General features: G+C 37.7%; 2 protein-coding genes across 9 annotated transcripts; both read right to left on the minus strand.

The window, feature by feature from the left end:
• Nucleotides 1–5,432: 5,432 nt before the first annotated feature.
• On the minus strand, nucleotides 5,433–13,243 carry LOC113355762. Of its 8 annotated transcripts, none has more exons than XM_026598704.1 (23): nucleotides 12,727–13,243; nucleotides 12,281–12,340; nucleotides 12,149–12,198; nucleotides 10,478–10,655; nucleotides 10,333–10,389; nucleotides 10,155–10,221; nucleotides 9,518–9,586; nucleotides 9,213–9,430; nucleotides 8,658–8,957; nucleotides 8,316–8,372; nucleotides 8,027–8,083; nucleotides 7,851–7,907; nucleotides 7,703–7,759; nucleotides 7,567–7,623; nucleotides 7,417–7,473; nucleotides 7,248–7,304; nucleotides 7,067–7,165; nucleotides 6,522–6,718; nucleotides 6,279–6,438; nucleotides 6,101–6,208; nucleotides 5,956–6,019; nucleotides 5,774–5,869; nucleotides 5,433–5,683 (listed from the first exon to the last, which is right to left on the minus strand). In XM_026598704.1, the coding sequence occupies exons 1-18, from the start codon at nucleotides 13,081–13,083 to the stop codon at nucleotides 6,572–6,574; spliced, it is 2,001 nt and encodes a 666-aa protein (XP_026454489.1). In that variant the 5' UTR covers nucleotides 13,084–13,243; the 3' UTR covers nucleotides 5,433–5,683; nucleotides 5,774–5,869; nucleotides 5,956–6,019; nucleotides 6,101–6,208; nucleotides 6,279–6,438; nucleotides 6,522–6,571. The 8 variants fall into 8 exon arrangements, with proteins under 8 accessions (XP_026454489.1, XP_026454490.1, XP_026454488.1 ...); XM_026598705.1 differs by having other exon boundaries at nucleotides 7,067–7,147; nucleotides 10,478–10,658; XM_026598703.1 differs by having other exon boundaries at nucleotides 10,478–10,658.
• Nucleotides 13,244–20,437: 7,194 nt separating this feature from the next.
• Nucleotides 20,438–20,869, minus strand: LOC113359247. Its single transcript, XM_026602913.1, has one exon. The coding sequence runs from the start codon at nucleotides 20,867–20,869 to the stop codon at nucleotides 20,438–20,440; it is 432 nt and encodes a 143-aa protein (XP_026458698.1).
• Nucleotides 20,870–72,089: the final 51,220 nt, after the last annotated feature.

Consider the following 72,089-nt stretch of genomic DNA (forward strand, 5'->3'; position numbering starts at 1 on the left):
AAAAGGACAACTGATTGTGTAAGGTTTTGGATCCTTTGGAAGATAGATGTTATTGATTATGTGATAGAAATTTGGGTATTGAAGATTGAGTGAATGAGCTCGTGGTTCCATGAGTTGGTTGTTTGGTCAACTCATGGAACCAGTTATTTAGTATGTAGGTGTTATAATCATTTCTAATTTTGGATAAATATTGTCCTTCAAAAAAACAGTTAGATTAGATAAATACTTCCACCTGTGTCTGGCTGATGATTGAGGTTTTGGGATCCGGTTAAGGTAGAACAAAGGATATGGTTGTGAAGGTATTTCTCTCTGCATAGTGATGTCCAAATGGACTCGTCATTACAATGTACTTACCATACTCTTTTGGGAAGTAAGGCTCGATTGTGTTGTTTGCTCTTCCTTATGCATGTTCCTCCCATTATTTTGGTTTTGTGAGTTTTTTCTAGCCAATTGGGTGTAGCTTCCTGGTGATTTTGTCATGTTCCTCAAAAATATTCTTTGTATATCAATCTTTTGTTGGACATGAGCTGGTAGAAGATGTGTTTGCATTATAAGATTGATTGTTGATATGAGGGATTTCTTGATGAACACTAGCTGGCCTGCCTGTTTGAGACATTTGGAAATGTCTCAACCATGATTTATGTTACTACTTCATTTTCATGTGCTTTGATATGAGACTTGTGTACATTTTAGTATTTTTCATATTGTGTGCTTTCTTAGGGAAACTCCAATAGGACTATTATAATCTGATGGTTTACCATGCCAGGTGGATAGACAAAATCACTTTTGTGCGGTGGGTAATTATTTCCTGAGACAAACTGAGATGACCGTTGCATGTTGGTGCAGTCGTACCAGATTAAGACGAGTGTTTTGTCAAACTGAGCCGAGCCTCGTTTCAATTTGAGACGACCTTACCAGGTTAATGTCGCATGGTCATTTTCCAATAGCCCAATAATTAATGGACATATTTTCCCAACCCCTATAAATTCAACACAAATTCAATCTTGTCTACTCACAATAATTTCATTATTTTCAACATATTTTCAACACAAATTCAATCTTCTCTACATATTTTCAACCCAATTCTACACTTGTTTAACTACAATGTCTCAATCTCAAGATATTAGTCGAAAAAGAAATAGAAAACCACCTAGTAGTAAACATAGTCAAGCTCTACCGAGGAGACATTAATATTATATAAATTTTGTGGAACTGCTAATTCCTGTTTAAAGACATTAATATTTAACGAATTGCACGGTGGTAACGATCTTGATTCGGCAGTGCATGACCCTTCTAAAGATACAAAAGTTGCTAAGGTATTTATTTTATGGATACTTGGTTCATGCTCTTTTCCTAATTCAAGCGCAAGTACTCAAGTGGGATGGATAGATGCGCTATAATATATGGAGAATGTTGCAGATTATTATTAAGGTTTCGCTATATTAGCCGAATTGTGCATTTTTCTCGATATCTCATGCTTAGGTTTGCCAAATATTGGAGGTCTATGGGGCCTCCTCGAGGTAAGTGAGATAGTACATTCCTTTGGCTTTATATCAATTTTCAAATATGTAGAGAGTTAGACTAACTTTTGTTTATTTTCCTTTGTATATATGTTTTTTTACTTCAACTTTGGTGGTACACATATTTTAACATTGGTGTACCAAGACTTTATGACTACCTGAAGAAATATTTCCCAATCATATTAAGGTATGAAGGCGATAACTGACATCCAAAACAAAACAAAACAAGAATGAGCGAGAAAACATTCATTTATGGAGATACCAATACATGATTAGGAACAAAAAGTAATGAGCAAGATAACATTCATTTGCGGTATGTGGATTTTGAGGACTTCAACACTGATAAAGCTCGAAAGATCAAAAAAAATTCACTCCAGCGCATGGTGTTGTGCAAGCCTGTCAGTGATATTGGTCTTTTTTTTTTCTTTCAGGGAGAGATGTGCTAGACAGTTAGTTGGTCGAGTTTGAGAGCCACATAATCCTCCATGTTTAACTACCGTGTATGACTCGAAATACACATCACGAAAGAGAAAAGGCATGATAAGGTATGAAACTGAATTCACTCCTTGTGACGAAGACCAATACGACCAATGGTACAAGTTGGTTACAAAGTCGATAACTGGTGAAGAAGTTTTAAACATCTGCGGGCAAGATTTTGTCACATTAGGTAAAGCATTACCGAAATTGGATCTTCCAACACATCCACCACCAGTGATTCCAACTTTGACCAGTTATCTTTCAACAAGAGATTCTTCTTCATCGGCCCTTTAAGACGACGAAGTAGAACTTCTTCTTCATCGGACCTTTAAGACGACGAAGTAGAACTTCTTTTTCATCGGCTGGGTATGATTTGCTAGTTTTGAGTTGGGATCTAGAGACGTATGATTTTCTAGTTTTGAGTTGGGATCTAGAGATTTATAATCTTGTTAGAGAGCGTCTGATGCTTCCCATACGAGGTCTCAACTGTCCCAATACATAGCAACTCAAAAACAACTGATAGAACAATTGATTCAAATAGAGAACAACTAGGCGTATATACCTGTTTTGGGGTAAAAACTGATTCTGCTAGTTTTGGTAAATTTGTGTGTGCCGCCGAAAAACGAATCTAAACCCTAAACAAAGGCACTGCACGGGAGTACTTTAGATTCGAGAGATCAATCTGTACAATTCTGGCCTAAACGAGGAAATGGCCATTCCAGTCTTGATTCGGTCACAAAGTGAAGGAGAAGGGTTGATCTTATGGAGGTAAGCGAAGAAGGTGTTGAGATCAGAATAGTGTGGCTGTTTTATGACTTGTATCATAATATGGAACTGGCTTGCGGAATGTAATCTATCAGTTATTGGTGTTTTTCTGGATACTTGTGTTGATAACACTTGTTCTGTTTTTTGAAATAGGTTGAAAACCTATCTATAGTCATAGTTCCACGCACCCTGATCTCATAGGAAGTGAGAGTAGTTGAGTGATGGAGAAGTGGCGACGTTGAAAACCACGTCCCTACTATGAGGGGAAGACTGTCCAGTTTACATCCATTACTTCTCTGCTGCCACTAACTGTCCGCCTTTCCTGACACTTCTCATAATGGGCATGTTGCACGCCACACACTGTAAACCTCCAAACCAATACCCTGATGAACATCCCCCAGTTTGTGACATGTTTGATGTCTCAAGTATTTTATAGAAATTATGTAGCAAGTTGCTTAATGGGTCTTGCCTAATTATTTTGACTAATCACGCGCAAGCTAGGTGGCGGGTAGTCATATGTGACGAGCCAAGTCATGAGGCTTGCCGCAAAGAATAGCAAGTGACGCCACTAGGTTAAATAACTAAGTTATTTGTGAAACCGATACTCATAAAATATAGTATGCATTCGATGCATGTAAAGCATCGCTTCTAAGCAAGCAGCTCGCGATGCATGTGAATCATCGTTGTATTGAGCCTGTCTTGGTTGGTCGCGAGATCTAGTGTCTTAAAAGGAGCATGACCGGCCACTTTCAGGAAGCTGCCGGGAGCTATTTATGCACGCCAAAGGTAGGACGGTCGGTCCCTGTAGGAGAGTGATGGCTGGTATCCATTATGATGTCCTATTGGTCGGTCCAAGTTAAATCAAGACCAGTTAAATTGACTAGCCAAATTGGATGGCTGAGATGATTTGCGGCAGTTATTGGTTGCCGCTAATTTATTTAAGAATTCTATAAGAAGCGCGGTCAGCCATCTTTGGGTGGTCGTTTAGGAGCCATATGGGCAGGCCGCGACTTGGCCGATAGTTCCTTATGGAAGAGGGGTGGACGGTGATCATAACCGCATCTTGTTGAACGCCTAGAATAGGAGTTTGGTCGGCCGATTCGTATGGCGAAGTTGGGCTTCCGAGATGATTTGCGGCGGTTAACGGTTGTCGTTGATTTAATTTAGGTTTTAAAAGCCGTGTGGCCAACCCATTTTGGGACAACGGTTTTTGTTGTTGGCCGCATGTTGTGGAACATTCGACCAGCCAGCGTTATAGTCTGGCATCTAGTGAGTGTATCGGCGCCTTGTCCGTCGATCGGAATTGAATCTTGCGAAGTTGGGCCGCCGATATCGTTTTGCGGCAGTAATGTAATGCCGCCTAATAGAAATTAGGGTTTCGCAAGTCGCACGGCCAACTAAGTGGCTCTGTTGGCGAGTTAGAAGGATTGACCAATGCATTAGTGGGCCCGCCGGTGTATGTGGTGGTGCTTGTCCGGCCAAAACGTACGGTCGTGATCGTTTTAAGACTGACATGGGCAGCCTATATTAAATTCCTTAAGGAATTAGGTGTGTCGACCATCCAACTTCTAACTTTATTAAAAGTGCGTGTGGCGCATTTAAAGCAATCTGATTGGTCGATGTGAAAGGGGCCGGCAAGCAGCAACATGGGGTGTGGCCAGCCGGTCACATGTGGCCCCTGCTGAAGCAAATCGGTCGACGAAGTGGCGCGGCCACGCCTCCTTTTTCCGCTACCCTTACTTACCGCAGTTCCTCTTTATTTCTTGTTTTCTGACTTTTGGTAGGATCTTGCTCCTACCTGATGGATCAATTTCCTAGTTTGCGTAGGTTTAGTTTTTACTAATAGGGTTCGAACTATCGCGCAGGGCGCAAAAAACCTAAATTTTGTAAATTAATAAAATTAGGTTAGAAAGATTGAATTTTGTGAGCTGACACAGAATCAATCAATTTCTGGTGAATTTTATGCGTTCATACAAATTCACTAATTATGTTTCAGAGGCCAACATAACTTTGTGTGTCTCTAATTGAGTATTTACATGCATATTTTAATCCAGACACTTCGAAAAATTCATGCTACTCAGTCGGGAGAGAACATTAATTGTTATGTCATGTCAACGTCAAGAATTCGGTTGGGGAACGTAGCATTGAAAGAATACTCGACAGGCTCCGGCATTAGTGAGTAATGCAACTAGGAGCTTAGATACTCATTAGGCTCTATACTAGTGAACAATTCATCTAGGAGCTTGAGTTTCAAATATAATATGAAGAGAGACATAGACACTCATCAGATTCTGATATATTCTCCAAATTCCTTGCGGAATATAGACATATCAACGTCTACTACTTCTGATGCCGGGTCAGGTAGACAGACTTTTACAATTTTCGCCCTATACTAAAAACCACCATCAACAATAACAATACCTATAACAGCCCTATACTAAAAACCACCATCAACAATAACAATACCTATAACAAATGCGCATAATGGGGAAGCCAATGAGCTTCAATCCGTATTTTCTCACCATTCATCAACTCCACATTCCCATGAAGTAGTGTTAGACTCAAAAGTACATGTTAGGCCATAATCTCCATATTCCTCCAATCAAATTAATGGGTTTTGTGATGAAGTTTGAACATGTAATTTGTTTGTTTGATTGTAATCTCCGAAGATTGCTGAACAATTCCTTTGATTATCTTAATTTGATGAAATTGTGATTTCCAGAAAACCAATTTCAGTTTTTTTGTACAAACTGTGACAGACATGCATTCTAAGTCGCTATATAGAAGGCCTCCTAAAGTCGGCCGATGAACAAACCACGCATACTTGTAAGTTGTAACTAAACATACGCCTCTACTGTTTGAATCCACTCAAGTCTCACTTCATCGATTTCATCCTGCTCATACGTAGATTTAGAGAAAGGCTGCAAATTTTTAAAAGTGGGTTAGGAAGGCCAACACAAAGACTAAAAAGCTGAAAACACAAATAACACATTGAAGCTAAAGGTTCTCACCTCACTCTTTGTAAACACTTTTGGCTCATCAATGATCTCCCTCATAAACTTCATTATATAAAACCCACATTCCTCACTACTTTTCTGTTTTGGACACTGCAGATCATAGGGAAACAGTGTCAAATTCGTCGAATATGTGAACACTAAACACTGAGGATATACACAGATGTTAACTCGATTACCTTGATATTGTACCAAATTGGTGATGACCTTCTCACTCCATCTTTTTGCAAGCCTTTCAGACCACTTTTAGGATAAAAGGATAAAAAATATAATTAGTAACAAACAGCAGGTAACATACAAATTGGTAAAACCTGAAACACTTACAAAGTCACAAAGGGTTTGATGTTATATCGAGCTGGGAGCCCCGATGGATCCAGCCAATAGCAACTCATAGCGACCATATTTATTGCGATAAGAAGCCAATGTGCCCCCCTACAATTAAAGAGGTGATAAGTAGTTTGTACATTCGGTAAATGTAAATAACTGAATATTTCAAACGTACTCTGGATTGACAGGAATGAAAACCCAATCGCAATTTGTATTCATCAATCTTGAAGTTATTATTTTTGACAAATCAGCATCTTTTGCAGCGCTTACTGATGCAGGGTTTATAAATTCATATTTGTGTTGTATCCCTCTCCATTAATACATCGTAGAGGTTCCTGGAAAGATTGAAAACCAGCGAGTATGTTACGCCGTAAGAGCATTAATAGCTTTTAAGTGCATTTAAAATAAGGGTTCTTACCTAATGTATGCCATGACGCAATTCTCAGACAAATGCTCCATATGGCAAATCTATCGAAAATCATCCAGGTCAAGATAAAGCTCCATCTCGGTACCAAAGACTGCCGCATCTACTGGTACTGATATGAAAGGAATGCTGCCAGACAATTTTTGAGACGCGCTGTTATAGAACCTCTGGAAGGGTGAGACATTCGAATCCTAACAGAGAAGATGATAAAATCTGTTATTCATGCCAAATGGAGTTTTTGACCAAAAAAGAAACTAATCTGCACTGATGCACACAAGAAAACCATCAACAGAATAGAAACTTAAGTAGGACTTCGCATATTCATGTATGCTTAGTGTAGACTGTGAATGCCCTCAAGAAGTTGTGAAAGACATTGGTGATATATTACATTGGCTACATACATATACATAGCTTTCAAAGAGAGGAATTCGCTGAACATAGTCAACGAACCTGAGATGGAAGAAAAATGTATCACTAGTAGTAGTAGTGTTCGAATTTGAAGCAACCATCAACTTGATGAAAACTATTCTTCGACTTACCTTCACAGATCTGGCTACATGCCTTGATGAATTTACTTGAACAGCAGGTACGTTTTCCTCATCATTTCTCCAAACCCTAGACTGAGATCTGCCCGATGTCTATAAATAGAGAAAGGATAGAGGGGAAAGGTAAAAGCACTATTTTGACTAGACATAATTTTACATAATGCACAAAACATACCGAAGGTTCGTAGTTGTTTGAATTGGCTCTGTCAGAAGATGATGCAGGAGAGGTTCCCTACACAGCATGAACATTGGTGTAGATTGAGAAAGAAAAGGGATGTCTACACGAATGCCAAGCGTCAATTAATTTCTCAATGACACGGCCAGAAAATAGCACAAAGACATACCAAACTTTCATTGTTCTTTAGCTGGACCCTGGTAGAAGTCGATGCAGGCCGTTTCCCCTATACAGCATGTTTGGCAAACAGGGAGTTAAGAACAGAAATTAAGAAACAGGTGCCTTTACAAAGAAGTCAAGACTATAATACTTCACGCACCAAATTTCCCTTGTTGCTTATGGGGATCCTAGTGGAAGTCAATGCAGGCCCTTCCCTCTATACAACATGGTTTGGCAAGAAAAGATACTTAAGAGAGGAGTGAGTGAGGGAAGTGAAGATTATGCATTTGACATACCAAATTCACTTTGTTGTTTATGGAGACTCTATTGGAAGTCGGTGCAAGCCTTTCTTCCTATACAACATTGTTTGGTGAGAACGAGTTAAGAACAAAAAGGGAATAGAGATTATTAAAGAGGAAAGAGAATATTATGCACTTGACATACCAAATTCCTACTGTTGTTTACTGGGACCAGAGTAGCTGTTGATACAGGCTCAACCCCCTATACAACATGGTTTGGCAAGAATATAAAGTTAATGGATAGTTACATAGAAAACTGAAGATTAAGCTTTGGCATAAGAGAAATTACACAGAAAAGTGAAGGTACTTCACTTCACATACCAAATCTTCGTTATTGTTAGTGGGGAGCATGGTGGACACTGATGCAAGATCCTTTCCCTACATAACATCGTTTGGCAATTACAGAAAGTCAAAAAGAAAGAGATGATTATACAGAAAAGCGAAGATTATGCACTTGACAAAAGAGAAAAAATGTCAATTTACCACGGAACTGAGCGAGAACAGACTGATTCATACTTGTAATATGTACATGCATAGAATAAAATAGAGTAAAGAGGTAAAATCCCTTTTTAATGATACACAAGATATTACAAAATGCATAATCACATACCAAGTTTCCACAGTTTATTAAGGGAAGTTTGTTAGAAATCGACGTCGGCGACTTCCCCTGCAGAGTAAGGACATTCAGGCAAGAACAATATCAAAGTTTAACAAATACAGAGTGCGTAAAAAGAACACTAAAAGACATCGTAAATACGCAAAAGTGTAAAATTATAACCTGAATCATTCAATAATGTGTAGAATGCCACAAACGTCAAAAAATAGAAATAAATGTCAGAAGTTGATGACATGAGTTCCCCTACAAGGCATGGACATTTCCTCCAGCCTTAAAGGATAGTGAGGAAAACTACAAAAAGATTCAAGCATATTACGTAAGAAAAAGGAATCTTACGTTTTGTATGAAGTTGGCAAGCATCTCCTCTAACCGTGAGACCATGTTCTGAGTATTCAAGAGTTGATCTTCCACTTGTAAACGGGAAACTCTCTCTTCTTGCCACTCGTTCTCAGCCAGCTTTCGTTGCTCATATTTATCAGCAACTTTAACTGCTTGACATTTAGGCTTCTGAAAGAAGGTCGCCTGAGTTTCAAACTTTCCAGTGCTTCTAAGTGGAGTTCTTGCAGCCATTGCTGGCACTTCGATGTTCCCATCACAAACTAGGGACCCATTGTTTACTTGCTTTTTCAGTTCATCCTGCACAGACGGCAAATTAGACATTTGGAATACCTTCGGAGTATAGCATCATATACATATGCAAAGGATCTCTTTCTGGCCTCTTTCTTCAACTTACGATAACCTCTGTTTGTTCTCTGGTAACCTCATCAACATACTTTTTTGTTCTGACGTGCTTTCTTCCATAAAACACACCTATCCATTTCTTCAGGGGTAACTCCTTCACTTTTTATCTATTACCATTATAATGTAAGAACTAAGAAAAAAGTATATTACGTTTTGCATGATGTTGGCGAGCGTCTCCTCTAACCGTGACACCATGTTCTGAGTATTCAAGAGTTGATCTTCCACTCGTAAACGGGACACTGTCTCTTCTTCCCACTCCTTTTCAACCAGCTTTCGTTGCCCATGAAATTTAGCAGCAATTTTGAGGGCTTGACGATTAGGCTTTTGGAAGAAAGCGGGTTGACTTACAAACTTTCCAGCGCCTCTCACTGGAGTCCTTAAAGCCAATGTCAGCACATCAATGTTTCCGTCACAAACTAGGTAAACTGTAATTTGTACGCCAATTAATAACTTACATTCATATTCTTCATCTGCTTCTATAAGGTGATCTTCCATGTTGGGTTGCTTGGCGACGGTTCCCGAGGCTGATAGGACAATCAGGAAATAAGTAAAACAGAATGGTCAGTACACAAGTAACTAATCTCACGAGCTTTACGCAGATAGAATGGGAAATTGATTCATGTACCCTACAATCACCATATTCACGTATAAGGTTGGTGTAGGCTCAAGTAGGCCCTTTTTTGGATTCTTGTTGGTCTTTGTTGAAAATATCACATTGTTTATATCAATTTAAGTGTTTGAGAAGTTATGGTGCCTGTAACTAATAAGTAATAAGTCTCGCGGTCAAATGCCAATATATCTAAACACTGGCTTGTAAGATAACATAACAAACATTGTAAGAAAAACGATTCAAACCATATTCTAATAAGAATGAGGAACGCTGATTCGGCAAACTCGCAAACCTTATAAGTTCTCAAAATAAATCACACTTCCAGAAGTTGTACATTATCCATCAAAGAGAGATGGACATATACATATGTGGGGTTCAATGTTCTGGTCTAAACGAACGAAATCACAATATACCGCTCTATAAAAACATGTCTCTTTTAGCTAATCTCTAAATAGAGAGCAGAAGTAAATACAGATGCTTACTTTTTCTTTTGCCTAATAATCTTGTTGCCCTATGCATCTCATCCTCTGCCATACCAACAGGTGCCGCCTACAAAAATGAAAAATAACTTATTTAAGAGTGCATTGAGTAATATAATTATTGAACTGTGTGTGTGAGTGAGTGAGAGAGAGAGAGAGAGAGAGATAACAACCAGCTTACATTGGAAGTCTGAACCACCTTATCTTTTTTCTTCTTTTTGCCGTTGATGCTATCAACCTGCAAACCAACAGACTATCGTTGAAGTTTTAACATAAAAGACATGATTTTTCTTTTTCTTTTTAAGAAGGTTTAACTATCAGATTACCACAACATCCTTTGCAGTTTCACATTCTGGAATATCAACAGGAACTGATCCTTCGTGTTTGTGATCGTACATCTCACAGTTTTGGTTTGTAACTTCACACTCTGGAGCAGCAAGAGAAACAGATCCTTCCAGTGTCTCGCCATCCATCTCATAGCTACTTGATGATTCGTGAAGCAGTCTTCTAGGGAGGAAAACATAGACAACACAGTAAGAGATCTTTGAAGTAAGTACTCAGATAGAATTCAATATAGTGGACTTTTAAGAAAATGATACACAGGAAAAATGAAAGGAGGCTGGAATATTTAATGAAACATCTATAAATATTGACAAGACGGTCAAAGCATGTGCCAGCCAGTATGATGCGTCGACACCAATAAAACCATTATAAAATTGGGCCCTACAATTGAAATTTCTGAGACACGAGAGTGGGCGTATTCAAATACTGCAAATAAGCAATAAATAAATTTGCAATTGGAGCACCTCTTCATGTAAAAAAATGTGTCACTGTCTCTAAGCTTCATTAGGAATCCTAGATTGCAGTGTAGGAGATCATAAACGCCAAACCTACTTAGCTGGATGCATATCCACCCAAAGTGGAAAAAGAAAACACAATTTTGCTGCTGCTAAGTTGTAAATGGATCTAACTTCTTTAGATGAAGCAGTACTAAATCGATCACTACTTTGTACACATGCACTACTTATCTAGTATAACATATACCCCCGAAAAGAATATCAGATGTTCATAGAAGATATCCATGCCAACTAGCCAACATTTAAACTTCAAGGCGCTTACTAGATATTGTAATATATATTCACAAGTTTAAATATCTTCCTTGGTTTGATCCAGTGTGTGTCCATTAAAGAACATGAACTTCCGAAGACAGACATTACTAATTTATCATATCTAGGTAAAACACAAACCCAGCAGCATGCCCCAGTTCATCTCAAGTATCTTTCTGGTTCAACTTGGTTACGAAATGAAGAGAAAAATTCACTTCTTATAAATTTGAATTTCTCTTTACTTTCTTATTTCTAATCCCTTATGATGCAATGGATTTGAATCGTAAATACCAAAAGAATAATCTGCACAATAAGAAAACACAATACACTTTTTTGCACGATTAATGACTAAATGGAGAACCATATTACTCAAAAAAGTGAAAGTATCTCTTTTTAAGAAACGGGGGGAGTATATTACAACTTCAATAATCATTAAATTGATGAGTACAATCCAAGTATCCATCACTAAACATGCCTAAACCTCGAGCATCTACGAAGAATGAAATGTAAACCATTTGACCTTCTACAGGGACAGTAGATATTGCTCAAACTATGACATAATCCATCCTTGTTTTTTGATCAACAGTAATATTCATTCCTATGCAATGTGTATTATAAGAACCCTTTATTTATCATTCTATACATTATCACGTTTGTAGGAATTTTATACAAAGCTTTGTTCTGCCATTTTTAAATCGTCGGAAATTACAGATGTAAAATTGGTCACTTTCCTAAGCTAACTCACTAAGACTAGTACGTGATTCTAAGAAAACTGTGTATGATAATTTTAATGAATAACCCAAACTATTGAGTGAGAACATCAAAGGATTCCTCCAGAACTAGATCACAACAGATAGATGCAAGCAAAGAGTATTGAGTCAAGGAATGTACGTTTTCCTCAGCGGTCCCTTCTCCAAATACCGCTTCTTGGCAGTAAGAACCTACTTCAACAAAAGATAAGAGATAAACAAAAGATAATCAAGTGAAAGGAAATCATTCCAAAGTAATCACACCACATCTTACAATTTGAGCAGTAGCCGACCGTGCGTGAAGTTCAAGCCGGGTGCGAAGAAGGGTGGGTTCCTAATAAATGATGAATCGATTAATAACTAGAAACAAAAATGCTAATCAAAACGAATTTACAGAACAAACCCCTAATAAGAATACATCTCCAAGAGAACTAACTAGTATCACATATTCATTTGTGTGTGTAATGGGGTTTGGAGTTTGGACTGCATTCATCTACTGACCCCAATTTATTTACCCTTTTGGACCTTCTAACCCTGGTATCACGTTAACTATCTTGAATGGAAAATGCAAACCTACTGTGAGATATATTTCTGTGATTTCTTTGCCTAGCTTACTTCTATGTAATCTTTTGAGAGAGAAAGGGATGAAATCAATTCAGCAAAATGGTGATAAAAAAAAAATGAATTTCTGTTAAAAAGAAAATCCAAACCCTAACTAACCTCAAAGGGAGTAGGAGTCGTATATGCTTCCTCCTCCAGTTCTTCAGCTGCAGGAGCATTGCATGTTTCCATATTTTCTTCAGCATCATGATAATCCTCCATCTCAACAACATTCTCACGAATTTCATCAAAACACCTAGTTTCTAGCTCCCGACCATCAACATTGTTATGATCGTCGTGTTGCTGCTGCTGCTCTACTTCTGGTTCTGGTTGTTGTTTGTTATTCTTAATCGATGATCTCTTTCTTCGAATCACCATTGCACTTCTACCTTGATCAGCTAGACTTCTCTCTACTTCTTCTAGAACCACTTTTGTTGCTGAACGACCTCTTCGAACTCCACTACGCAAGTCTCGCATTCTTCCACTCAATTGAAAACCCTAATCTGCCTTCAAAGGAAATTGGAAACCCTAATTTTGCTCAATATCAGGAAGCGTAAAGATTTTTGCTCCGAGGAATTTATCGATCAGGAAAATGCATAACGGGTTAGTATTAGTGGTAGGAACTGGGAAGCTGAAAGTTTTTTGAGTTTTGGGGGTAACAAGGCTATGGCCATGGGAATTTAAGAAGGGGAAATTAGGCTCAGGCCCAACCCATGGATAACCCATAATACGAGGCCCTTAATTAAAAAAAGTTTAAATCTAGGCCCCGAGTTTTTAAAAGACCTTGATACCCTTATGCATATTGTCAAGCCCATAATTAAATAAAATTTAAATCTAGGCCCAAAATTATTAAATCTAAGCCCGAAATTATTAAAATACAGTGCGAAGGTGTAAACAGAAGTTACACATGCATATGGCATGTGTAACCAGAAGTTACACATCCTTATGATATGTGTAATGCAAAGTTACACTTGTATATATATGCAAATAAATAGACATCAAAAAAAAAACACAAAAAAAAAGTTATTACTTTAATATTCATTTACAATAATTTCTTAGCATGTGTAACTAGAAGTTACACACGCATCTGTTTAGTGTAATTGAGAGTTACATATGTGTCTATCTAGTGTAACTGAGAGTTACACATGCATCTGACTTGTGTATTCAGCGTCAACTCCAGTTCCAGCGAGACCATTACCACGTTTAAGCAATTAGCTTTTATGAAGTTATCTAAAACCTGAAATATAACAACAAGCAATCAGTATTTATACGATTAAAATGAACAGTACATAAAACAATGTATATTTCAGTTTCACAAGCATCTGACTAGTGTAGCTAGCGGTTACACATGCATCTGAATTGTGTAACTGAGAGTTACACATGCATATAACATGTGTAACTAGGAGATACACATTCACCTGGCTAGTGTAGCTAGCAGTTACACATGCATATGACTAGTGTAACTAGGAGTTACACATACATATTGATATGTGTACCCAAAATCAGTATGTGTAAGTAAAAGTTACATATGCATATCCCATCAAATTAGCATGTGTAACTATAAGTTACATATGCATATCCCATCAAATTAGCATGTGTAACTATAAGTTACACATCTAATTTGCATGTGTAACTAGTAGATACACATTTATGTGGCTTGTGTACCTAGAAGTTACATATTTAATTAGCATGTGTAACTACTAGTTACACATCCATAGTCTGCCAATGCTAGTTAAACGTGCAAATTGTCATGCATATGGCTTGTGTGATGTGCAGTTAAACAGATGTATGAGTTAAGTGAAACCATTCCAGACCTATATCCATATACTACCTTTCAAGAAAAGAAGTAGCTAGTCGTAAGTAATCAAGAAGCTAGAACACTTCTCAGGTACGTATAAATACAACTTCCGTATAAATACAACAATGTATATTCAGTTTCACAAACATCTGACTAGTGTAGCTAGCAGTTACACATGCATATAACATGTGTAATTAGGAGTTACACATTCATATTAGTATGTGTACCCAAAATCAGTATGTGTAAGTAAAAGTTACACATCTAATTAGCATGTGTAGCTCGAAATCCCACATCTAATTAGCATGTGTAACTAGAAATTACACATCTATTTAGCTTGGGTAACTAGAAGTTACACATCCACTTAGTTTGTGTACCTAGAAGGTAAGCAACAATTATCCTATCTATGTAGCTTGTGTAACTAGAAGTTACACATCCACTTAGTTTCTTATGATATCCCTTTTCATAAGAACCTTCAATATATAGAACATAAACTTTATATCCCAGGATGTGTAACTGCTAGTTACACATCCTGCTAGTTACTGTTAGATCATCTCCAAACTGAATGATGGCCCTTTACTGAGAACAAGCTGGCCATAAAGAAACTTCCAACCAATGTTATCTAGTAATTCCAATATGATTGATATACCTTTTCATAAGAACCTGCAAATATAGAACATAAACTTTATATCCTAGGATGTGTAACTGTTACACATCATGCTAGTTATAGGTTTCAGATAACTAGCATTTAGACATCCATATGCCAACATATATGGATACCTAGAAATGTGAAAATCACAATCAAATTTTATGAGTCATGTTTACCTGAAGCTCACTCGACAACACCATCCTCATCTGCTTAACCACTTTTGTGGTATCAATATCAACTCCACCACTCCCTCCAATCCATACATACACGTAAACAATGTATAGAGTCATTAAGAACCTTATTTTTCTGAAACTTCATTTGGTCAATACTGTCCTAGCAATTGAAAACAGAAACACTAAAGATATACTTTGATTCATGTCTTAGCGATTGAAACTCAGAAACTTACAATCATGGACAAGCATTATAAGATTATATTGAATTAAATTATCTTTTGCGAAGGTACAAAAATGTAGATTAACTTTAAGGTAATGAGAATCACAAAACATGTAGCTTATCTGTTTCAGCAAGATTGTTACTGAAATTTGAAACATCCTAAAAACATGTGTAACTAGAAGATACACATGCTTATAGCAGCACAATTTCATCAAAAATATTTTGGAAATTTTAGAAAGCATGTGTAACTAGTAGATACCAAACCAAGACAAACCAATATTGGAAGTTTCCATGTCCCATGTTCCATGCAACTCACAACAGCCATGAAAACCTGAAAAATACAAACATACAATAAAAATATCAAAAATCATACGAACGCAATTCACTCAGGGGCGTTGCCCCCTCGTGAAAAATATATCTGATGAAGCAAGCTAAACATAAAATGAGCCATCAACGTATTCAATAGGAGAAATATATCATATGCGGAAAGCAATAGATACAATGTGTCTTACAGATACAAATGCTACAATTTTTTACAAATACACATGCAACAGGATATGTATGTGTAACTTCAAGTTACACATGCTAAATATACAACAGGATATATATGTGTAACTTGAAGTTACACATACTGTAACAAAAAACAGCATGTCTACATCATCAATTTGAAGTTGTTCTTCTGAAACAACATTGTTTCTTCATCCTCTTCTCAGTATCAAACAAAAAATTCACAACAATTCACAAGAAACAAAAAACAATAGAAAATACAAATTTCATGCTAAAAATACAACATGATACATATGTTCCACATATTGTATAACAAAAAACAGCATGTCTACATCATCAATTTGAAGTTGTTCTTCTACAACAACATTGTTTCTTCATCCTCTTCTCAGCATCAAACAAAAAACTCACAAGAAATTCACAAAAAATAAAAACAACAGAAAGATATATATACAAATTCCATGCTAAATATACAACATGATATATATATGTGTAACCTCATGTTACACATGCTGTATAAAAAAAACAGCATGTCTACATCATCAATTTGAAGTTGTTCTTCTGAAACAACATTGTTTCTTCATCCTCTTCTCAGTAACTCACAAGAAATTCACAAAAAACAAAAAAAAAAAAAAAAAAAATACAAATTCAATGCTAAAAATACAACAGTATATATGTGTAACGTCAAGTTACACATACTGTAACAAAACCAACATATCTACGTCAATTTGAAGTTGTTCTTCTGAAACAAAATTGTTTCTTCATCCTCCTCTCAGTATCAACAAAATATAAACAACAAATTTACAACAAATTCTCGGATCGGACATGCTAGAACAACAAATAATCGAAAAAAAAATTGAAATCAAACCTTATTTTTCAAATAGTTTCTGATTCAAGTGTTGATGACGATTTTCTTGATATCTTCTAATCGATTTAGAGCAAGCTCTCACGGAAAGTTGTTGTGTTCTTCTGCTATCTGAATAGATTGAATAAAAACAAAAATCAAAATCTAATCAAACTAATAAAACAAATCAAAGAATGACGAAAACCTAACATGCAGTAGCTTTCTAACCAGTTAATGCCTAGATTCAAAAAAAAATCAGTCCACTCCGTTGATTGAGCCTACTTCGTTGATTAGTTGTTAAATCTATTGAATCAAATCGATTCAGATCCACAAAATCAATGGAATCAGAAGAAGAAGAAACACAAACAAAATCGTTGGAGCTCTGAAATTGAAAAGATAAAAACCAAATGATCTTATCTTCAGATGTAGTTAATCATTTTTGGTTGTAATCACATCAAACAAATCTTCTTATCCAAAACTTCTTCACCGTTGTTGCACAAGAAGATCTAATAGGAGAAGATGAAAATTAATCTGAGAAAAACCCTAGAATTTGTTTTCTCCGCAACCGAGAATGAGAGAGATGAGAGAGAAACAAAATTGAGAAATGAAAAATATCTTCTATATTCCTCTTGTATATATATTAAAGGGTAATGTTGCCATTACTAAAATTCGGAATAATTAATTACGGGCCAGATCTGAAGAAATATTGATATTTTGGGCCTAGTAGTATCATTTTATGAAAATATGGAGTTGATAATATATGATCCATTTGGTGGGGCTTCAAAATATTGAACCCATATAGTAGGGTGGTTCTAGTATTTTTCACATTTAAGAATTTTCAAAACAAAAATGATATATACACCGAATTTTCTGCACCGGCATGGGTACCGTGTGAGAGGGGTGGGACCCACGCCTACCCACCACCTCCTTATGCTAAGCATGTTGCAATAAGGATCGTTAGATCCCTCTCGGTGCACACCGTATCGGTGTGTATCAAAGTTGTTTTCAGAAAGAAAATGAATCTGTCAAGCCATGTGGAGGTCCAAATACGTTATGACATTAACGCTGGCGTCATACTATTGTCTAGGTCTGAGTCAATTCCTCACTCGCATCGAGTCAACAGTCAGACTATTTGTTTTCTTTTGAGTCGGATCGGTTTTCAATTCTGATTCAGACCTAACTTCCAATTCGGACCTGTTTGAGTCACGTAATAAAATATCTTTAATTTATGGGACCAAACTACTGACTCACATATTTTTGAGTCAGTTAAGTCAGATGTAACTCAAAACAAACATATTGAGTCAGATCCAGATGAGTCAAGTGATTGTAGTCAAATCCAGACGACTCAGATGAGTCAGGAGTAAATAAACATGATGTAAGGCCCGTTCCAGTGCACCTAGCATTTGGCGTGGTTTACCACTTTTGGATCCACTATGGGCGTGGCAAAATGGTAAACATATCTGGCTAAGTGGTAGGTGGAATAGAGACTTCCAGGGACAAAGATTTCTGCGGTCGGTAGTCTTCATATCCCTCGTTAGTCATCAAATCGTCATATTTATAATGATCATCGCCCGTTGCTATGTCAGCGTTTAGTGATTCATCATTCAACGGTCAGAAATTCAACTCTATAAATACTCAACTTCAAATTCATTTCAATTCCCACAAATTTTTTTAAATCTTCTAATCTAAAACAAAACATTGACTACACATCGCTAGTTTTCGCTTCATAGTCTCTTAAACTTAATTATTTCTAAATTTTCATTTCAATATGGTCAGTTCTCGTGTCACCAACATCGTCATGGATCGCTTCACTTTGAAAGAAGAGGCTTCTCTTATGCGATCCTGGATATATGTTACAAGTGATGTAAACTTCAAATTAAACTTTTAAATTTTGGGATAGTCCAAAGTTTATGTATTTAGCGGCTAATGAAAATTCAAGAAGAACGTATACGAGCCTTCAACATTAATTTTCGATATAAGGATGTGAGAAAGTGTGTAGAAATCTTGCAGATGAGAAAGCGGATCATCCTAGATTGTCCATTGACAAAATAGTGACTATCTTACTAACTCTTTTTTTTTTTTTTTAACTTTATTTCTTTTATTTAACTAAATTCATATCAACGTATTATTTATATCTGTTTTATCAGAAAACTAGAACTCGATCCAATTTTTTTGAAACCGACGGAAGATGGTTTAAGCATAATATTTGCTTTGAACTCTATAAGATTCATGCGTATGGATTTAATTTTGATTAAGTGTTATGTTATTATTATGTAATGCAATTGTGTTTTTTGAATTAAATGTTTGTCTAATTAAAACTTAGTAAAATGTTGGTCGAATTTCACAAATAAAAACAAAACAACTACATTAGAAAAATTAAATTACATCAATAAACTATTGATTTCCCTGACCATTTCTCTGACCATTAAAGATCCAATTGGTCAGGTTTCCGAATCAAAACTGTTGTTCAACGTAGCAGAGATCGAGCCGGTTTGAGACTCACTTGGTAGTTGAGTCTCATCAAAATCGTCAAAATCTTGAAAAGTATCGGGCTCATTCGGGTAGGGGTGCATGATAGCAATCTACAAATAGGCGGTGAGCTTGAAATGGGTGAAATGATGATGTGGCTGAGGCAATTGGGATATATAAAGTGGATTTTCTAACTACTTGAATGTTCAAGCCACCAACAGGAGTCATAGTGTCAGTTAGTAATTGGTTGAAACCTCCAGGAGTTATTTCCATGTCAATGACTTCATGATCTGCTGGTACTTGAGTACCTACAACTATATTTGGAGTAGAACTATCTACCATTAAGTTTGAAATAAAACGACTTCTCAAACTTTTTTGACTTCCATGAATTCTTTGATTTCACTGACCTCCAACATCAGGACTTGAACATATACCGCCATGACTAGGACGTGCACCACCATGACGGGAATATGCCGGAGTAGTGAAGTCAAACATCATTGTCAGAGTACTGCTCGGTTGAACCCACTAAGTATTGGGTATGTCAATTTTGGTTGTCATTGTAGTTTCAAAACTCAAGTCGTTTAATAGGTGAACTAGAGTCAATTTCGTTAGATTAGACTAGGAACAATAGAAATATTAAAACTTGCTCTAGTTACTCTCAAAGATCCGAAGATAGATTGAAGACAACGAAGATTCAACTTGAGGTTAATAACTACAGATTTGACTTGTTCAATTCATATCTTTGTTTTTTCAAGTCTTTACTCATAGAAAAACATAACAACGAAAGTTATATATATGAAACTCTAAGTATTAGAGACTTGATCATGTTATTGTGATGAAAGTGTCAAGGAATAATATACAAGTTGTATCACAACTTTGGCATATTGAATTAGGAATTATATATAACGCTTATCTTTTGAACTTCGTAATTGCGACATAAACACTATCTTTCTAACCTTTTTTTTTGCTTGGTAATAATACTTTTCATTAAACCAAAAGAGTAACCAAATTACAATAGACTCAAAAAAATTATAGATTAGTCTTACACTAAAAAAGAATCAGCAAAATCTAAAGTTCGAAAAAAAAAGGGATTTCAATTATTTTAATGAAATCTGGTTTTCCAGTGTATATTTTGTATTCTCCATTATTCAACCCAACACAACTTTTGGCTAAATAATCAACTATGCACAAAGGACCATTGAAGCTTATTGCAATTTTTATTCCATCTAGTAATAGCTATCCAAGGAAGTTTACCATTTTGAAAAGCAACAATTGCAGCACTAGAATCTGTTCTAAAGCATACTTTCAGAAAGTTATTAGCAATTTCCCACTCACCTGTACATAATACTGCCATTATTTCAGCTAAGAAATTTGTGGAAACTCCTATACCACAAGTAATTGCAACCACTATATCCCATTTCCAGTCCCTACCAATAAAGCCAAAACCACCAGCTCCAAGATTCCCCCTTGAAGCTCCATCAAAACAAAAGAATAAGCAGTTTTGTTCAGGCATATCAAAAAAGACTTCCTTTACCTGAGCTATCTTGAATTCTCTCCACTTTAAGTTCAAAGTCTTTAATACTTGGAGATCATAAGGTGAATTCCACATGTAGCCTTTCATCCTGACATCATTGTCTACTATGAGATGTAATATTCTCTTCTTGAGTTGCTATGTATTCCAGTCTCCCTCATCATAAACTATGTCATTCCTTAAAAACCAGAGCTCTTTAAGGTTATTAGTGATGCAGTTCTCCAAATTTCCTTCATTGCAGGACTTTTTGATTTTGCAAAACAAAATATATCTTCTAAAGAGTAAGGGTTCATGAAGTTAAAAATCCCACCCAACCATTTCTAGATTATTTCATTGTGATTACAGTACCATAAAATATGATCTAAATTTTCTTCATCTTGTTTACAAAATTGACATATTGAGACCATCTGGAACTTCTTTTTCTTCATATTGTCATCGAGATGAACAAATTTCCTCACAATTTTCCACACATTACTAGATATACTAGGATGTATGTTTGGATGCCATACTTGGTTTTCCCATTGTTGAGTTGGATATTTTTTCCTAACAATTTCACAACATAGAAGGTACATGTAATGCTACCACACTAAATCCTTCTATCTCCACCATTTTCCACCACTGGTAGCTCATTTGTACCAAATAAACATGCAAATTCTGGAGGAAAAATCCACTCACCATTCTACAGAAGATCGAAAACTATCAAATTTGCCTGAGTTCTCATAAGACTGTTATCTGGATATAATCACTGAAGGTTTTTCTTTTATCCAAGAGCCATACCATATTGAGATGTTGTTACCATCACCAACCAACCATCTTGAGTTTTTATCAACCAGTGGAGATACCCATTTCATACCATGCCAAATTAAAGATTTTTTTATAGTAATTAATCCACTTTCCCTCGACATTCTGAAATTTGTCTTGAAAGAATATTGCCCATTCATCCTATCTATTTTGCATTTTCTAAAACATTTTCATTAACATGTACTTGTTTATTACTTCAAATCTCTTAATACCCAACCCACCTTTTGACAATGCAGCATATGTCTTGTCCCATTTCAATGTTACAATTTTTCACACTGTGGGATCTCCAGACCACAAAAAATTCTTATAATATTTTCACATTCTTTCAGTGCACTTACTGGCCATTTATAGATTGACATCTTATAAATGGGGATACTGCAGAGAACATATTTCACTAGAGTTAATATTTCTTGAAAGGAAAGCAGTTGCCATATCCATCATGCAAGCTTGTTTTGAAGCATTTGGACACAACCCCACACATGAGAAGCTTTTATTCTACCAGTGGATATCATAACACCAAGATATTTGTCAGGGAATGCAAATAAAGTCATATTGCATTCCTCAGCAAGTTGCATTTTTCTAGATTCACCAGTTCCACCTATGAAGCATTTTCTTTTAGATAAACTCACAATTTGACCAGAAGATTTTTGATAGTCTTCTAACATTCTTATCAGTCTTCTTAAACTTCTCTTGTCTCAATTACGGAAAAAGAAGATATCATCAACAAAAAAATGTGAGTTGGTTGAATTCCATTTCTGTTTACCATAGGAATTAATTTTTTTATCCATCACAATTTTACTCAAGGATCTGCTAAGAACCTCTTCTGCAATGACAAAGAGAAGAGGATAAAGGGGATCACTCTTTCTTATTCCTCTACCAACACCAAAATATTCTACAGGACCTCCATTTATGAGAACTGGTTTTTTTGTAGATTTTAGTATTACATGAATCCAGACAATAGGCTTCTCATAAAAACCAAAACTTTTCATAGCCGGGAATGGGAACTCCCAACTGAGTGAATTATAGGCCTGAGTAGTATCTAGTTTTAATCCCACGTTTCCTCATATTCTTTTAATATCCAACTCATTTACTATTTTAAGGACAATTTGTTCCATATTCTCACACTTTATAAATGCTCCTTGTTGAGGTGAAACAACCCTTTTCAATCAATAAGCTTAATCCAGAAGTAATGATTTTTGTGAAAATTTTGAAACTGATATTCATAAGGCCAATTGGTCTAAACTGGTTTGCTCTTTTAGCATTTTTAACTTTTTATAGCATCATCAAGAAGTTCAAATTCATACAAGAAGGGATAAAACCTCTAGACCAACAACATTGAATTGCATTTACTGAATCATCTCCAATTGTTCTCCAAGAACATCTATAGAACCATCCACCAAACCTAGCAGGACCAGGTGCACTATCAGGATCCGTATCAAAGACCGGCTTCTTGATTTCCTCATGGGATGGAGTAGCTTCTAATATCGTATTGTCTTCTAACTGTATAACTTTAGGAATTGCTGTAAAAAGCTCCTCCACCATATGTACTTCTTCAAACTTGAATTTCTCTTCAAGATGAGATACCATGACATCGAAAATTTCTTGTTGACTTAAGACAATTGAACCACCATTTTTTTTCCAACTCCATAACAGATTTTTGAACTTGTCTGATTTTGAGCTTAACATGGAATTTTTTGAGTTTGAAGCACCTTCCTCCATCTATTTAACTCTTGACTTTTGTTTCACAATTCATTATTCTGTTGAGTTAATACTTCTAAGAAACCTCTTGTAATTATGAGTCTATTCAATAAAACATTATCCACATGATTCTGATCAGAAGCTAGTGCATCAGACATTACTTCTTCTTCAGCTTTTTGAATATTCTTCTTCACATCCCCAAATATTCTCCAATTCCAATATTTTATCACCTTCTTCAGATATTTGAGTTTATAGAGAAAAATAAAACCAGGATTACCTCTTACCTCCACTTTCCAAGTATCCTCTACTGCTTTAAGAAAACCTTCATGACTCAACCAAACTTTGAGATCTCTGAATGGTACATTTAATGGCTTTGTAGTAGTAGCATTAGCTCCAAAAAAGAACACCATGATCTGAAGTACCCCTTAAACCAACCTTATATCCCCATCTAGGATAAGCATCCAACCATTTGACATTCAAAACAACTCTGTCAAGATTACATACAATATTTCTTGCACCCACTTTATTATTACACCAAGAGAATTCTAATCTTGTGTTTAGGAGCCTGCATCAGTTCACAACTTTGTAAACAATTGTTGAATTATAACATTGGGATTCTTAGAGGACATCTTCCACCTTTTTTTTCCTCTACACTAAGAACGACATTAAAATCACCAATGACCAACCATGGTTGGTTTAGATAGTGAATCGTCATCAAATTTCTCTTTAATTCTTTTCTATCCACTGTTAAAGAAGCAACATGTACACCAGTAACTAGATATCCACCCACATCCATTGTAATTTCTTGTTTAGTATTCGATATAACAACTGGGTCACCAATAGAAGAACTTCAAAGAAGCCAAATATTACATTTACAAGTCTCACTTGAATTATGTATTACCATACACTTCATACTAGATGATTTAAGTTTTTTAGGAACACGCAATTGGGGGATATGGAAACTAATTGGGGGATATAGCAACATGACAAAATAGGGATCCAAATATCAAATATGGGTCACCCTTTATGTAATTATTTTTTTAATTCCTAATCTAGCCATCACTAATCAGGTTTAGTGGTTAATAATAATTAGTAAAATCTTAAGTATTTGGGGGATAGATTAGTGTGTATTTTTATTTGAATTTGTGTGAGGGAGGTGAAAGTAGAAGGAGGGAAAAATATTTTTGAGTGGAAATTTTTTTGTGAAAATGGAAGATGATTGTGAGGAGAGAATTGCAGCTGTTGAATCTTTAGCTCAACTACACCAACAATCATATATTCAATCTTCAGTTAATGATAACAACTCACAATTGGAATTATATGATGAACCAACACCCTTGGATCATGATTTTCGTGAGCATCAAGTGTTTTTTGAAGAACCAACCCAAGAAAGTAAACAAGTTCAACATACAAGCATCCCCAACACACAGGTAATGCTGCTAAGAGGTCGAAAATTTGATTATTTTTTTTGAAACCGCCATTTTTTCTCTGAAAAAGCTTGGTGCCGGCATACCCGTAGTATGAATACCACGCCATCACCACCAGAACCGACACGGTATTCATACTACTTCCATGCCGTCAAAGGATATCCCCCATTTTGAAACAATTTCCGGCGTGGTCTTCAACCAAAAAAACCATGCCGGCACGCAGTTAACTTTTTACCTACCACCGAATATTCCATGGAATATTCAAACCGGCATGGTTCCCTCCTAACTTTCTATGCCGGTACCACAAAAAAAAACATCCAGGAGTTGAAGGATTTTGAACTTAAATACCGGCGTCTTATACAAATTATCGAGCACGCCGGTACCTGATTCCGGCGAGGTATATTAATTACGGACAATGCCGGCATACATTACCGGCTTGAAACCTTACATATCGAGCCTGCCGGTACCACTAGAAAAATATCCAGAAGTTAGTCACTGTGGTACCGACGTTGTTTTAAAAGTATCGGCCATGCCGGCTCCAGCTTCCGGCGTCGGACCTTGTGTAAAGAGCATGCCGGTATTACGAATTCCGGCATCGATGTTCAAGAAAATACAATTCCGTTACTGTTTAAAATTAGGTCATCTTTTTCAAGTGCATTTCCGGAATTCCGGAACATTATTCGAGAATGTCGGCACTTATTTCCGGCTTTGGTTGTATTGGCGGAACTGTCGTCGAGCATGCCGGAATTAGTACCTGACATAGTACTTTAATTGTTTTTGGAACTAATTAAATTTTCTTTTCATTCATTCCTTAGATTGTGACATATATTGATCCAACAAATTCCAAACCGCTTGGTCCGGATACGTCCGAATACTATAAAATGCCTCCGGTATGTTACCAAACAATACTTTTCACCTAGTTTTTAGAACTTTATGTGGGGATTGCTTGTAATGAACCTTATAATCTTCCATTGTTGTCCTTATTTAAGGAATAAAATCTCCACAAGAAGCAATTGCTTGGGAAAAAGAGACGGCTCTTAAGAACATGTGTGTGTTGGTGAGGAATACCTAATGTTCAAATAATCGTTTTGAGATGGTTTGCGAGAGAAGTGGGCAATACAAAAAGAAGGATAGCCATAAGAGAAAGGGTTATGTATATCCAAAGAAGACTAATAGGGTATACAAGACTCGTACGAGGAAGGATAATTGCCTCTTTAAGCTTGTATTCTATTTAAGAGACAAAGAAAAGGAATGGGATTGTACGATGTGGTTTGTCCTTCATAACCACCGGGATCCAAAAGATTTTGTTGGTCACTCCCTAGTTGCGAAGCTAAAACCTCATGAATTCGAGGATGTAAAGATAATGACCAAAGCATGTATCAAACCGAGAGTGATTCTCAGAGGCTTCAAGGAAAAGGATGATCAGAACGTTTCTTCTCTAAGTACAATTTATAGCGCACAAGCAACCATTAGAAGGGTGGAATGGGAAGGGAGGACCGTTATGCAAGAATTTGAGAAGATAGTTTGGGATCACAACTTCACGCGTATCATTAAAAGAGGACCGGACAACAAACCCCTTAAAATATTCATTACGCATCCTTTGCTTTCACAATAGTCTCATATATGTTGTGGTGTTGTTATGATGGATTGCACCTACAAGACAAACAAATACAACATGTCGTTGTTCAACATCGTGGGGAAAACATCGGACAAGGTATCATTTACATTGGCTTAGTGTTTAATGGAAAACGAGAGGGATTACAATTATCATTGGGCATTACGACAAATGAAATTATTGTTCCCAGAAAATCAATTTCCGAGGGTCATCATAACCGATCAAGATGACGCACTAATGAATGCTATATCCGACGTATTTCTGGATGCACAAAATTTCCTATGTACGTATCATATACGTCAAAATGTGACAAAACATTGTCATGCTTTGTTTGAACCCTCTAAGGAGGATATTAAGAAGAGAATGGTTGCTCAACTAGAGGAAGATGTTCGCAAGAAGAAACTATCACCCGAAGAAGAGGAAAGATTAAAGAGCGAGTGGACAAAGAACACGATAAAAATCATAAAAAGTGGTAGAAATTTCTAAAGGACTGGGAGAAAGTTTATTGGTCCCTTACCGAGGATATATATGAAAAGAGATTGAACATGTTTACTGCATAATATAACGAAGTGTATCCAAGTGCCATCTCATATTGTCGGGATAAATTGTTGGATAAGTTCAAGGAAAAATTTGTGCGTGCATGGAAAAATCGTTATAGACACCACGGGAACGAAGCAACTAGTATAGCGGAGTCCGCTCATGGGAGATTTAAAGATCTCATCCAGTCCGTCCAAGGAAACGTGGTTACGGTCACCGAGGCATTTGAACAATAGTTTAAGGCTGATATTAATCAAGAAGGATTTTGAGAAAAGCTCGATGGAGAGGATGACATCACATTTTCGACATGGTAAATTGCTCCAAGGAATAGAATTCAACATCTCGCAATGGGCAGTAAAACATATGATTAAACAAATGGAAATGGAGATAAACTACGGCAAACCGGGTGATGTGTGTATTTGTCCCGACATGTCTTCGTTGGGGCTTCCGTGTAGTCATATGCTTGTGAAGTATGAAGAAGTGATACCTATTGAGGTTATTGATCCGTTTTGGAAGAAACTATCTTTCGACCCTCCCGCTACGGAAGCTCCCGGACAATCACCATGGGATACAAACGAAGCAAAGGAATTCTACGAAGCTTACTCACGTGGAAACTCGGCTAGCCTACAAGTATTGTTGATCCAACGAAGGCCAATTACACGCCCATGGATAGCATAAAGTGAAGAGCCAACAAAGGGAGATCCGCCCGGTAGACCACAAATTAAAACGACAAGGAGAAAACAAAGGAAAGAATTGAAAGCAATGAGTCAACGCGAATGTGAAGACGAGGCAAGTAAGAAATGAGACCCAACCGGTGAGCTTTCGGAAGCAAGGTTCGCGGAAGCGCCGGTTCCAAAGAAAAAGAGTAGACCGAGGAAGGAACCGCCATCAATTCAACAACAAACGGGGAATTCCACATCCACACCACAAGTCGATGAAGTGTCGGTTCCAATGAAAAGGGGTAGGCCGAAGAAGTTACCGCTATCAAGTCAAGAACAAATGACGGATTCCGTATCAACACCACAAGCCGATGAAGTGCCGGTTCCAAAGAAAAGAGGTAGGCCGACGAAGGTACCCGCATCGATTGAACAAGAACAACAAGCCGAGGAATCAGATGCCATGCCTAGAGTCGATGTAGCGGAGGTTACAAAGAAAATGGGTAGGCGTAGGAAGGTACAAACAATGATTGAACAAGGAGAGCATTCCGAAGTCACACCATAGTTGAAGGGGCGGCTTTGCATATCAAAAATGAAAGGCCGAATAAGGAACCTACATCAAGTCAAGTACATCAAGCTGAAAATTCCGAAGTCATGCCAAAGATAAGTGATAGCAAAGGTAAGCGACCAATGCCTAGTCATCAACAACACGATGGTGAATTAGTCCCTTTTAAAAAGCGAAGGGGTAGGCCAAGGAAGTACGGACTCCCAACACATACCGAAGGCATTGGAAGTGTAGAGATTGCAGAGGATGGAATGGATATAATTAAGATGCAAATTGGTAATATGAAGATGTATAAGGATTCCAAAACAGGTAATACTTATAGACATTACCATACCAAAATAGAGGGTTATGTAGACCAACTTCCCGAGTTTATTCGCGAGTATATTGTATATACGGATGATGTCGATGGAGATGGAAATTGTGGCTATCATACCGTGACCGAACAATTAGGAATATTTGAGATGGCGGTTAGTCTAGGGATGACACCATGCTACGCTAGAAAGAGGTTGGCCGAGCAACTTATGAAAAAGAAGAGTTGTTACGAACAATTGGTAGATGATGACGAAGGGTTTGATAGTTTGCATGCTCGGGTGTTAGGGCCAGAGCACGAGATGAAGTTCCTTTCTACTGAATATTGGATGAAAATGCCGGTTTGTGGGCATCTTGTGGCGGATACATTTAACTGTGTTGTTCATTATTTTCCCCCACCGAACAACCAACTTATACGCCAAAGTGGAAAAAGCGCGAAGGATCTCTTAAGAAGAGAAGAGTTGTCTTGGCGTTCGTGAACGGGAATCATTTCATTATTCTGAAGCTCAAGGAAAATTGTCCACTGCCATCGGTTTGTCTGTTGACTAAAAACAAGGATATAATCCCCAATCACTCGGAGGAATGGATGAAATTGTATGGGGAGAACCACCAATTGTGGGATGCGTTGAAGCTATCAATTAACCAGGAGAAGGGAGAAATTCATATTCATAAAATAGAAAGTGATGAAGGGTAATTTGGAAATGTGTGGTTCACTGCTACGCAACCTTTTGTTTTTTTGGAAGTTTGAATTGTAATAATTAAACCATATGCTATGGACATGCCGGCATGATTTAGTTCAAACTTTACAATGTCGGGAAATGATCCCGGCTTAAAAAGTGTTTTTTCTTTTATGCAGGAAAAGCACCATAAGTACACAGAGATATCAGGTTTAGTGCCGGCGTTGAAATTAACTTCCTAGTAATGTCGGAATTCTACACAGATCACTTATGTGTGAGGAAAAGAAAGAGTACCGACATTGTCGAGAAAAGCGTATCCATGCCGGAATTCTAAATTTCTTTGGTCCAGAAAAGAAATCAGTATACCTGCATTGTTCTTACAATTTCGATCATGCCGGTTCTGAAAAAAAACATAAAAATTGCAATGTTTGACATAGTTTTACCAATACAATGTGTTCTCAGGCAAAAACAAATGAAATCAACATCTCCAAAGTTTATCAAGACACACAAAATAACATAAAAAAAGACTAGATTGTTTAACAAACCATACGTAAGTTAAGATGTTCCAAACCGAAAACAAATGAAACAAAGATGTTCAAAGTTGAGCAAGACACACAAAAAACATAAACTGACAGTAGATTGTTCAAAGACATAACTAATACTATAAAAGAAACATTAACAAACATCTTAGATCACTCGGTCCTTGGCTTCTTATGAACCCTCTTCTTCGTTTCCTTCCACAAGTCCTTTGCATTTCGATCTTCAATTTTGTCTATCTTTTCCTCGACTGTCTTCATTTCTGCCGGGGTCAGCACCTCTCCTTCCTTGTTCTTACATTTAAACCAGTTTCCCAATTTTCTTAGTCGTGAACGTTGTTGTCATATTATTCCATTAGTATGTTAACTTTTTAAGTTTATAGATATACATTATAATAATAGGAAGTGAACAAGAATTACGTACCACCAACGTGAGGGTATTTTGAAGTACAGGTACATCAAGTTTTTCAGCAGTTGCGGAGGGAGGTTATTCTTGTGGAGGCACTGTTTCGGTGGACGGGCGTACAATACAAAGATGGGAGTACCTCAAATGACCTCTGAGGAAGCTTGGTTCCGACTCGTAACCGTTTTCCGCCAATTCCGAACCAAACCTATCCAGCACTAGTTGTTGTTCTTCCCTTTCATTCCAATGTACAAGTAGAGGAGTTGGTTTGTAAACTACCAGCGTATTTTGTTCATCTGATAGACATTGAGGAAAGTCATGAGAGAATTTGGCATCAGATTTACCCGTAAGTTTTTTCTGTTTGTACCCAAGTTGGCGCATCACACGATGAGGGTTATGCATAACAAATCCTTTTGGATGAAACATTGGTCCGTTGTAAAATGCTACATTGTCATGCCTTGCAAAGTGAACTCCTCTTACATTCTTATATGGGTCAAACACTACATCTTCGACAGCGATAGATGATTAATGTATTTTCAAATGTTGTTGTAGATAGTGGTTAAAACGGATTCTTTTCGAACTTATGAAGGTAACTTTTTTTTTAGATTTAAATAAATGAAGGAAATTAATTTTTTTGATAGTAATGTCAAGATTTTAGAAGGATTAAGGCTCAGGATTCACTACCACTTCAAGTTGATTGGTTGTAAATAATATTTCAGAAATTATTATCTAGCTCTTTTTCCATTAAATCACTTATTAATCTATAAGGTGTCCAAATATTAAGTTGTAATCCTTAAGCATGATTTATCAAAGAATTATTCTAAGCATAAAACATCAAACTGATTCACAACTAATTAAGAAAGCCATTTTATCCTTTTTTTATATTTATCCAAGTGAATTAAATAAAGTAAATAATAAAGAAATTATAAATAAAAATATTACCAATCAAACATGAGTGAATAGCTCCTCCGTCGCCTCAATCACCAAGAATTTAACCTCTCATCATGTTGGAAAATACTCAAAAGATTTTATTAATGCTCAAAAGTTGAGTACAAATGATGAAACAAAAAGAAATCGTTTTAAGACTGTCCTTTGCGACACACAGGAAGCGTCAGGGAATAACGATACAAATGAAGTGCTGTAAGCACTGTTTCTAAGTCGCGGGAAAGGAATTGGAAATTGTCGCAGTTAAGCGACACCTTTCAACGACTTTCCTGGAGCGTATTTTGTTCTTCGTCTTCAACTACACCAGCAGAACACTTCTCTTCTCTGCGTGATTTTCTTTTGATTCTCTCGACTCCTAAACTTTCCCCAAGACTCTCCAAACTTGCTAGCTTCAATTGTACGTGTATTTATAGTGAACTGAGGCCAAAAATCCGACCATTGATTGCGTATATACTATCTTTAATTCGATTATTCCTTGCTGCCAAAAATAACGATAATTTCCATTTTTAAGCCCATGCACGCGTTAGATTTGATCCTGCACGCTCTAGTTAGCCTTCTCCACGTCTCATCACTCTTCCAACGCTAGTAGAACTCCTCCATGCACACAAGAACTTCAATTTTGCTCGTGTTACAGTACACGAACTCTGTTTTGGGTGTGTGAATCATCACGCGTTTTCCAGCCAATTCCGATCAAACCCACTGCCCAAAATGTGTTCCTTAACCTATATCACATCTCTCTATCAAATTTCAGCCATTGAATTGACCCGTAACCCCTTCATTTTTGTGATCAAACTTCTGCCAGTTGAGAATTTCATTTCCCGCCAAAGAACAGTTTTCAAACGAAGAAGAAAGGGTGTCCCCCTATCCTGAACAGGGGTGCGAATAGCATGTGTCCACTGAGGTGCCCCTTAACCGATAGTGAGAGTCCGAATAACAATTGTCCTTCAAGGGTGCCCCGGGCAACTTTTCGAGCTGATTTTTCCAAAAATGTATATTTCCAAAAAATACCTAAAAACACACAAAACACCATAATAAGGACGAAAACGAGTACTAACAAAATACACAAAAGAGATGAAAATAGACACATAAATGCGTCTATCAATAGAGTCCAAAGCCTCTCTCATGGAGAGTAACCGAGTTCTTTTATTGGGCTTCGATTTATTTTCGAAAAAGTATTTCTTAGCTACAGGAATGTGTGGTGCCAAACCATACGTTGACGACTCCAAATATTTGTACTCCTTGAACAATGTTGGGAAGTGTTCATAAGCCCACACATACGCCAATGAAAGATCGTTCCAATGAAATGTATAAGAAAAAAACTAATTGAAAAACAAAATAACTAGTTCACATTACCTGTAATACAGTGAAATTCACATTAAATGGACAGGCTGTCGCCTTAGAAGATCTACGCATCTCCGCACAATAAATGTGCCAAGAAAGCAGTGCCCCATGATGACTCATGAACCTCCTCCAAGGGATCCAAGTATTGTAAGTGGTTCATATGCACCTTGTTACCATTAGAGTCAGGAAATATTGCGATGCCCAAGAGGAACAACAGATAAGCAGCGATAGTTTGCTGAATTTGTTCGGCATTCAATTCCTTGCCCATCGTATTCCCAAACAACTCTCTGAGCTTGATGAATTTAATAGTCTTTGTCATGGTATTCTTTGACACGTACATATTTTCTTTTGTCGTTGCCTCGTCCCAACCAAACAACTTTTTACCCAGCTCATAGATCTTGGACCATTCTAGGGTCTTACCGTCATCTTCTTTCTTAACGGATTTTCCAAGGATCTCTAGACCCAATATTCTTTGGACATCTTCAGGGATAATGGTCATCTCGCCAAAAGAAAAATGCATGGTATCATTTGAAGCAAAAAACCTCTCCAAGAAGCAATTCGCCGTCACTTGATCAGTGGCCACATAATTTTCTACCACGGGATACAACCCAGATGCTCTTAATGCCGCTTGAACATCCCCACACTCCCCTTTCAAATCCCATGTATCCATTTGTTGATGGCGGCAAACACGGAAGGCTTTCTTGTGGTCCTATAAAAACACACCAAACAAACTTCAATTCACCTGATGTCATATATAAACAATATAATAACAAGATGCAAACGTATTACATAAGTTGAATAGATCCAACGAGCCCAAGAGTCCTTGTAGTCAAATAAGAGTTTCGGATCTCTCGGCTGACCCCAATGTTTTCCATCATTGCGTTCTGGAATCATGTCATATGTTTTTGGGAGGTGCTTTGGTGGGTCCTTTTCCTTTTTATCACTGGCTTCAACTTCAGGTTGTCCTAAGCCATGTGAGTATGATCCACCTGCTGTATTAGGTGGTACAAATTTCTCCCACTCAGCATCATCACCGCTGCTTGTGTCTCTCTCCGGGGGAATCTACCAAATCATGAACTTACCACGTTCCGGATCATCTCGACTACGTCGAGGCCGAGAAGACTTAGGTTTTCCTTCATCAACAGCTTTTCCCTTTCCTTTCTTCGTTTTTGCAGCTTTGGACCTACATACAAAATGAGATTTAACAAAATAAGAAAATCAGAACCGGCATTGCCGGTGAACATAACGATACTGTCGGCATATGTTCCGGCATTGTAATCTAAAAGGATGCTATGCCGGTTTTCCGGTAACGGCATTGTATGTAAATAAAATCCTATGCCGGAAATATGGTAATTGTCTACAGAGATTTAACAAAATAAGGTGATCAAAACCGGCATGGATAGTGAACATTACGATACTGTCGGCAGAGGTATCGACGTTGAAATTTATAGGGTTTCTATACCAGTATTCTAATAACTTACATGCAATAAAAGGGGGATACAGGACATATAAACCGACATTGTATTCAAATTTAATGGTACGCCGAAACTAAATTGGAATTTCAATTCACTAAATTCAATTTCTAATTCACTAAATTGAAAATTCAAATTTCCTTTTACCTAGTACAAACAATGAACATGCAAGTTTCAATTTGTGTTTTTTATCTTATGAAATAAACCCTAAGAATGCTTCAATAAACATAGACACCACTTACCTCATCATGTCTGTTATTTCCTCCTCATCATCTTGTTCAGTAGATGCTTCTGATTTCGATTTACCACCAGGATTAGGTTTTGATTTTTCAGAAGGTTTGCGAGGACCCATTCTTTTTTGGGTTTGGAGAATTGAATGAATTTGGTTCAGAGGATGAAACCAAATAATGGAGTTTAGTGGTTTTGGAAGTTCTTTTGGAATTGCGAAGTGAAAACAAAGAAATTGAAAGATGGAACCGTTTTCATTCTATAATCGTCAATTTTATGTAATAATGGAGTTTGTAACCGTCACGAAAATGGAATGAGGGAGTTTGTAATGGTTACAATGGGGGATAATTGGTGCGACAGTTACAATGGAGAAGAATAAGGAGTTAGAATTAGTTGTCGAACTTTCATAAGTGGAATTAAGGGGTTTGTAACTGCCATATAAATTGGGTTTGTAACGATCATAATTCCGGCATGGACATATGGTACAATTCTATGTCGGCATTCTGATAATAAGTTTAAATTTTGTCTATAATACCGGCACTTGTAACGGTATAGTATTTGGTTCTTTTTCAATGCCGACACTGGAAAAAACTTAAGGAAAAAAACAACATTAACCGCATAATCTTAAGGAAATAAATAACATTAACCCAAATAGGCCCTCATACTAATCTTAAGGAAATAAAATTAGAAACATTAACCGCATAAACAACGTTACACATGGAATGAAAGATCTTAAGCTAATTGCAACTAACATAATTTCTTGGGACGAGATTCACGAAACAAAGCAGCTTCGAAATGCCTAAAAGGCTCTTTTCTACACTTGGTATATGCGTCCTGAGATTGATACCTATTTCCTCTGAATCTTGCGAGAAACTCGTTGTATTTGTGACATAATTTTATGAGGGCAATTGTGCGATTCGCTACAAACACATCCCCGTAATCCATTTTGCGTTTCTTGCACTTACCGTCCACAAACTTCGGCATATAAGGACCATATTCAACAAGACCCCAAAAAAGTTTTGAATGGAGGTGATCTTCCGGGAGATCCGATACTATGTAGTAATTTTTAATCCATTGGGTCTCTTCCTCAACATCCGCTTCTATCTTCGCTTGTTTTACACGTTCGTATATCTCTTTAGTTTCTTTGCGATATTTTGTTTCTGTTGCTGCCTCTTCTTCTACTCTTTTCCTTCTAAGTATCTCTTCTTCCATTGCGGAAAGTGACTCGGTGGTTTTCTCCTTCCTTCTAAGTTTTTCTAGTATCATGGGAATTGAGTTGGTGGTGGATGATGATTGATTCCCTATCAGAGCGGATAATTTTTTTTCATATAAAAATTCTATGAAATCGGTAATTGGTGATTGATTTTCCATCAGAGAAATGTGTTGGAGCTCACCTTTTTTTTTTGAGGTATCAACTGCAATAGGTGTATCCACTTTAAATAGATGAGGACACAACGGCTCTTTTCCACTTTATCATTCCGGGATTGTCAGTAACTTAGATCCCACGCCGGAAATGGTCTTTACTGGTTTATGGTTTAAAAAAAAATAGCCGTTATGCATTGAATGTTCAATTCCGGCAGTGAACGGAAGATGTTCGACCATGCCGGTATTTTATATCGGCACAGTAATGGATATAAATTCAAAGCCGGAACATGGTTTATTGCACACAGAATTTTGACACCAAATTCCGGCATAAAATAATATATAATTTCTATGCCGGAGATTAACAGTATTGAATTATGTTAACGATGAAAGCCGGAACTATAATTTGTTTCAAATGTAATCCTTGTTGCAGGAAGCACGAATGCACTTAGCACGTGCATCAAGCCTTTAAACCACTTGGTGACCCAAGTGGACGAGTTTAGTCTCGTGAGGGTTTACATATATATGTGCCTACAAAACCTTACCAAAAACTACCCTAAAAACCTAACCAAATACCACTAAACCTATCAATCTTCTTAGTAAGAATTCGTCTCCGATTCACCCAGCTGGTGGTACTCCGTGACTTTGCTTACAATGTGGTTCACGTTGGCATCAAACATGAATGCTTCTCCCTTTTCTTGTAAGTAACGCGTTTTCACGGCTTCATGCTACAAAAACAACACAAAAACTTAGTTTGTTACATAAATTTTGAAAAAGAGTGGATTATGTCGAATTAATCATAAAGATACTTACAAGTTGTTGAGGGGATAATCTATTGCGGGTAGCGTCCTCGATCCGGTGTTTCATTTTTAGATACGCAACCACCGCATTTAGGATGATGTCGTGTCGTTACTCAGTTTGTTGAGCAGTTCTTCCTTTCGGGTTACCATAATCGTGAATAAATTTGTTAAAAATCTTCAACCACATGGAATCCCGTGTGTTGTTATCTATAGTTGAAGGACGAGTTTCAGCGTACCATGCTTGGGTGATTGCTAAGTCTTCCTCGGAGTCGAACGATGCCATTTGTTGTATGTGGGATTAGGTACTATACTTAGCTATTTGTAGATGATTATTTTAGGGTTTAGGGTTTCTAAGTTAAGAGGCTCAAGGAGATATATAAGAACACACGAGTTTTGGACTTTTGGGTCCAAGTATTAGATCTCCTTATATAGAGAAAAACCTCAACGACTAGTTTTTTTGAAATCACCCAAACTCCGGCATAGAAGTAAATATGATATAGGATGTCGGCCCCCAGTACCGGTATAGTTTACCGTTAGATGTTCATGCCGGAACAAGTGAATTTCTTCACAGATAAATACGCAACTATTACCGGCATGGTTGAACAACATGGTTTAGCGCCGGTACGAAATACCGGCATTGAATATATTATTGCGACCATGCCGGTATTTGTGAATTTAAAAAAAAAATGGCTAGTTTTTTGAAAAATAAGACCATTGGAGATTCATTTCTATATAATACCTCCCATTCCTTTGGAAAAATCTACACAAAGCACCCACCAAATAACAAAAATCCTTCTCTCAAGAAAGCAGGCACCAAAAAATAGATCAATCAAGCACGGTTGAAGTTCACAAGCAATGGGAGATTCATCATCAAGCTCTATTTGTAAAGTAAGTAGATTGAACATTATTAACAATATATGGACAGTTAAAATCTTCACTACTATGATGCATAACTAATATAATATTCTCTTACAAAATCATCATTGCAGGTGTCAAATTTGCAAGTCACCTTCTCATCTAGCCATGGATTGTCCTTTTATTTATTCGAAGTGTAGAAGCTGTGATGGGACACACCAGTTTTGGATTGCAAAAACTGATGATGCTGAAAATGGAAGAATGTTTCTAAGGTGTTTGAATTACCCAAAGTGCGATGAGTTTCAATGGTTTGACAAATCTGTTGAACTAGCAGAATCAAGAGAAAACCACAAGGGCCAATGCAATCTGTTGACAAATCTGTTGATGGGTGTGATGGGTGCTATATGAAGGGAAAGGAACATGTCGAAAGAGAATATGAACCAATGAAGATGGTCCTTGACACCGAGATTCCATACGATGTCTTCGAAGATATTTGCGAAAGGCTCAAAGGTTCCGCAATTGTTGAAAAGGGATAGCTTACTAAATAGGATATCATCTTAAACCAAAAGTGCTCCATTACCATGTTTTAGTATGTTTTAATTTAAAGTTTGAAATCTAATGTAATAGATTATCTAGGAATGAAATAAATAGAGCATTCGTAACCTATTTATAAACAATACTGGCATAGTATATTTATCAAAATCCAATGCTGGAATTATGCAAAACTATGCAAGAGTAAGAAAATCAGAATTCCGGCGTAGATTCAATAATTTTTTTTAATGCCGGAACTACCCATAATCTACATAGAAACTTGGTCATTTTCATCCATTGTGCCCGGCATGGTTTTAGAGTAAATTGTTCTGTGCCTGTACAAATGGCGACATAGAATTTAAATTGATTTTAATGCCGGAACCAATACCGGTGCTGTGGAACTTAAACATTTGAAATACGGCGTTTCTCGTGTAAAGAAAACTTACAGAGACAACCTTTTACTATAAATCTAAACATGTTCAACATAAACCAAACAACTGAATCGTGCTTAAATGTTCTTCATCAAAATATCATAAACCAAAAGTAAACCAAACAAATAAAGAGTTCAACCAAAAAAACAACTATAGAGTTCAAAAAAGTTAGAAATTGTTCAAAACATAACAACCACCATCCAAATAACGAAACACAACTATAGAGTTCATCACTTGGTCTTTTGCTTCTTGGAAACGGGCACCTTCCTTGTTTCCCCAAACAAAGTTCTTTCACTTGGGTCTTCAATTTTATCAAGATTTTCCACGACTTCCTTCATTTCTTCAAGGGATAGCACCTCTCCTTCCTCGTACTTGCAACCTAACATCTTCTTTAACTTGCCAAGCCAACGCCGCTAGTTTTATACATACAACACATAATTTTATATAAGAAATCCAACGGTCTTATTAATTTTAAACGAGTAACCAATTAACAATACTTACTAGCAATCCAACGGTCTTATTAAGTTGGGTCATCGTAGGTGGTGCCTCTATAGGAGTTGGAACGAGAGGGTTTTTCTGGGGTGGAACTTCGACATCTTCCGTGCGCACGACAAAAGGATGTGACCATTCCAAGTAATTACCAATATAGGAGGGATCGGCTTCATCACCGTTGATCACAAGCTCCCAATTACTAGTATCTACCAAACGACGCGGTTCTATATCCCTCCAATGTGTTGGTTCTGGAATTGGATCATACTCTACCCTCAACCTTGTGGAACTTGTCATGGACACGGAAAGGTCAAGATGATACCTTTTAGCAGAGGATGTCATGAAGCAGGGTAATTGCTTGTATCCAAGTTGCCGCATCACACGTCGAGGATCAGCCATAACGTATCCCTTTGGGTGGAACAAAGGCCCATTGTAAAATGCAACGTTATGAAACCTCAAATATTGGCGGTTTTCTCTAGCCTCCTTGTACGGGTCGAACACAACATCTTTGGTAGTCATCGTGTCCAGAGTCAATCTCATTTTTGTCAGTCGATGATCGTTACCGGGCTTCAGATGGATGTTGAACTCGTATCTCTTGGCTCTAGGCCCCTCGGGGTCATCAACGAGATTAAACTTCAAGAAGGGGTTGTCCTTGAACAATGTTGGGAAATGTTCATAAGCCTACACCTATACAAATGTGAAATGATACATATAAAAATCAGTAAATTTTGTTTGTAAATTCATGAAAAGGGTACATGTGAACAATATAAATAAGAACATAAGTTTAAAAACAAAATTACCTGGAGTAGAGTGAAATTCCCGAAAAATTGGTTTGTAACCTCCTTAGAGGCCCTTCTCATCTCCGTCATCAAATGTGCCACTACCACGGTGCCCCAAGAATAGCTAAAGACCTCTTCCAACGGATCCAAGTATTGAAGGTAGTTTGGACTAACCCTGTTGTCACTAGTGTAAGGGAATACCCTAGTGCCCAAGATGAATAACAGGTACGCAGTAGCTGTATAATGAATCTGTGCGGGGTCCCATCCATTCTTCAAACTTGTTTCCTTTGAGTTTTGAAACTTCTCCTTAAGCAGGGTAAGCTTGATGGTATTTGTCCTACTAAGCTTAGATACATAAAAGCTTTCCACAGAAGTTTTGTAGTCCCAACCAAAAAACTTTTTAGTAAGCTCGTGCAACGTCGTCCATTCTAGCTCAAAAGAATGATTATCTCCTTCTGCAATTGATTTGCCGGTAACACTCAAGCCAAGAATGTTCTGAGCATCATTAAGGATCAAGGTCATCTCGCCAAACGGGAAGTGCATGGTATCTGATTCACCATGATATATTTCGACGAAGCAATTGACTGTTACAATATATGGCTTCACGTAATTTTTAACCAAAGGATATAGACCAGAATCCTTAACTATTGCTTGAACCTCTTCATGCTCCTTAGACAAATCCCAATGAGACGTGACTTGGTTTCGGCAAACACGCACATCCTTCGTATGATCCTACAATTAAGAGATGATATGATTAAGAGATTATGCATAAATACAAAACAATACATATGCACGAGATAAAAATTCTTACATAGGTTTTATATGTAGTACGAGCCCACGAGTGCTTGTAGCCAAATAGATACCCCGGATCATGAGAAGCTGCGTGTTGTAGTTTTAAAAGTGGTAGTAAAAGTTCGTTGCTCGGACTTGTAAAGATTTAAAAATAAAAATATATAAAAAAAATATTAACAATATGGGCAAGAGTACTGGGACTCAAGATTCGGCCATTTTTCATTTTCAAGTGGTTCAGAATTTAATTCTAGGCGATTATAGTTCAAAACAAAACAAATATTAACTCTAGTTTATTGCCAAGATAGATTTTATAAAATATTACTTGTATTTCTTAAGCATGGCATATCAAAAATCCCTAGGACTAAGCATACTCCATCAAATGAAATCACAAGTAATTAATTTAAAATCTTAATTCAATTAAAATTAGTGCAAAAAGTAAATAAAAGAATTAATGAAATTACCACATGGATGAGATTCGACCTCCTCCGTCGTCCCAGTGTTGGGTTTATCTCATCATGATAAAAACATGCTCAAAATATTTATTTATTGCTCAAAGGGTGTTTACAAGGATGAAAATGGAGATGAAATAATAAAACAGTGAATGTGCGACCCACAGAAAGCGTCCAAAATAAACGACAGAGAAGAGGTGCTATTGTTACTGAATCTCTAAGACCCACACCTACGACCCACGACTGTGAGTCTCTTTCACTGTTGATAAACGACTGCTGATGCGAGTCCGTTCTTCGTGTTCTTCATGTTCATCATCAGCAGCAGCAGAAACCGAGTTTGGGAAAACTCGAATTTCTTCTTCTCTGGATCTCCTCAGCCCCCCAGACTCTCGACAGACCTTCTAGACAACCATATCAACATATTTATAGCCAACATACCCATCGAATCTCGCTCATTCACTCCATATAATTCTCTTTAACTCGACAGTAAAAAAAATATTCTTGGGAATATTTTCTTTCCATTCTTGCTCTGGTACGCATAGATTTCCATCCTGGTCACTCTAGAAGTGTTTAAACACGACCCACAACGTTGCTAGAGCCCTCATGCATGAGAAGAACACGCTCAAATCTTCTCCAATCCCGTGTCCAACCCGTGTTTCCCTGTTTTGCTTCCGTGAATTGTCCATCTAATTATGGCCAAATTTGATCGAACCAAAAGCCCAAAACGTGTTTGATAGGACATAACACAACTTCCTACCAAAAATCAGCCATTGAATCGCCCTAGAACACGTTCAAAAATTCCAACAAACATCTGCCAGTTGATATATTTTTTTCCCGCCAATTTTTGGTTTTTGAATTTGGGAAGAAGATGTCCTCCCTCTAACCAGAACTGGGGTGTGAATAGCAGTTGCCTTGGGGGTGACCTGGGGGTGCCCCTTAGTAATTAGGTTACCCCTTATCCAAAAGCGAGAGTCCGAATAATACTTGTCCTCCGGGTGACAAAATCAACTTTTCGAGCCGAATTTTCCAAAAATGTTTATTTCCTAAAAATACATAAAAACATAATATTAGTACAAAAATAGAGTTCCAACAATAGAGACATTGAGGACAAATTAGACACAAAAATGTGTCTATCAAATACCCCCAAACTTATTATTTGCTAGTCCTCGAGCAAAAATTATTCTTGAAAAGTGACCGAGTTAATCTCGGGTGGGTTTATCAGAGGTGTACCCACAAAAACCAATACTCCAGACCCTAGTTATTTACGCAGAACCTTGGAAGGCACTAAAAAATCTCCTTGGTTGGCATACTTATTGACTATAGGAGGAAGTACCCTGATGCGAAATTCCAATTGCTGTACACGAGTTTGCACTCAAGCATACTAAAATTCATATAAAGTGACAGAGCTCTACTCAGATAGTTTCACGATGGACATCATACTCGGAGTCAGACTAATCATATGGATAGATTAAGAGATGGATATAGAAAAAATATAGATGGTTTTGATGTTAACTAGGTGAACGATGTTTCTCATATCTGTCTGAAGGCCACTGCCAAAATAAACCTATCCTAAATGACTGAGATAGTCTGACTAATATCAAATCACTGGCATATACAAGGGAACCAGTGTTCGATAATCCTAACTCTAGGTCAACACAACTGGCATATACAAGGGTTCCAGTGGTCGACTTTATTGAATTTTATTCCGTTTGGTCAAATGGTCTGGTCTAAAACTTTTTTTTTTTCTAATTTTTTCATTTTTTTTTTCTCATTTTTTTTTTCATTTTTTTCTTTCAATACTCAGTCACTCTATTTTACCCTAGCGGTGGTAACAACTTGAATCGTGATCCCCACCTAATCACCTAGAGAAACGTAGTTTTTAAAAAAATAAAAATAGAAACAAAAATGAAAAGGACTCAACGAGATATGGCGAAACTATCATGTTATTTCTAACACCTGAGCTCCGTGCTTTTATGAATAGACTCTTTAGATGTTTCCATCTAATCAGATTGGTTCCTCAACTCCTACAACCAAAATGCTTCCATACACTTAGATTGGTTAGTGTCATCCTAAATACTCATAAATTTCTAGGCTCTGGAGTTTCTTTATTGCAACTAAAAAGTTTCTCCCATACCCCCAAACTTAAATCTAACATTGTCCTTAATGTTCTAAAGATGAAACTAAAAGCATGAACAAGGAGAAACTGTTACCACTTGAAGCAAAAGAGATAAGGAAGGATATTACCGTGTCGCAAGAATATTGGGTTACCTCCCAAGAAGTGCTAAGTTTAAAGTCTTCATCCAGACTTAGGAAAGGATTAGTCAACTCGAACCATAAAGTAACAGTCGAAATAACTGTGGGTCTTCAAAACGAAAAAGAGCTAACCAAAGGAAACTACAATAACCCAAGAAAGTGAACAAGAAAAACATGCCCTTATCTAGTTTCCTGATTAAGATATTTATATCTAATTGTGGTTCAGGTTCAGGTTCTATGAAAGGGTATAAATAAAATATTTTCCTCGGATGCATTTCCTCATAGGTTGGATCCAAATTATTAGGTCCTAGAGTCTGGAAAAACTCAAATAAGAACTTAGAATCACAAAATAATAATAACCTAAATAACTGAGGATCCTCTAAGTCAATCAGGTTTGACTTACATAATTGACCACAGTGAGAGTAGTGGTCATTCTTAAGCAAATGTGTCAATTCTAATTTCCTAAAGCATTTAGGTCTAGTCTCACAACTTAATATTCGACACATTTGGAATATAAATGTTCCCACAGTTGGAAGAAAACTATTTGGTGGGAAAACAAAGTCAATCTGGGGATCATAGCATGGGCAAACCACATCAACCAGAGGATGGGTTTCTAACGACTGAACTCCTTCATGGACATCATTAGGCTCGGGAAAACGAGTATGAAGGTAATCTTGTAAAATGGTCGAGGCACAGATATCAAGTCCTAAGTGTAGGGACTTTCTGAGAGTTAAAGGTAAGGCACTAGGGAAGTGATAATCACCCCCAAACTTAGAGTTTTCAGTGTCTCTAGATAGACCTCTAATTATTTCTTGAATTTTCGTATCTTCAGAGTCCTTAAAATATTCAAGAGATTCTTCTAAGTTATTACCGGGTAGTGCATTTTTACTCATCTCTACGGGTCTATCTTCTTCTTCCAAGACTATTGTTTCTAAGTCGCTAGACTCTAAAACAGTATTTTCGAAATGAACCCGTTCCTCTAAACCACTATCGGCTTCGTAATCAAAAGGAAAAACTACATCGTCTAAAACGGCGGTATCCCTAATCAAATCCTCGTCCTTCTGAATAGGTGAATAATCATAAAAATTATTTGGATTTGAACTAGAAATAATATAATCACTATACAACTCAATTGGATTACTAGACTCCTGATCACTATGCCTACATATTTCGGATTCTTCATTACTGCTATCCTCATCATCATAGTACGAAAATGATTGAACCTTATCTAAATAAGTAGTGTCTTTTATTCTAACCTCGTCCTCTAAATTAGGTAAATATTCACTATTTACATCAAGGGTAAAATTGGAAGCACTATTTTGGAAATTTAGATCTTTTAGAGAAGTTCTATTCTGGGTCTCTAACAAAAGCTTTTGGGCCGACTCACATGAATTCCTGACGTAATCTAGGAAATCAAGTAAAGAAAGTTCACTCATTGCATTATTTTCGTCCATAACTAAGTTATTCATTTCAGCGAACTTACGTGTTGTCTCAGCTAACTTACGTGTCGACTCAAGTAAAGAGGAATTAACAGAATTTTTCTCGTATGACTGATGGTTGTGAGGATAGTGATTGGGCTCACCATGGTATGAACCATAACCTTGAAGAGTTTGGCGTTCCCAACCACTATTCCCATCATGGTAATAAAACTGATGATGTCCATATCCAAATTCGGGTCGATATTCATTGTATTGGCTTCTATCATACCAGCTCGACATTCTTAATTGCAAGGGAATTCTACACAATCACAAACAAGGACGACTCGACTCCACCAAAACAAACCTAAAGATTTCTAGCAAGCAAAAAGCATGATGGCTCCACTTAGATTGTTTCTAGACCAGCTTCTATCTTTCGAAAGGGAATTCGTTGCAATTTGAGCAAACCCCTCTGGAATCAATCCGAGTCAAAGTAAGTTTAATTGAGGCGAGGGAATCTCAGTGGAGCTTTGATACCCAAGGCCTCACCGCTATCACAAGGCGGCGCAGTCACGCATTCAACTCACAGAAACCATCATGAACTTTGGAGTGTGCTTAAAGAGCAACCAATATTTTTCGAACGAGTTTCCTATTAAGCTCGTTACCCTATCGGTCTCGTTCTATTCCAAATTTTAAGCTTGGGTTCGCGTTAGATTTCGTTTTCCTAAGGTGGGCAAGAAGGGAGCGGTGATGAAATCTGAACCCTTATCTTGTTTAGGCCAGGCCTTGCCCTTTACTAGGAAAATAAAGACAGTCCGGTTCGTCCTCAAACAATTATCACCTTAAGGCAGACAGTAACCCGCTTGCAGGAGATTCGCGGGTGTTTCGATTGGACTTACCTCCCGTACCAGACGGGCGATGAACCGTTGTCGTCGACTCGGGCCACGACTCCTATGCCGTGTGCGAACCCGAGGGACCGAGACGATATAGTAATCGTCGTCCTTCCCTGCACACAGTTTATATAATATATATATATTTTTTAATAATAATACCCTTCCGTAGGGTTAAAAAAATAAAGTCCAATTGTTTAAAGTCCAAAGTCCAAAAAAAATAAAAATTACAATTTTCCTCACATACTTTAAAAAAATTAAAAATTAAAAATTAAATCCTAAAATTGTCTTTTTTTTCTTTTCTTTTCGCTTTAAGATTTTTCCTCTCCAAGTCCTTAGTTTTCACTTTGAACCTGCAAAATAAAGACAAAAAGAAACGTAAAAAGGAACAAACAATTCTAAAAAAAAATAATAAACCTAAAAAAAAAAAAATCAATATATATACAAGTCCGCGTCGGCGGCGCCATTTTGTTGTGGTTTTAAAAGTGGTAGTAAAAGTTCGTTGCTCGGACTTGTAAAGATTTAAAAATAAAAATATATAAAAAAAATATTAACAATATGGGCAAGAGTACTGGGACTAAAGATTCGGCCATTTTTCATTTTCAAGTGGTTCAGAATTTAATTCTAGGCGATTATAGTTCAAAACAAAACAAATATTAACTTTAGTTTATTGCCAAGATAGATTTTATAAAATATTACTTGTATTTCTTAAGCATGGCATATCAAAAATCCCTAGGACTAAGCATACTCCATCAAATGAAATCACAAGTAATTAATTTAAAATCTTAATTCAATTAAAATTAGTGCAAAAAGTAAATAAAAGAATTAATGAAATTACCACATGGATGAGATTCGACCTCCTCCGTCGTCCCAGTGTTGGGTTTAGCTCATCATGATAAAAACACGCTCAAAATATTTATTTATTTCTCAAAGGGTGTTTACAAGGATGAAAATGGAGATGAAATAATAAAACAGTGAATGTGCGACCCACAGAAAGCGTCCAAAATAAACGACAGAGAAGAGGTGCTATTGTTGCTGAATCTCTAAGACCCACACCTACGACCCACGACTGTGAGTCTCTTTCACTGTTGATAAACGACTGCTGCTGCGAGTCCGTTCTTCGTGTTCTTCATGTTCATCAGCAGCAGCAGCAGCAGAAACCGAGTTTGGGAAAACTCGAATTTCTTCTTCTCTGGATCTCCTCAGCCCCCCAGACTCTCTACAGACCTTCTAGACAACCATATCAACATATTTATAGCCAACATACCCATCGAATCTCGCTCATTCACTCCATATAATTCTCTTTAACTCGGCAGTAAAAAAAAAATATTCTTGGGAATATTTTCTTTCCATTCTTTCTCTGGTACGCATAGATTTCCATCCTGGTCACTCTAGAAGTGTTTAAACACGACCCACAACGTTGCTAGAGCCCTCATGCATGAGAAGAACACGCTCAAATCTTCTCCAATCCCGTGTCCAACCCGTGTTTCCCTGTTTTGCTTCCGTGAATTGTCCAGCTAATTATGTCCAAATTTGATCGAACCAAAAGCCCAAAACGTGTTTGATAGGACATAACACAACTTCCTACCAAAAATCATCCATTGAATCGCCCTAGAACACGTTCAAAAATTCCAACAAACATCTGCCAGTTGATATATTTTTTTCCCGCCAATTTTTGGTTTTTGAATTTGGGAAGAAGATGTCCTCCCTCTAACCAGAACTGGGGTGTGAATAGCAGTTGCCTTGGGGGTGACCTGGGGGTGCCCCTTAGTAATTAGGTTACCCCTTATCCAAAAGCGAGAGTCCGAATAACACTTGTCCTCCGGGTGACAAAATCAACTTTTCGAGCCGAATTTTCCAAAAATGTTTATTTCCTAAAAATACATAAAAACATAATATTAGTACAAAAATAGAGTTCCAACAATAGAGACATTGAGGATAAATTAGACACAAAAATGTGTCTATCACTGCGCCCCAAATTTTACCACGATCATCATCAGGTATCATGTCATCAACATGAGGAAGGTGCAAACCTTTAAATTTTACTTTGCCTTTGCCTTTCCCCTTGACTTGTGTGGGTTGTTTACTTGGACCACCTTGTTCCACTACTCCTTAGCTTTGGTTTTCTAATTGTGTTGGATCAATCTCATTATCTTCCTCCTCACTTTCCACTTCATCTTGATCATCTTCCTCCTCAATAACTCTGGTAGATTCACGGATTACGATTTTACTACGATCACGACCACTCTCCCAAATTTCCCCTCTTGTATCAGCACCCAAATGCTTTTTGTTTTTCCCTCGAGGAGGCAGAAATTGAGGAGTATCAAAACCATCATTCCTTCTTTCTTAGTGACAACATCTTTAGCTTTTCCTTTGTTAGCCTCCTTTGCTTTAGCTTCCTTTGCTTTAGATCTATTTCAAAAGAAGCACGAAATAAATACAAGACAACTAACTTTCATTTCTGATGAGTCCTAAAAAGTGCATATTTCTATATATTTTTCTTGGCATTTAACTCATCTTTTGTGCATTAATTATACATTTTATCCCATATTCTGTATTTTCTTTGTTTTCAAGAATAAATATTTTTATTAATTAATTTTGCATTTTTAGGTAATAAATAAAGTTAGATGAATTGCGGAGCGGAAAAGAGCAGAAAAGTAGTGAAAAGCCGGGAGAAATTACGCAAGGAAGCCGCGAAGAATGTTGTGCACAAGACCAAAAGGTTAGAACTGGGCTTGAAGAGGAAGAATTGTTCTTAAAGAAGATATGGTCTTGGCATATCCAAGGCCCAAAACCCTCACCCAGATCCATTTCCTATATCCATACCCGTTTCCCTTTCTAGCCCTCAGATTGGACACATCTGAATCCAATGGTCGCAACATCGCCAGTACATCAAAGTCTGAAGCTCCTGTCTAACACTACAGCACCTAACTCCATCTTGCGCCGTTAATTTCGTTGTATTATACAATCCAACGGTCGCTACAATCTCTTCACGTATAGCCGTTAGATCGATCTATCATTTATACATCCCACGGCTCAGCATCGCAGATGATCAAACTTTGCTATCTCCGCCTCACACCATAGTACCTAATACCTATACCCATAAACCAAACACACCCCAACCTTCTTCTCCATCGAATTTACCTCCCCCATCCCTCTGCAGAGAAACAACCACCACCTTCTCCTGCTCCGCCACCAACTCCTTCTCAACCACCACAACCACCACCATCTCTTCTCAAATCATCATACACACTCGACCCATCACCTATATCACGTTCTAATCTCTCTCAAACAACTAATTTCGCCTATTCTCTCACCTCTGAACCCTAGGAGTGAGTTGGTGAAATTAGTTGATGATATAGATCAATTGGAGGCGTGGGAAGCATCAGAAGACCGTAAGGAAGCATGGGTGAGAGCTATCAAGAGTTTGCAGTGATTAGGTAAACCTAATTTCTATTTCTTATAAACCCTAATTTCATAATTTGGGGATAATTGGGGGAACATGATTGTACGTCTAATTGAAGCATGGGTTGGTTGATTGGGTTGTTATCAGTAGGTTAGGTGAACCAATTTTTGGTTTAATTGTATTTTTTTACAAACCCTAATTTTGCTGTTAATTGGGGATTTTTTGGGATTTCCATTGTATGTATAAATAGGGGTATTTGGGTGTTGTAAAGGGCTATGCCTGGATTAACCAGAGCATCAGTAGAATAGTTTAGGTTTTTTTTAGTTTTGTTATTTCCATGAACTGTTAGCTTTGAGGGTTTATCAATCTTTTCAATTCCATGATTCTCAATTCAAATGCATTGTTAATATTATCTGTTCAGAACTCCAACATGTATTGAATTTGAGTGTGTGATTGTTACAATTTACATCAAGCTCATGTTCATGTTTATGTTATGTTATGTTCTTATGTTAGCATCAGTAGGATGGTTTTATACATTGTTGTCTGACAAACAACATGTTTAAGAACTTCATCATGTTTTAATTCTACTACTAAGGCAGAGATGAAACTCTAGATAAATATAACCCTATTGTATGAGCACTTCTTTTCCATGACAGTTTGATGACAAGCATGTTTTAATTTCCGAAAAGGCTATATGAACTTAATGTACTATAATCTTAGATTGCTTGTACCTTAGAAAGACAAGTAATGCTAGGGGATTGACACATGATAGCTGAGATTAAGGCATCGCTGTGATAGGAGAAGACTAGTATATCATCTTAGAGAATTATATGCAGCTAGGGGTGGAATTGAAGCCTTAGTTCTCACCTTATCCCTTATCTTCCATCACTGCCCTTGGCTCACAGCCTTGGTTTGTTTGTCTTTGTTTCACTGTTTGTTTGTTTCTTTTCCTCACTGCCTCACTGCCACTGTTACCTTTGCTTCACTGTCACTAGCTCAGAACTATCTAGGAAACTTCAACTCACACACACCTTGTCTCTGTGGATCGACCCTGCTTGCCCTGTTCTATACACTAGACCCTGTGCACTTGCAGGTTATAATTTATGTGACTCTTTTAGAGAGCTACCAAGTTTTTGGCGCCATTGCCGGGGATCGAACCCGGGTCACCCGCGTGACAGGCGGGAATACTTACCAAGTTTTTGGCGCCGTTGCCGGGGACTTGGCATTGTGTGGTTGCTGTTTTTCCTTGCTTTCTTTCACTTGCATATCTTGCATTTAGTATAATCATTTAGCTCATCATAACTTGCATTTTCATCTTTGCATAATTTTTCATCTTTGCATCATTTTCCCTTGCTGTTCTTGCTGTTCTTAACAGCTTCTGTTGTTTTTCTTTCCTTGCTCATTTGCTTGCTATTGCTCTTAGCTTGCAGCTGCACTTGCATCATTTGCTGTTTACATTGCATTCTTGTTGTTTGCATCTTCATCTAGTTGTTTGCTTGCTGTTCTTGCACAGCATCAGAGCATCTTCTTGCCTGTTGCTTTAGTGCACTGTTGTGAACTGCTTAGCCCATTTGCACCTTTGTTGCTGAATCTGCCCCTGGTGCTGCTGCTGCTTGCACTGCCTCTGAAGTTGCTGGTGAACTGGTGGAACTGAGGCTGTTACTTTCCCCTGTTGCTGCATGTTGCTGCTAACTGCTGCTACCTTCTGCACCTGTTGCTGTGCTGCTAAGGCTGAAACTTGCTGAACCAAAGCTGCAGCTAGAACCCAAGCCAAACTGGTCTGTAATACAAGCCAAAGAAAATTGAACCAAGCCCAACTGGGCCTTGAGTGTTGAAGCCAAAGCTTAGGATGATCCAAAGCCCAACTGGGCTTTTGCAACCAAACTGAACAGCTGGTCTGTGCTTTACAGGTAAGCCTAAACCCATTAAGAGAAACCAAACTGTGGGCTTCCATTTTTCTTGTGGGCTTGTAATATTAAACCCAACATTTGGGCTTATATTTTCTGTTGGGTTTGTAATTAATTTCTTGTGGGCTTGTTTGTTTAATTTCTTGTGGGCTTGTGGTTTTAGATTGATTTGGGCATGTTGTTTTAATTAAAGAAAACTGAACTTTTGAAAGCCCAGTTGGGCCTCATATTTTAGTTAGTAGCTAGCCAAATCCCAACTAAATTTCTGGGACTGTGGGCTTAACATCCATTTGAAAACTAAACATTTACACTGTGGGCTTGACCCAAAAACAGAAAACGTTTTCAAAGCCCAGTTGGGCCTCGACCTTTGGCTATTTAAGAGCCCAAATTTCAAATTGTTACATGGGCTTGTTTCTGAACTGTGGGCTTGAACCAAAGTTCAAGTGGGCCAAAATTTCAAAATTCCAAAAACCAACAGTGAGCTTTACTCACCAGCAGTGGGCCTGTTTTTCAAAAACGTAGCTGGGCTTCGCAAAACCCAACAGTGGGCTTGGTCTCCATATCCCATTAAAAACCAAATGTTTTTCTCCCATAAAAATCAAAGTTTTCCAAATGTTTCCCTAAAAACCAAAATTTTTCTTTTTCCCATCAAAACCAAATGTCTCCCGACAAAACCAAATTTTCCCCAAAAAGTCCAATCCCATTAAAAACCAAATTTTCTTGTACATAATCCAGTAGATAAAAAAAAAAAAAATTCTATGTTTTTGTACATATTTTTTTAATCCAATATGATCTCGGCCGTCATATGTTGGATTCTTGCCTTGAATAACGGAGTTTTAATCTTGCTTTCGCCGAAATCGGGTATTCTCTTTCCTTTTTCTCTACTCAGCATAATCCTCTCCATATGTTGTATTATAATTCTTTACATCTTTTGAAACATTGAGGACAATGTTTAGTTTAGGTTTGGGGGTATAGAGTAGATACCACGATAATATGCCATAATTGAAAACAAGAACTCCTTCTTTTTGAAAAAATTGAAAAATTGTAAAAAAGTAAAAAATTAAAAAATTAAAAAATCATAAAAATGGAGCTCATTTACCTTGAAATGTTGACTCTTGTGCAAATATGTATTTTTATTAGGATTCTTAGTCTAGATATTTAGGCACCCCTGATTCTAGCACAATTTACATGTGATAAGAAACTTGCACGCGCACGATCTACCAATACATGTATAGCCTCGATCTTCAAGGTGTTTGATAGGAAGTTAGATTGCCAATCACTTTAGAATACTGAATGAGACTTGACTAGCTTGTTCTTTGGTTGGCTGGGATAGAAGTTGGAGGATACGTTAAGAAAAGCAACCATAGAATTTGACCGGATGCATTCGATAAGGGCCACCTCTTGCTAAGAGTCATGTAATTATGTTTTTCTTTTTGTTCATGTATCAAAAGTGTCACTATGTTGTAAAGATCAAAGTTATTTCTTCAAAAAAAAAAAAAACAAAAAAAAAAAATCAGAAAAAATCAGAAAAATCAAAAAAATATCAAAAATAAAATAAAAATATCAAGTATTTATTTATTCCATGTTTTGTCATGTTAAAGACAATAGTTCTCTCTTGTTCCAAAAATAAAAGAGAGTAATCAATGTAAATAAGAGTCATGTAAAGAGTCATCTTTTTGTTGTAAATAATCTTGTAATAAGCAAGGAGGGTGCAGCCATCGATGTATAACGCGGGTAAACTGAAATATCACCAACTCATTGGGTGAACATTCACAATTCTCGTAAAGCCGGACATCTAGCTTGGCTTAGAATTCGGTTCTTAGCCTAAAAACTATCTCTTGGTGATTAGTAGTCATAACATCCGATATTTCTTTACACATGTGTAGATACACTTTACACTCTTATCACATGTCTTTATTTGTTATCAGTGCTAGGATTGTGCCTTAGATAACTAGATTGACATCTCCATTTTGCTGTGAGCTTAAACTGACTTGCACATGTCACATTTTATGGAATCTGAGCTTATACTTTGTCCTAGAACTTTGTAGGTACGTTCTAAGCAAACCTTCACGAGACTTCACTCGTCCACTAGGGACACTTAGTGGTTTAAAAGGCTTAGTGCATATGCTAAATGCATTCGAGAGACCAGCGACAGTGGTATAGGTAGGATTTCCTTAGTTTTGTTTTACTTGAGGACAAGTAAAATTCAGGTTTGGGGGTATTTGATGAGTCCTAAAAAGTGCATATTTCTATATATTTTTCTTGGCATTAACTCATCTTTTGTGCATTAATTCTACATTTTATCCCATATATTCTGTATTTTCTTTGTTTCAAGAATAAATATTTTTATTAATTAATTTTGCATTTTTAGGTAATAAATAAAGTTAGATGAATTGCGGAGCGGAAAAGAGCAGAAAAGTAGTGAAAAGCCGGGAGAAATTACGCAAGGAAGCCGCGAAGAATGTTGTGCACAAGACCAAAAGGTTAGAACTGGGCTTGAAGAGGAAGAATTGTTCTTAAAGAAGATATGGGCTTGGCATATCCAAGGCCCAAAACCCTCACCCAGATCCATTTCCTATATCCATACCCGTTTCCCTTTCTAGCCCTCAGATTGGACACATCTGAATCCAATGGTCGCAACATCGCCATTCAAGAATAAATATTTTTATTAATTAATTTTGCATTTTTAGGTAATAAATAAAGTTAGATGAATTGCGGAGCGGAAAAGAGCAGAAAAGTAGTGAAAAGCCGGGAGAAATTACGCAAGGAAGCCGCGAAGAATGTTGTGCACAAGACCAAAAGGTTAGAACTGGGCTTGAAGAGGAAGAATTGTTCTTAAAGAAGATATGGGCTTGGCATATCCAAGGCCCAAAACCCTCACCCAGATCCATTTCCTATATCCATACCCGTTTCCCTTTCTAGCCCTCAGATTGGACACATCTGAATCCAATGGTCGCAACATCGCCAATACATCAAAGTCTGAAGCTCCTGTCTAACATTACAGCACCTAACTCCATCTTGCGCCGTTAATTTCGTTGTGTTATACAATCCAATGGTCGCTACAAGCTCTTCACGTATAGCCGTTCGATCTATCATTTATACATCCCACGGCTCAGCATCGCAGATCATCAAACTTTGCTATCTCCGCCTCACACCATAGTACCTAATACCTATACCCATCAACCAAACACACCCCAACCTTCTTCTCCATCGACTTTACCTCCCCCATCCCTCTGCAGAGAAACAACCACCACCTTCTCCTGCTCCGCCACCAACTCCTTCTAAACCACCAAAACCACCACCATCTCTTATCAAATCATCATACACACTCGACCCATCACCTATATCACGTTCTAATCTCTCTCAAACAACTAATTTCGCTTATTCTCTCACCTCTGAACCCTAGGAGTGAGTTGGTGAAATTAGTTGATGATATAGATCAATTGGAGGCGTGGGAAGCATCAGAAGACCGTAAGGAAGCATGGGTGAGAGCTATCAAGAGTTTGCAGTGATTAGGTAAACCTAATTTCTATTTCTTATAAACCCTAATTTCATAATTTGGGGATAATTGGGGGAACATGATTGTACGTCTAATTGAAGCATGGGTTGGTTGATTGGGTTGTTATCAGTAGGTTAGGTGAACCAATTTTTGGTTTAATTGTATTTTTTTACAAACCCTAATTTTGCTGTTAATTGGGGATTTTTTGGGATTTCCATTGTATGTATAAATAGGGGTCTTTGGGTGTTGTAAAGGGCTATGCCTGGATTAACCAGGGCATCAGTAGAATAGTTTAGGTTTTTTTTAGTTTTGTTATTTCCATGAACTGTTAGCTTTGAGGGTTTATCAATCTTTTCAATTCCATGATTCTCAATTCAAATGCATTGTTAATATTAGCTGTTCAGAACTCCAACATGTATTGAATTTGAGTGTGTGATTGTTACAATTTACATCAAGCTCATGTTCATGTTTATGTTCTTATGTTAGCATCAGTAGGATGGTTTTATACATTGTTGTCTGACAAACAACCTGTTTAAGAACTTCATCATGTTTTAATTCTACTACTAAGGCAGAGATGAAACTCTAGATAAATATAACCCTATTGTATGAGCACTTCTTTTCCATGACAGTTTGATGACAAGCATGTTTTAATTTCCGAAAAGGCTATATGAACTGAATGTACTATAATCTTAGATTGCTTGTACCTTAGAAAGACAAGTAATGCTAGGGGATTGACACATGATAGCTGAGATTAAGGCATCGCTGTGATAGGAGAAGACTAGTATATCATCTTAGAGAATTATATGCAGCTAGGGGTGGAATTGAAGCCTTAGTTCTCACCTTATCCCTTATCTTCCATCACTGCCCTTGGCTCACAGCCTTGGTTTGTTTGTCTTTGTTTCACTGTTTGTTTGTTTCTTTTCCTCACTGCCTCACTGCCACTGTTACCTTTGCTTCACTGTCACTAGCTCAGAACTATCTAGGAAACTTCAACTCACACACATCTTGTCTCTGTGGATCGACCCTGCTTGCCCTGTTCTATACACTAGACCCTGTGCACTTGCATGTTATAATTTCTGTGACTCTTTTAGAGAGCTACCAATTTCTAATACCGGCATAGATACACCACATTACGGCATAGAATCATCACTACTGGCATACTAAAAATAAATTATCGAACATGCCTGGAGCTAATACCGGCATGGTAAATTCAAACGATTACATGCCGGGAGTAACTACCGGCATTGACAAATAAATTTCTAGGATGCCGGTACACTGTAGGAAATTCCTCGATAAGAAAACACCATTACCGGAAGCTACGTAAAATAAAAACAAATGCCGGAACACAGTACCGGCATTGAAAAAAATTGTCGAGGATGCCGGTAGTAGTTCTACCGTTTTTGGATACCAAAACTCATTTACAGGCATGGAATCTAACCTAAAATGTACGCCAGTACAAATACCAAAATCCTAGGGTTTTTTGTTCATTAGAAGCTTACTACCGGCGTACTCATAAAAGTTCAAATCAATGCCGGTACTTGGTTTAGAAGTGGTGTTCATCCTAAATACAATGCTGAAACTAAGTTCCGGTGCGGTCTTCAACCTAAATTAGATGCCGGAACTGACTACCGGTGTGGTCTTCATCCTAGATTGAATGCCGGTACCGATTTCCGGTGTGGTATTCATACGAAATTGAGTGCTGGAATTACTGAAACTCAACTGTTTCAGTTAGGGTTTCGCGATTTTGACCTAAACCCATTGCTACAAATCGATTGAAACACTAATTAAACAGTTTTAAATGACTTACCTTCTCACAGAAGCCATATTTCTGAGTAGTTGATCGTCCGATAACTCTTGTTCTTCGTGTTCTTGCTCTTGAGCAATCAAAGCAAGCCTTTTATCTAATTTCTGTTGAGCAATCGATTTTGATTTCGATTGGGCATCTGATTTCTTTCGTGGAGGCATTCTTATGGATTCAAATAGGTTAATCGACGAAGAAATTTTTGAATTAACGATTAATCGTCGATGAAGAACGATGAAATTTTTTTTTCGAAACCCTAACCTAGAGTGTGCCAGAACTGAATGGGGGATACTGATTTGGTATTTTGATTTTCAGTTTTAAGTTTCTATTTTGCGGGGAGGGTATAACAGTCTTTTTATGATGTTTTTTAATTAATCAAAGGGTGTTTTAGTATTTTCGCCTCAAAAAACACCCCTTAGCAGACACCTTTGGTTGGGGGAAGTAATTCATATCCCCCAATTAGTTTCCATATCCCCCAATTGCACGTTCTTTTTAGCAACATCATTTTTAACTCTAATTTTTGGTTCAGCAATCCATACTAAAGAAGGACAAGAAGAATAAACAAAACTTCTAAGTTTTTCAATGGCTTGAGATCTTGTTAAGCTCCGAACATTCGAAGAATCTCATTGAGAAGTGATTGATTGAGAAGTTTCGGGACTTCTCTTACCTTGATTTTTCTCTCCTCCATTTGTTAACAATATGCCATTGTTATTAGTACTCTTAACTAGTTGAGTTGTTATAATACTAATAACCTTATTTATTTTTCCTTTTGACAAATTCTTTGCATTCAAAGATGCCATTACCCCAGCAACAAGGTAGTTGAAGGTTGACCATGTTACTTGTTGAAGGAGCATTTGAGCTAATCTTGAGAAGTTTATCAACTGAAAGAGTAGGAAATTTTTCTTGATAATTTTGAATTCCTCATTCTTGTATTGTAGAATACGAAATCTCTTAGAAGAAGACTATCCCTGATTTAATATTGGAGGAATAATTGTATCAACTAATTTATTTTCACTAAGCTGATTATTATCATCAACAATTTCAAAAAATTTAGTTATACTATGTTCTGGAGGAGTGAAACATATATCAAAATTTTCAGTACTTATTTCCTTTACCTCTTTAGGTCTCCATTGTTTCTTTAGTTTGTTTACATTCATATCCACATCTCCTTCCTTCTGAGCCATTTCACTCCTTTTAAATCTACATTCTGCAACAAAATAACCTACAACTCTGCAGTGATTAAAAAACTTTGGTAGTTTAGGTACCTGCATATTGTTCAAATTTACCATACTTGGTCTCTACCCAGATTTTACTTGGTATATATTTTTCTAGATCAACCTCCACCAATACACTATTAGCATAATGACTCATAACCCTTTTTAGAGTAGTTTCATCAACCTTAATTGCTCTGCCTAAAGTTGTTCCCATCTGTAAAATTATACTTTCTTTCCAATATTCAATGCTTAGGCCAGGAAAATTAACCAAACAAAAGCTAAAGAATATTTTTGAGCATCAGGATTGAAATTTCGTTCCCATAGCTTAAGCTTCAATGTTTGATTCTCAACTTTCCTTAAACCTCCCTAGATAGTTTTTCTATCAGCATCATTATCCAATTTTATTACAAAGAAACCTTTACCTAAATGGAATAAATGGAATAAATGGAGAGTACCTTTGAGGATCCACTGCTTCTGTAAAACCGATTCGGAAAGTTCCATCTTTAAATTTACGAAATCCATTCTACCAATTAAACTAAATCTCCATTTATTTAAACAATCATCAATAATTTCATCAGGAATAAACAAAGATGGAACAGCCGATTGCTTCTCCCTATGATTGTTGTTCGATACATCTCTAAAATCTGAACTGAAATTTTGTGAAGTAGATATTCAGAATCCATTTCTACTTGTTTTTTATCCTTTTCGACAAATTTAAAAACATGTAATGGTCAGAATCGCCATAAAAGTACCACCAATCATCAGATTTAACCTAATGAACACCTGAATTAATGAAGAAATTCACAAAAACTAGAAAAATTGAAAATTGAATGACCCATTCAGGTACCGAGTTCGTCGCCGAGTCAGTCACCGATTTTCAAGTGAATATAACTTGAGAAATAGGTGGTTCAGTATTCACTTACCTTTTGTTGATGAAGTTCTCCAAAAGCTTCGGTTGATCTTCGCCTTCAAACGGTAAAACGCAAATGATGAATGGTTTATTTCTCAAGTACCTCTATCCAAGACCGAGACTTAACTAATTGTAGACTAGAAATCAAGATATAGTTTTGACAACCAAATTTGACAACAAGCTTGAGGTAGCAACACTTGTGAGTTCGACCGAGCAATGCTCTAACAATCTCCCCCTTTGTCAATTTTAGTGACAAAACTACTAATACATATGGATAACAAAAATAAACTTTGAAAAACTCTACGATCCATTATGCCTTGATTTCCTTGGTTTCTTCAACTGTCTTTGAACTCTTCGTTGTTCCAAGTCGCAACGATTCTGAACTGTTCAACTCAGCATCGTTGTTGTTGAATAACCGATTCCATAGCGATAACAACTTTGAAAATTAATATTCTCAAATGTTGGTATACAGAAACATAGTATTATTATCTTCTCTCCAAAGTTCAATTGTGTCTCAACTCTAAAGTAATACTACGGTGATATGTTTCTTCCCCTTAATCAATACTTACATCTTTTGTTTAATAGGTAAACCTATTGCTTAAATGATTCACTCCCCTTTATATAATGATCCGTAAACATACATATGCAGTACGAAACTACTAAATAATATTCCCCCTTTTTGTCAATAAAATTAACAAAGGTACGAAAATCGGGGGATCATACTAAATACAACCAAAAGATATCCCAAGCTTTAAGAAATATGGAGATACTACGTAATAACATAGTTAAAATGTAACTCCTCATACCAACTTATTTAGATGATATCCCTTTTATAATTCCACGACCATACTTCCCACAAAGATATAGCAATTAAACACAAGTTCATTTAAGAACTCTCCCCCATAAAATGTCATTCCCAAGAGAACAACATTAGTGACCCTACTTTTGTGAAAAAGAAGGATTTTAGCAGACATTAAAAAATCACAAGGATTTATATCCATAGTATCGACATAAACTAATCTCAAGGCCAGTTACGAACAACGTGACAATGTTACTCGATTTTACTCAACATAAGAGAATCTTACGGAGTTGTTTATGGGTGAAAACTATTTCTGCCAGTTTTGGTAATTTTGGGTGTGTGTGGATGAGAAATGAATCTAAACTTTAAAAAAATGCACTGCACGGGAGTGCTTTTTGATTCGAGAGATCATTTTATAAAATTCTAGCCTAAACCAAGAAATGGTCTTTCCAGACTTGCTTCGATCACAAAATGAAGGAAATGGGGTTGATCTTAGGGAGGGAAGCGAAGAAGGTGTTGAGATTGTGAAGGTGTTGGATGTTTATGACATGTATCAGAATGTTGAACTGGCTTGTAATAATCTAAGAAATCAGCTCTGGATGTTTTCTGGATACGAATGACAACACTTGGTTTCTGTGTCTGTCTTGTTTGGAAATAGGAGAACCTATTTATACAAGTCATTGAGCGCAACCCTCATCTTGTGGCAAGTGGAGGGAGTGAAGTGATGGAGTAGTGGGGTCGTGTAGGTGATTTTCACACGATCACGTCTTTTCCCACTTCTTCCATCATCGCTAACCGTCCATGCCTCCTGACACGTTCTCGTAATGAAGCTTTTCTTTTTCCTCCTTCGCCCACCACACTCACAGAAGGGCCAGTGTTATATTGCTTGTTGATGAGCCGCCTGCTTCCTTGACTCTCACGCGTATCTTAGTTTCGAAAAACTTTGGTTCTTTCCAACAATGTCGGGGCTGTTGTGGCCGATCGCTTAGCAACTTCATGGAGCTCAGACAATGTTTGAAAGCCCAGATTCTCTAACAAAGCGCGGTATATAGGAACCATTCCGTTAATGCATAACTCCACCAACTGGCGTTCGGTGATATTTGGATCATCACAATCCAACGCTTGAATCCTGAACCTCTTAACGAAGTCATTTGGATGTTCGTTGTTCCGTTGAAAGATTCTTCCCAAGTCCGAAAAGGTGATCTGCTCAGACACGAAGAAATACTTCCTGTAGAAGGCACTGACCATCTCACTCCAATTGGATATACTGTTAGGTGCGATGTTGTTGTACTAGGTGTATGCTCTTCCATTAAGTGACTTTGAGAACTCTTTCAGCCGGAGAACATGATTATATTCATGTTCTCCCAAATATTCTAAAAATCGAGAGATATGTTCGCGAGCGTTACCAGTACCATCATAAAGGGAGAATTGAGGAGAGGTGTAGCCTCTTGGAAGGGGAATCCGTTGCACATCTTGAGGGTATGGAGGTTGATGCTGGTGCATGTCCATCGAACTTCCTTTGCCCCTATTTTGAAGAAGTCGCTCCAGGTCCTCACACGTAATGAAGCTGGATGAGTGGTCCCTTTCCCTTAGGCGTTCATGAGAAACACGACCTTCTTCATCCATGTAGGCCCGCGCTGTTGAAGTGCCTGCTCCGGGTGTATTGAACGGGCTCCTTGTTGGCTCCAGGGGTTGTCGTGACTCTTGCGGTAATCGCTCTGTTAATGCTTTGAGAAAAGTAAGTACCTCTTTCTGAGTTGAATCCATGTCCGTCTGAGCCTTAGAAAGAACCTTCTGCCTTTCCATCAAATCCACAATGGTAACAGGAGGTTATCCTCCTCTGGCTCCTCCGGCCCCTCGTCCCGACGGAGGAGTGGCAGTTGCTCTGGTGACGACTGGAGGCGTTATACTTGAAGAAATGTCTGGGTTTGCAGCTGCTCTGGCTATGGTGATAGGAGGTGTCACGCCCAATGGAATATATCCTGCTCCGCTGGTGTTGGTGGTAGAGGACGTAATTCCGAGAGATGCATTGATCGTATTGACGGGCTGTACGGTAACGCCACTGACCGGAATATCGACGCCGAGAGTGTTGTCGGTGCTAGTTCCGTCGGGATTGGTTGCTGATCCAGACCTAAGATCCACCATTTTGAAATCAGTAAAATTGAACTGGGTATTGAAGAAATTGACTTTACAACCGAGAGATTAATCTCCCACTATGGTCACCAGTTCTTTATGGGTGAAAACTATTTCTGCCAGTTTTGGTAATTTTGGGTGTGTCTAGATGAGAAATGAATCTAAACCCTAAACAAATGCACTGCACAGGAGTGCTTTTTGATTCGAGAGATCAACCTATACAATTCTGGCCTAAACCAAGAAGTGGCCGTTCCAGATTTGCTTCGGTCACAAAATGAAGGAAACGGGGTTGATCTTAGGGAGGGAAGCGAAGAAGGTGTTGAGGTTGTGAAGGTGTTGGCTGTTTATGACTTGTATCAGAATGTTGAACTGGCTTGCAATAATGAAAGAAATCAGCTCTGGATTTTTTCTGGATACGAATGACAACACTTGGTTTCTGTCTCTGTCTTGTTTGGAAATAGGAGAACCTATTTATACAAGTCATTGAGTGCAACCCTCATCTCGTGGGAAGTGGAGGGAGTGAAGTGATGGAGTAGTGGGGTCGTGTAGGTAATTGTCACACGATCACGGCTTTTACCACTTCTTTCATCATCGCTAACCGTCCATGCCTTATGACATGTTCTCTAATAGTGTGTTACACGCTGCACGCTATAAACCACCAGACCAATACCCCGGTAAGTATCCCCAGTTTGTGACATGCTTGATGTCTCGAATGAGTGGATCGTGGGACCCACAGGAAATAGCATACGGTGCTAAGTTAAATAACTAAGTTATTTAAGAAATCGATATTCATGAAATATCATGTATGCTCGATGCATGTAATGCATCGAAAACAATTAACATGTACGAAGCATCGATGTTTTAAGGCTTAACCGAATAAGTCGCGGATTAAGCGTCTTAAAATAGCATCACGTCCAACCATCTTCGAGTGATTGTTTGGAGGCCGCATGGGCGAGCCATCTCCTGGCCGATCACTCCATGTGGAAGAGTGGAGGACGATGATTATCGAGGTATTTCATTGGTCGTCTAGCATTCAACCTAGGCTGTTCGACCAAGCTGTCAAAGTTAGACGGACGAGATGGTTTACGGCATAAATCTGTGATCGTTGATGGAATTTTAGGGTTTTTAAGAGATGCGCAAGCATACCTCTTTGGCTTGATCGAACTCAAGCATGAGCGTTAATTTTGGTGGGACAGATCGGTCATGCATGGAGGCGGCCTGTTGTTGTGCACGCATGTACCTCTCCGTCCCATGAAGGCTCGATCTAGGCCACTCAATTTGACTGGAAAAGATGAGTGGTCGTAATCGATTTGCGACAGAAATCCATTGCCGCAAAGGATTTGGAAGCCCCGTGACATGCCACCTTGGGGGCGCGTTTCGAGGTGCTGGTCCTAGTCTGCCTAGGTACGCCGGCCACATGCAAATGTGGGCCCATAGTGATCACATTGACACTCTCGGTACCTCTTAAATATATATCTACACCTTCCATCCAAGCTGGCGAAGATGGATGGTCGTGATCAAACTACGACATGTATGCCACGCCGCAAACCCTAATTAGGGTTTTAAAACGGTCACGCACGCGTGACTTTGGCCAATCGGTTCGGCAAGCTATGCCTCTCCTTTGGAGAGGTCGATCGTGTGGGGCCCATGTTGGGCTGACGGTGAACATATTTGCACCTCCCTGATGGTCTTAGGCGCGATCTAAGCCATCCAAACATGTTGGTTAAGTTGGATGGTTGAGATCAATTTAAGACGCTAGTGGAATTTCCGTGACCCTCGAGAAGCCTCACTCCCATCATGTTTTAGGCATACGTTCATGGTTCCATGACCATGTTGTGAGCAAGCCGATCAGGTAGGGACAGAGTGCGCCCTCCAATATATGCATTAGCGCTTCACTGATCATTCGCGGGATGATCTAAACTGTCCAACCAGGCTGGTGAAGTTGGACGGTCGTGATGATTTTAAGACTGCCTTGAACAGTCTAAGCTCGTCGAGCTTCTTCCAAAGCAGCGCAACCACCCTATTTTAGGGTTGGATTGTGAAGTGCTGGGAGGAGTCCGTGTGATGTTCGATCGGCTGGGGCATAAGCGGGTCCGCCAGTGGTCGTTGCGGTGGTCGCCTGCTCTTTCTAAGGTTCGTCTAGGCTAGTTAAATTATGTGGCCAACTTGCGTGGCCGTGATCGTTTCTGAGACTGACATGGACAGTCCAGATTTCCCTTGGGGAATTAAACACGCGCGATCAGGCTAATATAAGCATGCTGATACGAGATTTTCTTTGTCAGAGAATGGTAGGGCCTACGGGTATTTCGTGCATGCCTCATGATTGACACTTGGAGATTCGTGTTACTCTGCTGAGAGTAATCACTCAGTCGTCATGCCGCGCCAATAATGAGAGTCCTGCTGAGAACATCACAGGAAATACAAGGAAACTCATGCATTAATGAATAATGCTATAAATTCACAGAATTTGGGATTGTTGCTACATGCACCATTCTGGGTGAATTTTGTATATTTATTGAATTTCTTCAATCAAATAAATAAAGCGAGAGGTTTTCTACGCTTATCGCTGGTTAAATAGTTTTACCCTTTACATGATGTTAACACATTAATCCTAGTTTTACAATTTTAGCCCTGAACTAAAATCCACCATCAACAGGAGTGTGTCAAGCAGCAAAACACGAAAGTGTGATCACAAAAAGATCAATACTGCGAGAAAATCTCAAAGAGTTTGTTCTAGTTTCCGTTTATAAAAACATAATAGATTTAACTTCTGAGCATATATGAAATATTAGCTCGATTCACGAGGACGTAAAAGCACAAATATTTCACAAGATTTTTTTGCAATAATTAAACCAATAATGATTACATACTGCAAGTTCATCTTCCAACAACTCTGTAATTTAAATAAATAAATCTAAAAACATGCAAGATGAATAACGTTGGAACTAGCTATGTGTAATCACAATTTTTTGCTATACCAAACCTTAGTTATCCATCTCAAGAATAAAATCCTCAAAAGAAGTTTCCTAGTATTTGAAGTCTTTGAAGAATTCCTTGTCATCTCTAAACTCCTTATCAATGACTGGCAATAGGTAGTTCATCCAAACCTGGTAGGCTATTGATTGACAAGAGCATCTTGTAGTTTGAGAGATTTATATAAAAACTTGTTCAGTCCCTGCACCTCCTTCTTGGTTTTCTTAAGTTCTCCCAGAAGATTTTCAAACCTTTTATGATTGGATGATGAGTGCCAAATATTGTATATATTTATCCCTTTTTGTTGGCATTTAACTCATCTTTTGTGCAGTAATTCTACATTTTATCCCATATTCTGTATTTTCATTGTTTTCAAGAATAAATATTTTTATTAATTAATTTTGCATTTTTAGGTAATAAATAAAATCTGGATGACTTGCGGAGCAAAAAGAGCAGAAAAGTAGTGAAAAGCCGGGAGAAATCACGCAAGGAAGCCGCGAAGAATGGTGCGCACAACCTCATTTTCTACACACAAAAACGCCTCCGTTCTCAGCCATCAGATCAGTTCTCAGAAGCATCCGATGGTCGCTCCTTCATAGAGCATCAAAATCTGAAGTCTCTGCCAAGCACCACAGCGCTGAAATTCCAAGCCTTCAGATTAGATGGTAGTTGAATCCAACGGTTGCTCCCTTGCTGTGCATCGAAGTTTGATATCTCCGCCTTACACTACAGTACCTAACTCCATCAAGTACCGTTCGTTTCGTTGTATCCCTTCATCCGACGGTCGCTCCTCGCTTGCCTCCGAATCACCGTCCGATCTACGTACCAGCTCCACATCTCACGGCTTAGTCTCGCTGAACATCAAAAATCGATGAACTCGCCTCACACCAAAACAACCCTAGGATATATAACCCAAAAAAATGAAGAAACCCTAATATTTTCACTTCTCCTTCTCTTTCTTCCTCTCTGCCCGTACCACCTTCTCCACCGAACACCATGTCCGCCACCGTACACCACACCATTTCTCCCCTAAACCTACCTTCACATACCCTTTCCTTTCACTCTCTCTAGCCCTCTATTTTAATGATTTCACACCATAACCCTAGGTGATAAATCATTAAAACAGATGAGTCTAGAGAACAAAATAGAGCATGGGAATGGAGTAGGAGCAGAGAAGAAGCATGGGTCGACATTTTGAAGCTGTTTTGTCACGTCAATTAGGTGAAGTTTCAAACCCTAGAAAAATTAGGGTTCTGCTTACATTTTTTTTGTATAAATAGAAGAGATGGGTATGGTGTAGAAGGTGTTCTTGGGCTAGCCGAGATTCCCCCAAAATTGGGTTAGTTTAGGTTTAATTTCAGTTCTTAAATTTCAATTAGATTTCAATTTAGGGTTTCAATTTTAATTTCTAGTTCTGTTAAATTCTGTCACTTTTTATTGCAATTTGTGTTTTAATTTTAAGTTCCTGTTAATGTGCTTGTTTTAATTTCATGTTTTAATTTCCTGTTTTCATATCCTGTTTGTCTCCTGTTAAATGTGCTCCTGTTAAAATTGTTGCTCCTGTTTAATCATGTGTTCTGTTAATGTGTGTTGTTGCTGTTAGATGTTGTTTACATGTGTCCTGTTTAATGTTAATGCATGTTTAGTTCCATGTAATGTTAATATACCTGTTTTGTGATACATGTGAAGTGATAGAATGCTAGGCTAGAAACCTTTGAAGCACTGAATTGATTGAGTAATGGAAGAAATCAGTGCTCATAGCAAGCTGATTATCTTGCCATTCCATTTTTGTATGCTTAGGTTGCACTGATTTGATTGAGAATTGGGAGAAATTAGTGCTCATAGCAAGCTAATTCTCTTCCCATTCTTTTTGAATGCCTTAGCTTTGCTTTGTTACTTCTTCTCCACATCCCTGCCCTTGGCCTTAGGCCTTGGTTCATTTATCTTGTTCACACTGTTTTCTTCATTGTCATCTTTCTTTTGCTGTTTAGTTTTTAGTCTGTTTAATCTTTGCTGTTTTTGCCATTCTTTTGTTCTCTGGTTTGCTTCCAATTTGGCCTAGAGCCACTGTTTACACTCCTCTTTTGCTACTAAGTCAGAAGCCCTTGTGCTGTTGATTTTGCCCTGTTGTTGCTTCCCTACCCTGCTACTCAGTGCTTGTGCAGCTGCTTTCTTTGCACTGCTGCTGCTGTTGCTGCTGTTTTCTCCAGCTTTGCTGCTGCAGTACTGCTGCTCCCCTTCCCCTGCTGCTGCTGCTGCTGCAACTGAGCTTGGCTCACAGCAATCCCAAAAGCCCAAGCTCAGCTCTAAGCCCACTGTCCATTGTTTGTACAAACTGAAGCCCATTTACACTTCAAAGACCAACTGAGCCCAAGCTCAGTTCATTTTATTGTTATCAAACCCATTAGTATTCAAAAGCCCATTGACCATTCAAAGCCCAACAGCAACTAGAACCCAAAATAGCTAAACACTACAAAACACTCCCAATCTCTATGGATCGACCCGTACTTGCACGAGCTACAACCGACGACCGTGCACTTGCGGTATTACTGTAGGCCCGCGTTTTGATCACGCTTCATTTTTATATACCCTCCTCGAGGCCTGCCAAGTTTTTGGCGCCGCTGCCGGGGACCATTTTGCATTTAAATAGAATATCTTTGAGGCCTACCAAGTTTTTGGCGCCGCTTCCGGGGATTGGTGCTGTGTTTTTCTTGTTTTTTTTTTAGCTATTTTTGCATTTCACTGCATAGCATTTGCATCTGCATCTGCTTCACTTCATTTGCTGTTGGACCTGCTGTTCTGAACCTGTTTTTCCTCTGCTGGGACGCCACCAAGGAAAAGAACCAAAGCCCAACTGGGTTTTTGCAACAATATCAGAGCAGCTGGGCTGTGCTTAAAAGGTAACCCATTTAAGAGAACCCGAATTGTGGGCTTCCAATTTTTTAATTGTGGGCATGTAATATTAAAGCCAATTTTTGGGCTTCTCTTATTTTCTGTTGGGTTTGTAATAATTTATTTGTGGGCTTGTTTGTTTAATTTGTGGGCTTGTGTATTTAATTTTTGTGGGCTTGTTTAATTTGGACTTGTATTTTGTATTCTGGGTTTTTAAACCCAGCTGAGCTTGTAACCGATCTCGCTAGTTGAACTCGTTAGTGGGCCGAGTACCCAAATTCTAGGCCGAGATTTTGGACTCAGTTCCACCAAAAGTTTTCAACCAAGCTGGGCTACAGCAAACACAAAACCAATAGTGGGCCTGCTCCCATTCAAAAACCAAATTTTATTTTCTTCAAAAAAAAAAAAAAAAAAAAAAAAAAATCTCTCCCATCAACAAACCAAAATTTTCTTTTGCTCCCAAATTTTAAAACCAAATTTCTACTTTGCTCCCGTTTTTAAACCAAATTTTCTTTTTCAAATATATCCCATCAAAACCAAAATTTTCCCATAAAAAGCCAAATTTTTGAAAACCCATTAAAACCAAATAGTGGGCTTTGTGTCTTTTCAATATGGGCCAACCTCGTGCTCTCCATGAATACATGTATCCGTCTATAAAAATTCCATTATCATGTATTGTATTACCTCAAACCAATAACCCTTTTAAAATAAATGCAAGCATGATACAAATACTTCCTATATTTCGAGGGTTCGATTCTGAGAACCCCTATACTCATGTAATAGAGTTTGAACAAATTTGTCGGACTATGCAACCTGATCATATGTCCGAAGACTCTCTGAAATTGCGTTTGTTTACATATTCTTTAAAGGAAAGGGCCAAAACATGGTTTTACGGTTTGAGACCACAATCAATCAACACTTGGGACCAACTCACAGATCTATTTTTCAAAAAATTCTTTCCACATCATAGGGCCATCGCTATTCGTCAAAGTATCAATTGTTTTGTCCAATTGGATGAGGAAACTGTTTTTCACTATTTTGAACGTTTTAATGATTTGTTGAGCGAATGTCCGCACCATGGATTTGAGAAGTGGAGACTTGTCGTCATCCTCTATGAGGGACTAGACTTTAAATCTCGAACCATGGTTGAGTCTATGTGTAATGGTGAGTTTATTGATAAATCTGTGGATGATGCATGGAATTTTTTAGCCGAGATTGCAGAGAAAACCCATCAATGGGAATCCGTTAGGGAAACAGGAACAACACCACATGATATGAGTCACCCCCATGAATTAGAGTTTTATTCTTGTAATAGCTCCGACCTTAGGATTGAAAATTATCCTAGATTGCAAATCCCTATCATGATGATGATGGATTATGATGTTATGTTAGAAGACATGTCTATACTGAAAATGTTATGGAACCTTTGGGTTCAAATACATTAGGCTTCTCTGCCCCGACCTTAATGCATGATATTTCTTCTAGTATTCCATGTGATGTTTCCCCTGATGTGCCGATACACGATCATGATGTGACATGTGTAGATGAGTTAGGAGATTTTGATTTGATTGATAATGATATGCCTATTCTTCTACCTAAGTCACAATCTGATGGCCTTCCACCCAACCTAGATTTGGTTTGTACCCATATTGTCAAACCAATTTTTCTGATAATGCCTAATCTAGGTTTGGAACTGTGTGCTTCCCAAGTCCTCTTGGACTATTTTGCTTCTAAATATAAAATCTTTGAGGAACCACAGCTGGAGTTAGCATGTGTACCCGTCCCTAGCACAGTCCATTTCGAGTTAGACCTCGTAAATGATGAACCCCAAAAACTGCGCGATTTTGTTTTCAAAACTATATCTTCTGTAAAATCCAGGTTTGGGGGTAGCTCATTTTGTTTCACAGTTTCACTTGCGTTTCTTTCCTGTTATATATGTGTGAAGCTGTTGAAATGTCTACACTTTGTCTTTTGGGTTGATCCTCAACTCTTTAGATTGTTAGTGTATGGTGAATTTTTTGTATATAATCCAGTAGATAAAATTTCTTAAAAAAAAACCCTTTTGTTCCTTTTGTATATATTTTGCTAATCCAATATGATCTCGGCTGACATATGATGGATTTTTGCCTTGAATAACGGAGTTCTAATATTACTTTCGCCGAAATCGGGTATTCTCTTTCCTTTTTCTCTACTCAACATGATCCTCTTCATATGTTGTATTATAATTTTGTTCATATTTTGAAACATTGAAGACAATGTTTAGTTTAGGTTTGGGGGTGAAAAGTAGATACTTTGATAATATGCCATAATTGAAAACGAACTCCTTCTTCTTTTTGAAAAAATTGAAAAATTCCAAAAAAAAATTAAAAAATGAAAAATCATAAAAATAGAGCTCATTTACCGTGAAATGTTGACTCTTGTGCAAATATGTATTTTTATTAGGAGTCTTAGTCTAGATATTTAGGCACCCTGATTCTGGCACAATTCACATAGTGATAAGAAATTTGCACGCGCACGATCTACCAATACATGTATGGCCTCGATCTTCAAGGTGTTTGATAGGAAGTTACGATTGCCAATCACTTTAGAATACTGAACGAAACTTGACTAGCTTGTTCTTTGGTTGGTTGGGATAGAAGGTGGAGGTTACATTAAGAAAGACAACCATCGAATTTAACTGGGTGCATCAAAAAGGGCTACCTCTTGCAAAGTGTCATGTAATCTTTTGTTTCTTTTTGTTATGTATCAAAAGAGCTACCTTATGTAAAAAAATCAATTTCAAGTTCTTGTGCTAAAATAAAAAAAAAAAAAAAAAAAACGATGTATATATTCAGAAAAAAAAAAAGAAAAAATATCAGAAAAATACAAAAAAATCAAGTATTTATCAATTCCATCATCTCTTGTTCCAAAAATAAAAGAGAATAGTCAATGTAAATAAGAGTCATGTAAATAGTCATTTTGTTTTTTCATTGTAATAAGCAAGGAGGGTGTATGCCATTGCTGTACAACGCGAGTAATTGTGAAATACCTCCAACTCATTCACAATTCTCGTAAAGTCCGGACAGCTAGCTAGATTTCGACCTCGGTTCTTAGCCTGAGAAACTATCTCTTGGTGATTAGTAGTCATAAGTTCAGATCTTTCTTTACACATGTGTAGATACACTTTACACTCTTATCACATGTCTTTTTTTTGTTATCAGTGCTAGGATTGTGCCTTCGATAGCTAGATTGACATCTCCATTTTGCTGTGAGCTTAACTGTTTTGCACATGTCACATTTGATGGAATCTGAGCTTATATTTTGACCTAGAACTTTGTAGGTACGTTCTGGTAAACCTTCACGAGACTTCAACTCGTCCACTAGGGACACTTAGTGGTTTAAAAGGCTTAGTGCATACGCTAAATGCATTCGAGAGACCAGCGACAGTGGTATAGTTAGGATTTCCTTAGTTTTGTTTTACTTGAGGACAAGTAAAATTCAGGTTTGGGGGTATTTGATGAGTGCCAAATATTGTATATATTTATCCCTTTTTGTTGGCATTTAACTCATCTTTTGTGCAGTAATTCTACATTTTATCCCATATTCTGTATTTTCATTGTTTTCAAGAATAAATATTTTTATTAATTAATTTTGCATTTTTAGGTAATAAATAAAATCTGGATGACTTGCGGAGCGAAAAGAGCAGAAAAGTAGTGAAAAGCCGGGAGAAATCACGCAAGGAAGCCGCGAAGAATGGTGCGCACAACCTCATTTTCTACACACAAAAACGCGTCCGTTCTCAGCCATCAGATCAGTTCTCAGAAGCATCCGACGGTCGCTCCTTCATAGAGCATCAAAATCTGAAGTCTCTGCCAAGCACCACAGCGCTGAAATTCCAAGCCTTCAGATTAGATGGTATTTGAATCCAACGGTTGCTCCCTTGCTGTGCATCGAAGTTTGATATCTCCGCCTTACACTACAGCACCTAACCTAATCTAGCACCGTTCGTTTCGTTGTATCCCTTCATCCGACGGTCGATCCTCGCTCGCCTCCGCATCACCGTCTGATCTACCTACCAGCTCCACATCTCTCGGCTTAGTCTCGCTGAACATCAAAAATCGATGAACTCGCCTCACACCAAAACAACCCTAGGATATATAACCCAAAAAAATGAAGAAACCCTAATATTTTCACTTCTCCTTCTCTTTCTCCCTCTCTGCCCGTACCACCTTCTCCACCGAACACCATGTCCGCCACCGTACACCACACCATTTCTCCCCTAAACCTACCTTCACATACCCTTTCCTTTCACTCTCTCTAGCCCTATATTTTAATGATTTCACACCATAACCCTAGGTGATAAATCATTAAAACAGATGAGTCTAGAGAACAAAATAGAGCATGGGAATGGAGTAGGAGCAGAGAAGAAGCATGGGTCGACATTTTGAAGCTGTTTTGTCACGTCAATTAGGTGAAGTTTCAAACCCTAGAAAAATTAGGGTTTTCAAAATTAGGGTTCTGCTTACATTTTTTTTGTATAAATAGAAGAGATGGGTATGGTGTAGAAGGTGTTCTTGGGCTAGCCGAGATTCCCCCAAAATTGGGTTAGTTTAGGTTTAATTTCAGTTCTTAAATTTCAATTAGATTTCAATTTAGGGTTTCAATTTTAATTTCTAGTTCTGTTAAATTCTGTCACTTTTTATTGCAATTTGTGTTTTAATTTTAAGTTCCTGTTAATGTGCTTGTTTTAATTTCATGTTTTAATTTCCTGTTTTCATATCCTGTTTGTCTCCTGTTAAATGTGCTCCTGTTAAAATTGTTGCTCCTGTTTAATCATGTGTTCTGTTAATGTGTGTTGTTGCTGTTAGATGTGTTTACATGTGTCCTGTTTAATGTTAATGCATGTTTAGTTCCATGTAATGTTAATATACCTGTTTTGTGATACATGTGAAGTGATAGAATGCTAGGCTAGAAACTTTTGAAGCACTGAATTGATTGAGTAATGGAAGAAATCAGTGCTCATAGCAAGCTGATTATCTTGCCATTCCATTTTTGTATGCTTAGGTTGCACTGATTTGATTGAGCATTGGGAGAAATTAGTGCTCATAGCAAGCTAATTCTCTTCCCATTCTTTTTGAATGCCTTAGCTTTGCTTTGTTACTTCTTCTCCACATCCCTGCCCTTGGCCTTAGGCCTTGGTTCATTTATCTTGTTCACACTGTTTTCTTCATTGTCATCTTTCTTTTGCTGTTTAGTTTTTAGTCTGTTTAATCTTTGCTGTTTTTGCCATTCTTTTGTTCTCTGGTTTGCTTCCAATTTGGCCTAGAGCCACTGTTTACACTCCTCTTTTGCTACTAAGTCAGAAGCCCTTGTGCTGTTGCTTTTGCCCTGTTGTTGCTTCCCTACCCTGCTACTCAGTGCTTGTGCAGCTGCTTTCTTTGCACTGCTGCTGTTGCTGCTTTTTTCTCCAGCTTTGCTGCTGCAGTACTGCTGCTCCCCTTCCCCTGCTGCTGCTGCTGCTGCAACTGA

Source organism: Papaver somniferum, chromosome 3, assembly GCF_003573695.1.
Source record: "Papaver somniferum cultivar HN1 chromosome 3, ASM357369v1, whole genome shotgun sequence".
In the NCBI taxonomy this organism is placed as follows: domain Eukaryota; kingdom Viridiplantae; phylum Streptophyta; class Magnoliopsida; order Ranunculales; family Papaveraceae; genus Papaver; species Papaver somniferum.

Bases quoted from the DNA above. Each gene is read 5' to 3' on its own strand.
- LOC113355762 (XM_026598703.1), bottom strand. From the start codon at position 13,083: ATGCGAGACTTGCGTAGTGGAGTTCGAAGAGGTCGTTCAGCAACAAAA. The intron at 9,587-10,154 runs GTAAGCATCTGT...TTGTCCTATCAG, and splicing joins ATTATTAGGCAAAAGAAAAA to CCTCGGGAACCGTCGCCAAG. The intron at 7,166-7,247 runs GTATGTTTTGTG...CTCTATTTATAG, and splicing joins CAAACAACTACGAACCTTCG to ACATCGGGCAGATCTCAGTC.
- LOC113359247 (XM_026602913.1), bottom strand. From the start codon at position 20,869: ATGTGGAATTCACCTTATGATCTCCAAGTATTAAAGACTTTGAACTTA.